This window comes from Amblyomma mixtum, unplaced genomic scaffold (genome assembly GCF_055824585.1).
Source record: "Amblyomma mixtum isolate Tamu unplaced genomic scaffold, ASM5582458v1 scaffold_29, whole genome shotgun sequence".
NCBI lineage: Eukaryota > Metazoa > Arthropoda > Arachnida > Ixodida > Ixodidae > Amblyomma > Amblyomma mixtum.
Window position 1 is genome coordinate 263,272 of NW_028317726.1, and position 61,379 is coordinate 324,650.

Here is a 61,379-nt window from a genome sequence, read left to right on the forward strand (position 1 = left end):
TGCTGCTGCGTCCACTGCGGCTGCTGCTGCGCCCACTGCGGCTGCTGCTGCGTCCGCTGTCCAAGGGCGGGAAGGAGCTCGAGCGGTCCTTTCTTTGGGTGGATGTTGAGTCGTCGCTGGTCCGGGATTTTGATCTTGATTGGTGCTTCGACGTTTTAGTGTGGGGTCGTAGAAATCTTTTAAGCATGAAATGCTTTTAGCCCCCGTTGTCGGCAGTGTGGTGACGTCACGCCGAGACCGAGATCCACTCATCCGGGCATTGAAATCCACTCATCCGGGCACTGAATTCCAGTCATCCGGGCTCTGAAACGAGAACATCCGGGCAGCGTACGAGACTTAACGAGAATTAACGAGACTCTGTAAGCCCTCCTACGCGACCGGCATGCAAGCGCCGGTTGGTCTCCAAAGGAGTCACAAAAAATAACTGCTGCCAGTGCCTTCTCAATGTTTATCAAGATATCAGTGGAGCTGTGGGTTTGATAATGCACAAAATTATAATTTCCGATTTCTAATAACGCGTGCAAAAAGCACATAAATGCCACGATACACTTCGTTGTCGTACGTGATCTCCTAGGGGCTTCGCGCATCGAAGCAAAGCCGCGCAGGCGGACAGGGGCCCGGGGGAGAAGCGCTGCGTTCAAAGGGCAAGGCATCGCGCCGAACGGGTGGTGGCGTTCCTCCCTTCCTTTACGGTGCGGTTCGGGTGTCCACCGAGATGGCAGAGAATTACTCCGCCATTTCCTTTCCTCAAAAAACCTTGCGTTCAAATGGCAAGGCATCGCGCTGAACGGGTGGTGGCGTTCCTCCCTTCCTGTACGGTGCGGTTCGGGTGTCCACCGAGATGACATTAGGCCCGTAAACATTTCATGCTTACTCTACTCTCGGTTACGGGAGAGGCAGATATTTTTTTTGCAGCTGTTATCGCCTGTGCGGTGCCCTTCTCCACAGACAATGCAGACTGGGTCGCAGATTTCTTCTTTGAGGTGCTGGTTTCCGCAGTACGGGCACCGTTGTTGCGGTGGCTCTGGACATACGTCTCTTCTGTGTCCGACTCTTCTGCAGTTCGTGCACGCCTCTACTTTTGGAATTAAGGGGTAGACCGGATACAGGACGCCGAAGTATATGATGCTATCTGGCAATTCGTCCGCGTCGAAGTGGAGCAGGAGGGACTTTGATGTTCTTCCCATGGTTCGTGCTTGGACGATTTCAGGGTTTCTTTTGCGAAGTTCTTTCATCATTTCTTGCTGCGTTTAGCCATCGTAAGCCCTGTAGATGATGCCCTGCAAGGCCTTGTCCTTAGGAGCGGTGTACGACGTCATGATGATGTCTTTGCCTTCCAGCTTGATTTGTTTGACTGCGACGTAACGTAGTGCGTTTGCCTGCACCGGCGTCGATATGGTGAACACATTCTTTGTACAGTTCGTTCTGGATTGGTCTTTGTCAGCCTCGGTCGCGGTAATGCCGCTAGCTGATGCGATAGCTTGCCTGATGGATTTCTCGGTGTAGCGCGTGATGTCTACGCCACCCGTCGGTCTGTAGATCATCTTATAGTCTTCCTCCGGTAGTCGTGGAAGCGGTTTCTTAGGATGGAGTGGAGGGAGAGGTTGCGCCTTCGACTTTTCGGTCTGCTTATTTGGCTTCTGGGCTGTTAATGATACAACTTTGGGGTCCTGATTACGGTAAGACACAATCGTTTTCCAATCGGGTGTTTCGAATTCGTCTGGGGAGGCGTTCGTCCCAGCTACGGCGTACTCCATGACTGCCGCCGTGGCGTTCGCGCCGCGCCAGGCCTGGCGTTCGGGTAAGCTAGGGCGCCGGAGCGATGCTGGCTTTAGACAGTCGGAGCTAGGTCGCCCGAGCTCTGATTTGCTTAAATGAGGTCTTGAAAGGTGCCGTATAGACTCGCGCTTCTTGTCCGTGTGTCGGATTCGAATTATCCTGGGTTTTTTCCTTGCAGAAGGTGCTCGAACGCGGAGCCCATACGAAGCACATGCGCCTCCGTTGGCCCTCTAGCGGGGAAAAAAACTGCATGGTTACTAGCCAAAGTACAATTGGCCCCGTTTGAAATGCGCGCACTATGACGTCACGACCGTTTCGGCCAATTGAAAAGCTTGACATTTCTGTCGACAACCCCTGCTTACAACGATAAGGCATTAAAGGCTTCCGCCTTAAAAATGTGGTTAGGCTTAACTCTTTTGAACCTAATTATACAGAACGAAAGCTCTGTTCCGCTGCTTCGCAAGTCTAGCTTCTTGGTTTCAGCGGCTCGTTTAGCTCGCGTCCTCTGCAGTACACCTTCTCGGCGAACTGCATCGACTGAATGGTAGGACGCGGTTTGACGGCGACACCGAAGAGTTCACGCACTCGGTCCGGAGCGCGCCTCACTCATGGCGAGACTGAAGGAGAAACCGGCGACGTAGCAGCCGTTACACCCTCTCCTAGTCACGTGGTACACAGCGGCGGAGCCCGCTGGCGCGCGCAGCTGCGCCTCTTCCAGCCTGCCCTCTTCCAATCACGTGGTATCAGCGGCGGAGCCGGCGTAGAGGTTGTTGGGCGAGCGAGCGCAAATACGCCTCTGCTTGGCGAGTCACGGGGTGTGTCTGCGCTCCGGGGCGTCAAGGTGAAACGCGCTTCAGACCTTGGGAAACATGCAGTGATAGAGCTTTCGCTCTAACATCACACTTTTCTTTCCTTCCATGTTTAGAGTGACTGCAAAAATATATTTGTGAACTGTCTGCAACTAACCCAACTCGTAATGGTGTTACAAGTTACACAGTGTTAAAAGGACTATGCAATGAATTAAAAGTCAATTGTAAATGTATTCAATGCTTAGAAATGATGCTAAGAAGCATTCACACCAAGTATGAGTCTTCTGAACTGAACCGGCAATTTATTATGAATTTTTAAAAACCGCGTTTTTTGTGGGCGCGTTGGTGTCTTCCTAGTGACCCACTTCGAAACCAAAATCGGGAAAATAGACGTAACTAGTCCCGTGACGTCGGTAGGCCACCACACGCTGTCATTCGCTGGAGCCACGGCAGCCCTGACGTCACGGGCACGCTTCCGGTAGCCGTGAAAATCGCCTGCTCGAGCCGCCACGCGACCCTCTCGAGAAAGCGCGAGCCAGGGCATTGCCTTCACGCATATGTTTTCAGTCTACCACTGCCGGATCTTTCTGTCGGGAGTTCCGCAACCACTCTCCACTCGCAGTGCCTTTGTCGTAATCACAAGCAAAGAAATCCGACGTGCGTCGCGATCCAGGAAAGCGAAGAGAGACCGAGAGACGCTGCTGCTGGGGTGCTGGGTGCGACAGCCGGAAGTCGGAAGCCTAATGTCAGCGAATGACGTATGCATGGGCGGGGCCCAGTCCCAGAGCTGTTTTCTTTGTTTTTTCTTGGTTCTCCGCGCGTACGAGTTGAGGAGGGAGAGGAGGAGCGTGATTTTTAATCGTCTATAATTTCGTTGTTATTGATGCTAGCTCAGAAATTCTTGCGCTGGGGTGACGAGTGATGGAATGCCTATCTCTCGTCTGCATTACGTAATCGCAATTAATTTACTGCATAGTCCCTTTAAGCACTCCTTCGGCCATAGCCGCCTTGCTTCGGCCCATCGCGACCTGGGAGCCGCTTATCTAAGCATGCGGTCTGCGCCATCGGTTGGGACATACGTGACCGCTCCCCTTGTTCTTTGCATCACGCCGAGTACAAGACGTTCGTGTGAAAACCGAAACATCCTCCTCTTGTAACAGAACTGCGAGTTGGGTTAGTTGCAGACAGTTCACAGAGAAACTTTTACAGTCACTCTAAACATATGGAATGAGTGAAAACGGAGTAAGCAGTCTTCTAGCTCATTCTCTTTAAAGGGATACTGAAGCAAAATCTTAAGATTGAACAAAAACGCTGAAAATAGATTCTCGGAATGTGATTACACCGAAATCTAGTCGTCACTGCGCGTATTTTTCAGCGGATGGTCTTATTTTCTATGTTTCATGAGCGCGCGCCAAGCCCTCCCGTCAGCGCGAGGTGAGAAGCGTGACGTCATGGCACCCTCCCGCGGCGACAAATATGGCGGCGCCCGTCGATGCATGAAGCCTCGCTTCGGACTGGTTTTGTCGTTGTTACTGCCTTCTTCAACGCGTTCAGTGGCTATAAATAGGCCTCCGGTCTTTCGCTTCGTCTCCTGTCGCCCATAAGAAAACGTACGAGTAATAAATTTGCTTTATTTTTTATTTAGAGTGACGATTCTGCCATCTTTAGGCTAAGAGGGGCGTCGGTTTGTTGACGACAATGGTTCCCTTCCTAACCACCAGATGGCGGCCCCAGTCTAAATATCGTCGTGCCTGTTTTAAAAGTAAGAATGTTAGAAATGGCGTAAAGTCCGGGAAAATAGCTGCATTTAGCGTACGTAAGTGTGCATACGGTTATGGTATGTAGACAGCATCGATTAACAACTTGACATATCTGTGTGCGCCGTGAGCAGACGACAACCGAGATTAGCGATGGCAGTCGTGCTCCTGCGGGAACGGTGGGCGCGCGGGCGTAATGATGTCTAGTCGTAGCTTTCACAGGCGGTCGCCAGGTGCATCGATACGGCAATAAATCGCGAAAAAAAACGTGTTATCCGCCTTTTTCGCTAAAATGCTTGTCGCATTTATTAATGTTAGCAGTCAAGCTCTTGTTTACATGTAAAAGAGCAGCTCCAAAAGTTTGGTTCAGTATCCCTTTAAGGGACAGGGTACGCTAACGAAGTCCTGGAGTAAATTTCCATCACTAAAAATGCCAACTACTTGGGGTTGGCAACAGAAACAAATTGCTTCTTAAAACAAGCGAAGTTCCAGCACTTATGAAAATTTTAACCGAGGTTTCAACCTCCTCTGTTTGCCAACCTCAAGACACCCGGCGCAGTGTCTAACAGCTTCCTTCCTCCCTTTGCTACATCAGCTTACTATGCTTTGCAGTGGGAATATACCTCCGTTGCCGAGAGTAAGCATTCCGTATATTTAGAGACCGAAATCCACCACGGAACTTGGGCAGCATACCCTAAACTTGAAAGAGAGTGCACTAGAGGTCAACTTACTCCCGTTTCACTTCTATGTATGCCTATTCGTGTTTAGACTGTGGGAGCTATAATATAAGGGACATCTTCGGTGTTACCGACAGGCATGTAATTATGGGAGTGTAAGGATCCCCCGCCCCAACAACTTAAAGGTGCACTGAAGAGGAATCTGAACTCGTCTTTTTGCCGCGGGAACTCGATCTACACGTTCCCAGCATTCTTAGAAACTTCGATTTATTGCCCTGTGTGGCCGATTTTCCTAATTAAATCGAATTAACCTCCGGCTCCCGCCTTTTTTTTTTTAAATTCTCCCTCGTACGGTGGGCGGAGTCGACCAACGCGTGGAGTGCCTTTCAGCCAGTCCCGCGGCGGCTTGCCGCTCTGCCATCGGCGGAGTAATATGTAGTAGTCCGTAGAAGCAAATAGTCCGCGCGTATTTTTATTTCTGCGGGCTTATTTTGCGGCTACATTACCTGCGAATGAAACTATTTATTCACGGAAACCTAAAAAATAAAATAAAGCGAAAGCAAAGCCTCCACGGGGCTGGCTGCAAGGCACTCCACCAAGGGCGTCCGCAGAATTTTTTGCAGGGGGGGCCCCATTGGTTGTTGGCGCCGGAGGGGGGGGGGGCTATATTCGTAGCAAAAAGGCACTATTTGCGGAGTAAATTTATTTATTTATATATAAATAAAAAAAATAAGTAAAATACGCACATGAAAGAAAAATTACAAACAGCAAATTAAAGCGCGGCTAGGAGAGATACATTAAAGTTTATCAACGAAAAAACAATTAAAATTAATAAAAAATACAAAAAGATACTATCACTTCGTGGAGAAGAGCGCTCAGTCTTGCTGCATACGGGTTCTCGACTCACCCGGATTGATGACCAGCACACAGCACAATATGGTCACAAACACGCAACTACAGTCACTCAGTCAGTCTTCCTTGAACAGCAACTGTAGGCGCCTCGGATTTTTCTGGGCGAATTGTGTAATTACACGGGTGATAAATTCATTTCTGTGCTTCACTACACGCTCTCGGTGCATACTCATCATACACACTGAATGGAAAAACGGTTGAACGCGTACGTTGAAAACAAAAGACAACTATATATACAACAAAAACTTCTTTACAAGATAAATGCACGCTCGCCGCTTCATACACCTCGCTCCATCTTGCTCGCGCATCCGCACAGTCGAGCAACCGCACACACACTGCTCGCCGCTCGTCGTTTTCTCGTCCGCTGTCTTGGTTGTTCTGACCTTCGTTGACAACCGGCCACTAAAAACACCGAAGCACAAACACAGAGGCGCGCACACGTGCAAGGGCTTACTTGCCGCAATATCCCCGGATGCGCACTTTGGGGGGTGAAAGGAACGCCGCGCGACTTCCGAGGGGAAGGAACACTCGCCACTCCGGTCGTAAAATTTGTTGTTGTGTTTTTATGGGGTTCAGAGCCCCAAAACGCATCAGGCTATGAGGGACGGAGTAGTACAGAGTTCCGGATAATGTCGACCACCTGGGTCTGGGTCTTTTTACCGTGCACTGACACGCACAGTACATGGGCGCTGTTGTGATTTGAGACCCAGCCAGAGGTTACAGGCGAGCCAGGCAGGCGCCATCGGTCTGCGTTGACCAAAGGCGCTGGTTTTCGGAGAAGACGCAAGAAACGCTGGTGTGGGGGCGCCTCTGGAGACTGCGTCGCCGTGAACAAAAGCAGCTAATCCCCTTTGCCGAAGATTCTGAAAGCGGCGCTTCTACCGAACTGCGCTCTCCCGTGGATCGGAGGAGACAGCGAGCGGCGGCTGCGGCGCCAACCCACCGCCCGCTTGACCCTGAGCAGCCCGACAAAGCGGGGGTGGATACGGCTGATTTGTCCTTCCCTCCTGAAGAATTCATCGGTGGCCGGCGTACGAACGTATCCTGATTATAGCGAGCGACGAAGGCGAAAACAAGATGCTCTGTGCACTGTCTGCCTCCGTGCCGCTATCTCTCTAGAGATCAAAGAAACAGACACCGATCGTTAAGAAGGCTCAAACACATGCTCGCCGGTGCCGCTGTATGTCTGCAACAGGTCGCCCTTTAGTAGAGCTAACGATGGCGTGGTTTGAAAACGGCGGAACGACGCGCGCCCGGACGCGGCATTTCGCAGATGTGACCCAAAGCGTGGAAGCGGGGCTGCTTTTACCCTTTTGGCTGAGCGCACCACCGCCCCTGGCGTGCGGCCATCACTCACGGTTCGAGTGAGTGATTTTCCAGGGGGGTGCAGCCGCCCCCCCTTGCCCCCCCTTCCGGACGCCCATGCACTCCACGCGTTGGTCGACAACGCCCACCATACGAGGGAGAATTGAAAAAAAAGGCGGGAGCCGGACGTTAATTCGATTTAATTAGGAAAATCAGCCACACAGGGCAATAAATCGAGGTTTCTAAGAATGCTGGGAACGTGTAGATCGAGTTCCCGCGGCAAAAAGAGGAGTTCAGATTCCTCTTCAGTGCAGCTTTAACGGGAAATTTAGCGCTGGGAAGCCCGACTGGACCCCATTATGTTGACGAAAAAAAAATCCAAGAAACATATGCTTCAAATGGGACCACCCTTTACAAGTGTAACCTAAAAAAATGGCCTGGCTTAGCTTATGGTTAAGCCTAGGATGCGAAGCATACCGCCGGCGGAGGCTGCGCGTCCGCAAGCGAGCGCACGAGTTGAGCCCCAGCTTAGGATGGATGGATGGAAAAAACTTTATTGTCAATAAATTGGTGTTCTTGACCCTTACGGGTCACTGGGCGCCGTGGTCGATCCTTGGTCCAGGATGCCGCGCTTGACTGCTGCCATCGTGGCTCGGCTTACACAGCTGTTGTGACGTCAGCGCCCCTAGCGGAAGGAGCGGGAGTTAGGCCGCCGGTGGAGGCTGCGCGTCCGCAAGCGAGTTGAGCCCCTGCTTTCACAGCTGTTGTGACGTCATATCACGTGGTGCGCCGATGTAGGTCAAGTGGTAGCTACGCGGCCGCGCGCGGCGCAGCAAGGAAGAGCTCGGTTGTGCGGCTAGTATGCTTCGCATAAAACCTGCCCCTGGTAACCGACTCGCATCTCTGGCCTCGAAAAGGTGAGCTCCGTTATCACGTGAGCACCACGCCAACACGCTTTTTCGGCTGTCGTTCCACGCCGGGGAGGGAAATAAGGGCGAGGGGTGGGGGAAGCAGGAAGGAGAGGGAAACTCTTAATTGCGGTTAAAGGAAAGCCGGACGGGAGTGTGAGGTTGCGGGACCTTGGTTGATTCGCCTGAATCAAAATGGAGCAGTGCCCGGGCGATGAAAAAAATTTACAGTATTGCACTTGAGTTTGCTTGGGAGCGGAATTGCGGAAGCCTCTCCCTGTCCTCTATTTTTTTGCTTTATTTTTCATTTTTCAAATTTTCTTCTATTGCTATATTTTGTTGTTTTTTTATATTTATTTGCCTTATTTTTATTTTTCGTTTTTAAGTTTGCATTTTTCATTTTTGTTTTTTTATTTCATTATATACATGTTGGCTATCAACTGTCGCTTAATCAACTTTTACGTTTTATTTTATTTACCATGCGGCTTATGATTGACATGCCTTTCTTTTGTCCCGTCTTCTTCGCGCAGTTTTGTTTCGCTCTAACCATGAACCGACTAGCCCAACATCATGTCTTACTGCAAGATAACCGCTGGTCCTTAAGGGTAACGGAGTGGATTCCAAGAGAAGGCAAGCGTAGCAGGGGGTGGCAGAAAGTTAGGTGGGCGGACGAGATTAAGAAGTTTGCGGGCATACGGTGGCTGCAACTGGCGAAGGACAGGCTTAATTGGAGATACATGGGAGAGTCCTTTGCCCAGCAGTAGGCGTAGTCAGGCTGATGATGATGATGATATGCCGGTATGACGCCACAGAGCTTCCTCGATATCCACGTCGTTCCAAACCACAAATATACCGTTTGCTGTTCTGCCGCTTAAATTATTCATGCAGTAAGAGCTAAAGTACAGTTAATACAGTTTTCCTTCCTACGTTCGGGCCAACGCATGATTTTTGCAGCACGTGCAGAGGGGAGCACGCTTGCCAGAAATAGGGCTCGACCACTCTGCTGCTGAGAATATGAACCGAAATCTTTACTCAGCTGATTTGGTAAAGGTAACGGGCTCGAGCCTAATCTGTTTCTATGTGGCCGTTATCAAAGCACATCGACGAAAGAGTGGCGAACGAAAGGTATCCCCAGTCTCCAGGCGGCTGGGCAGCGCAACAGGCTCGAAACAGCCACCTGAAAGCCGTCGCATTTCTTATCAGGAAAAGGAAGGACAGAATTTCTTCGAAGAATTGGCAACGCAGCGCTTACGCGCGCACCGATTGCGTTTGGCCCGCTCGGAATATGACAAGCTCAGAGCTACCCTGTGGAGCGTTTCCTCCTCCCACGCCCTTTCCCGGCTGTGACAAGCACGACGTAAACTTTGATAATTGTCGCTGACGTGCACACGTCAGCCGCAGTCGGCTGTGAGCAAGACGATCAAAGCTGTGGCACTTCACAACGCGCCTCTAGCCATGGCTCTCGCAAGTGCACAGACAGTGTTCGGCTTCGGCAGCGTCCTGGACTGGCGGTCCATCTTGTTTTCGAACCCTCTCCCGCCGAGCCGTGTCTGCAGTGTCTGTGCTCTCGTACCTTCCACGATGGCAACTCTGCCCTGTCGCCACCTCCTGTGCCAGCCGTGCTACGACCGCAGCGTACGCAAGCGCAGCTATTGCCCTCTGGAGAAAGAACCCTTCCAGGGGGAAAACGTGCTGTGGTCAACCTTCAGCAGGGACACTATCCTCGGCCGAAAGGTGCGCTGCTGGAATGCAGAACACGGTTGCGGCGTCGAGGACGCCGCCTCCGCCATGTTGGAGCACTTCGCCAACGCCTGCCAGTTCCACGTCGTGACCTGTCCTAGGTGCAGAGAGGTGGTCCTTCACCAGGACATTGCGGAGCATCTGGACTGTGACTGTGGATCGTCGCGCGCACGCCAGCAACTATCGGACAATAACTTAGCCAACCCTTTTACAAAACTAAAAGATGCGCTAGGAAAAGTATTGGAAGTATATGCTGCCCTGCGCACTAAGTTGGATTCATTCGAGGACAGTCTACAACACCCTGAGACCAGTGGCGCCTTTGCAGCTGAGTCCACCAGTATTGCCGACGCAGTGACAGCCGCTTTGGAAAGCAGTGTTCCGGCGCTGAGGACCCAGGCCGAGGCCGCTTTATCTGAATTCGGTGTAGTAAAGGAAGCGTTGCGCAAACTGTCGGAAGAAAACGCCTCCGTGATGATGAAGCTAACATCGTTACAAGAACATCTCGACAAGGATAAAGCGGTACTGTCCACGATTGTTTCTAACGCACTTAATGTCGCAATGGAGAAGAATAGCGCAGTGTGTCGGAATGAAACCGAGGCAGCATTAACGGAGTACCGACGGGATATCACTTCGATGATCAGAGACGCGCTGGCTATAAACGAGCAGACGATAAGGGAGGCGATCAGCCAGGAGTATGAGCAGAACGTAGTGGCACTGAAGGTCAAGGTCGTAGAAGCTTTGCGTGAAGAACGCAAGCTGGTAGATTCTGGGAAGACGTCAGGTAAGGAACTGACAGAGCCAGTAGAGGACGCGATGAAAGCTCTGGAACAGCTAGCCATTGCTTCTCTCGGTGTCGTTAGCGACTTTATTAGCAAGTACCTCCCTTAGTAATGGATCATTGATGACTGGGATGGATTCCGTGAATAAGCTACTTCACCTTCTGAATACTTCACAGGCAACAATGGCCAGCCTAGCTACTAACATGAATACCTGGTAGTTCAGACGTTCTGCCGTGGAAGTCTTAGTTTGGCTTCGTGTGTACGTGATCGGATGCTTTTTTAGTGACCCATGGATGAGAATATTAAGCTACTGTCCTGCAATCTTTGCGGTTGCACATGGCATGGAACTTCAATCAGCGCAACTCAGCCGCTCGTTAAACATCCCCTTCCTGAGTTTACTTAAGAAGTTGTGCTTATGGGATCCTCAGTTGGACGGCTCATAACACGATAGTAGCTTGATCGAAAACAAGATCGACCTCCAGCTCGAATCCCAACCACAGGACGTAGTTTTTATTTTCATGTGAACGGAGACCATACGGTGTTTTCTGATACACCGCTGTGCCACATTTATCTAAGAGCGTTTATTTTCGATGAATTTTAGTTTCCTTGATTTGCTCTGCGATGCAAACGTGGGTATCCAGGTTTTGCCATTTGTGTCACACATTGATCAGTTGCTTCGATGCGCCTCCTGGTTGCTTGTTCTTGCATCCAATCTTAATGATGAAGTATTAAATGACTCATTTTAATTGCAGTTTATTTTGTATGGTGTGTCTTGCACATTTGTGCGAGGCAGCTCGCGCTATCCTTGCATTTTGGTGACGTCACGGCTTATACTATTCGGCTCAATTTTAGGTGTGTTTTATGCGAAGGATATGAGTAAAATTCCCTTTCTCGGGGTGGGCTGACTTCCAATATTTGTGGGTTAAATTGAATTAGAAATATTATAGCGCAAACAAAGACACGGACAAAAAAGAGAGGAAACACACACACAAGCGCTAACTGTCAACTGAATTTATTCGGTGAAAGCCACACCTTTTATAGGCCGAAGGATCGTGAGAAAAAATGACAAAAAAACAAAACAAAGGTTGAGTCAGAGCCATCAAATCGCGAGCGCATGCGCGGGTAGACAAGGGCATCACACTTCGGTTTATCTTCCATCTAAGTAGCTGCATTAAAATAGTCAATCTCAGCCTGGAACAGAGATAAAGAAGGTTCGCTGATGCACTCGCTGCCAAGTTTCTGTATGTGGTAGGCTTCTAGGCTTATCCGTGCTGTCCTGTCTTTACTTTTGCCAAGAACCTTTGTCTCCTCAAACCGGGCCACGCATGCTCCACACTTACTTACATGTGCAACAAGATGCTTGTATTTTATCGCTTTTATTTTCTAAATTTAGGGCGTGTTCCCCTAGACGGTCGTTGACACAACGTCCAGTTTGGCCTACATAAAACTTTCCACAAGACAGGGGAATGGAATAAACCACTCCAGTGGAACACCTTACAAACGGCTTCTAATATTTCTAATTTCTAATTCTAATTTCTAATATTTCTAATTCAATATGAACTACCAACTCGCCCAACAGGAAGTTTTAATGTGGGTTAAACGTTTAGGGGAATCCTCTAAGATGGAGGAAATTTGTAATAAGGGAGTAATTGCTTATTGGCATCCACCCAAGCGCAGCCATACGGCTACAGAGGAAAGCTATAGAGCTTCCTCAGGAACTTCGTAGGTACAGAAAAATTCTCCTGGTCCGGGGTTCGAGCCCGACACCACCGCTTCACCGAAGCAGTCGCTCTACCAACTGAGCTAACCGGGACGGCAAGCTCATGGTAAGGCGAGAGCGAATTGATCAATAACTAGAAGTGGGATCAGTGTTGGTCAGGTGTTTAGGGGAATGAATGAGGCGTGACCAAATTCGGTACAGATATGATTTTTTTGTGTGATAAATACAGCGCTGCGTTTTATTTTCATCTGGCGGGCGCAGTAGTTGGGCAATGATAATTAACACCCTCGTCTAGTCATCCCCGGGTCTTGAATAAAGTATAAATTCCAGAGTTCTTTTTATGCCACATTGTTCATAATGCCCGATTCCGAACGATGAAGCTATTAGTTCTTAATTTACATGGCTGGTACTTATGATCTGCAGCATACATATTGAATTTAAAACGTTTCTGCCGCCGCGATGGCTCAGTGGTTATGGCGCTCGGCTGCTGACCCGAAAGTCGCGGGTTCGATCCCGGCCGCGGCTGTCGATTTTCGATGGAGGCGAAATTCCAGAGGACCGTGTACTGTGCGATGTCAGTGCACGCTAAAGAACCCCAGGTGGTTGAGGATTTCCGGAGCCCTTCACTAGGGCTTCCCTCTTAGCCTGAGTAGCTTTGGGACATTAAATACTCTTAAACCATAAACAGTTAAAACGTTTATTACAGAAATTAATTTGACATACTACTGCACGATTAAAAAAATCGAGATATTTGTTGCGCTCCTCAACCTCTCCAGGTTCGTTCGCAACGACTAGGACCATTCTATATTAATTTCTATATTCTATATTACGAAGGGATCAGTGCTGCCGATTGCGCAAAATGTGAAAGCTCAGAAAACGAAACTAAAGTACGTTCATTCGTTTCCCTTGTTTATCGTCTCAGATTTTGCTTTTGGTCAAAGAAATACAGCATTGCAACCAGCGGAAATTGTCGTCTTCAGATCTCTCCTCTTCACGTGATCCTAAGGTAGCGGTGCTCCGTCGCGTGATCCTGAGGTAGGGGTGCTCCATCACATGATCCTCAGGTAGCGGTGCTCCGTCACGTGATCCTCAGGTAGCGGTGCTCCGTCACGTGATCCTCAGGTAGGGGTGCTCCATCACGTGATCCTCAGGTAGGGGTGCTCCATCACGTGATCCTCAGGTAGCGGTGCTCCGTCACGTTATCCTCAGGTAGCGGTGCTCTGTCACGTGATCCTCAGGTAGGGGTGCTCCATTACGTAATCCTCAGGTAGGGCTGCTCCGTCACGTGATCCTCAGGTAGCGGTGCTCCGTCACGTGATCCTCAGGTAGCGGTGCTTCGTCACTTGATCCTCAGGTAGCGGTGCTTCGTCACGTGATCCTCAGGTAGGGGTGCTCCATCACGTGATCCTCAGGTAGGGGTGCTCCATCACGTGATCCTAAGGTAGGGGTGCTTCATCACGTGATCCTAAGGTAGCGGTGCTCCTTCACGTGATCCTCAGGTAGCGGTGCTCCGTCACGTGATCCTCAGGTAGCGGTGCTCCGTCACGTGATCATAAGGTAGCGGTGCTCCGTCACGGGATCATAAGGTAGCGGTGCTCCGTCACGTGATCCTCAGGTAGGGGTGCTCCCTCACGTGATCCTCAGGTAGGGGTGCTCCATCACATGATTCTCAGGTAGCGGTGCTCCGTCAAGTGATCCAGAGGTAGGGGTGCTTCGTCACGGGATCCTAAGGTAGCGGTACTTCGTCTGAAACCCGCGGAACTTGCGGTCCGTCGGGACCATCACAAGCGTGATTCCTTCACAATTTTTGACGACCACAGGTCAAAAAAGCGTTATTTTCTAAATTTCTACTGCGTATTTTGCTAAATTTTTCATACAGAACAGACAAAGATCCCAAGGTTGAACGAAAATAAATTCAAAAATCGAAAATTTCGCCCAAATTGGCTGTTTTAAAGATGACAAATGTCGTCCTGGTTGCTGCGAAGAACGACGCTTTCATGAGAGCGGGGATAGTGGGGAGACGACGCTGTCCTTATTTTATCGCACTGCGTGACACGTGTGTCAAAAATCTGTTAACGCATATCTTATCCGCCGAGACAATGCCAGCGCTTTTCCTCACTACTGTACCAGAGTAATATTTTTCGGACGAGTACAAAGTGTCAAAAACTAGTATTTTTATTAAATGTCTAGAGTTGAAAAAATACGAGGACACTTTGGCAACTAGAGTGTTTAGAGGCGAAAGCCGATGGCGCTATGCCGTGACGACTTCCTGTCAATGTGACGTCACACTTTTCCCGTGGCTATATCGATACCCAAATTATACATCTTTCGGGGATTTTACGTGTTAATTACGCTTAATTACACATTTTTCCATCTAATTCGACACAGATCCCGCGTTTTCCCGACCATTCTGTGGCATTTTTTGCTATGCTGTGACGACTTCCGGTGGATGTGACGTCACACCGTTTCCGTGGATATATTGACGTCCGCGCTATTTCGACGCAATTTCGACATTTTTGCCTATAATTATCTAATTAATCTGCAGTAGCCAAACCTGTCTTCTAGGTTCATTTATTCCTCCTCTACCTAAGATTGCCTTTCTTCTATCGTTTTTAGTTCCCGATTTAAACGCGTGTGACACGCTTTGTTAGCGGACGACAGTATGAGCCATTAAAGGCTTTCGCCTCAATAAACGGAAGTAGCGGTTTCTCTTTACCACTAACCACATATGCAGGATGTTTCACCTAAGACTTTACAGATTTTTAAAAATCTCCTTTTTGAGTTCGAAGAGCGCTTTTTTCGCCATTGGATTACCAGCAGTGTAATACATCAAAATACATTTAAGGCGTGTTAACTAGTGGGCTGGTTTACAATACTTAACAGTTAACTCTAACTATTACTGTTAGGCTCGTTAATTATTCACAAGCGTGTAGCCCATCGTAAGTAATATCCATATCAGTTTTTACAATTTTGAAAATGCTGGTGCCCTCGGCACTGTGGCCCAACAAATTTGGCTATTGCGACGAGTTAGGTGCACTGGTGGGGTTGCTTTGCTTGCGAGCTTCTTGAAAGTGCATGTATTATCGCGCGATGCAGCCAAACCTAGAGTTCATCAGAATAATCCGGTATGGCGGCCATTTAAAGCTGCCTTGCTGAATCCAAGCCTGGACCACGGAGGGCTCCCACTGTAAAACGTAAAACGGACACTAAACGGACGCTGCCAATACCTCCTAGAAAGACTTGAGGCCTGCGCGCTGCGCGAGTGACGTCACATCCAGTAGGCGGATGGCCGCGTCGCTCGCTTCCTCCGCCGCGCTTGGTGTCGCTTTTTTAGGATGGTTTAGTTTACAAGCGTACAAAAAGATAGGCGTGCGCTCATTTATAAAGAAAGGAAGAGCCTGCTGTGAAATAACTAGGGGCGTGGTCAGCTGCAGTGCACTTTTTAGAGAAGTAAGATTGACAAACTACTCTAGGTGAGGGAATAACTGATAGAAAACGCGAGAATTCTGCAGTACAGTTGTTTCGCTTCGCTGGCTTCGGCTTCAGCGGCGTGCGTCACGTGAATTCGGGATGATGGAGGCAACAGCAACTCGATCGTCACCTTCATTACTGTGTAATGGTGCCTATTGCAGCGTTCTACAATTACTGCTCCCATGGGGAATTTATTGTTTGCTGAAAATTCAAGAATGAGGCAAAATTTAGTCGTCAACCAAAAGGCAAATTTCGGTTTATTGATCATGGGCATGCAAAGGCGCTATAAATAAATGTAAGACAATACAATATACATACAGTAAACAGAACTAATGAAGCATCAAGATAACAAAATTGAACTGCCAGGTAGTAACCACAGATTTGTAAAACAAACATACCCTTTAAATATGAAAACGTAAATTGTACTCATGGTCACACTTAAGACTTAGACCATGTCACATACAGTAGAACAGGTCACTGCAACAAACATCAAGGAAACGAAGGTAGTCATGGTTCGCAGTCCAAAATAACACAAAACTTTTAGCAACACACGGTTAAGCACAAAACATATATGATGAAAAACAATTGCAATAGACTAGAATGAGGAACTTGGTTACTTCACATAATATGGCACTGCGAGAACAAATCAAAGCAATAAACACTCCACGTACAAACAAGCACATGCTCCTCTCTTGTTTTGGAACACTGTGGTGTAGACAGGTACGATGGGCAGTCCTTGAATATTGAAGGCACAGCGCTAGGGTCCAGTCGTGGCACCGGCAAAGTGGTCTCGATAACCTTTCCAGTCCTTGGGTCATGATAGACTGTTTTTTTTAATAAAGCTCTCATGGAAGTGCAGCGCACAGACCTGCAAAAACGAAAACAGGGGCTGTACCACAAATAGATATCACAGTGTCTCCGAAAGGACATTAATTATGTATACGTGCTCAAGGTAGTTTTTTTTGGTATTGGCAGATTCTTTCCTGATGCAAGCACAGGCTGAACGAACACTTTTCGCAGAAAACACATGGTATTTGGTGTTTAACGTCCCAAAGCAGCTCAGGCTATGAGAGACGCCGTAGTGGAGGACTCCGGATAATTTCGATCATCTAGGGTTCTTTAACGTGCACGCGTCTGTCGACACTCCTGCCGACGCATCTGTCGACACGGCTGCCGACGCGTCTGTCGACATTCCTGCCGACGCATCTGTCCACACGGCTGCCGACGCGTCTGTCGACATTCCTGCCGACGCGTCTGTCGAAACTCCTGCCGACGCGTCTGTCGACACGGCTGCCGACGCGTCTGCTAACGACAGTATGAGGCATTAAAGGCTTTCGGCTTAAGATGAACACGAAAGTATTTCGCTTGTCAGCCGTAGGAAGCATTGTGAGAGTCGCCTCGTCCCTCCATGCGGCACAACGGATTCTAGGCCTAACGCTCAATATGCTCGCACTGATAGTGAACTTTGCGCAGCGTAAAAGCGGGCATGAAGGTACACAACAGGCTAATTAAAGCAGTTCTTACCCTTGAAGAAGCTGTAACTTGGTAGTCCCTGCGTGGTATTGCACGCAGCCACTTGTTCCGCTGGGCATCGTCCTTCGGAAATGAGAAGACTTGAATTTTCGAGTCTTCGTCGTAGTTTCCCCGGCATTTCGGCACACAGCACTTGTAAGGCATGCTGATAGCCGCACTTCACTCCTTGACAACCGCGGAACGCGCACCCAGTGCCGAAACACAGAACAACACCAGAACGATGTACGCAACGGCAGGCTTCCTGCCGCTGGTCCGCGCGCGCCGACTGCGGGGTTCGTCGGTTCGTTTCGGGCGCGCGCGCCTACCGACCCTCGAAGAGGCGATCGCCTACCGGAAATGACGTTGCTCACGTGACATTTGGGAGCGCGCTGGCCTGAAGTCTTTCTAGGAGGTATTGACACTGCTGGCCTATCCCTTCCGAACGCCATTTTGTAGCGATAGCTACACTACGCCAGCCGCTTCGCGAGGTCAGCGTGCCTGCGCGCTGGGCCGTGGCATCACCGCTCCGCCAGCTGCGCGCATGCGCGAAGTGACGTCATAGCCCGCAGCTGGTGTGCGCGCCGCGCTCCTCGCTGCTGCGCCGACGGCGGAGCGCCGCGTCAGTTGTGCGCATGCGCGTAATGACGTCATAGCACGCAGCTGATGTGCGCGCCGTGCGCCTATGTTACCCTAGCATTTCGAGCCTTCAGCGTGGCGGCGCCGTGGTTGGCCCCGTGGTTGGTCACGTGGTGCGGGCAGCTGCCGGCATGCGGCGCACCAGCGAAACCGAGTGGGGGAGGAGGGTAAAGGGGGAGAGGGGGAGAGAGTGCATCCACGTCCAGGGACGAAGATGGAGAAGGAACGCCCAACGAAACGGAGCGGCGAAAGACTGACTTTGCAACTCGACTGAGCGAGTTCCACTCGGCCAGTTGTACCTATCGCGTCATTCCAGGTTTAACCAGAGCTAAACCACAGCGAATTTTTTTAACTACATTCGAGTGTCATCCACAAGGAAAACAACTACCGTATTTTCCGGTGTATAAGACGCACCCGCCCTATATGCAGGCTGTAATTGGAAAAGTTGGTATATAAGACGCACTGATGTATAAGACGCACCCCAATTTACCCTGTTAGGCTAATAAGGATTAATTAAACATGCTTGTGCGACCATCGCCAAAATGCACCGTACCTGTGAGAGGTTATTAAACAACGAAAAGTAATCGAAAAAAGGCAACACTCCCGCCATACCCACCCATGTTCTTGCAAAAAAAGAAAAAAAACGAAAGAACTCTCCTTATGTTCATAACAACATTACATTTTTACTTAAAACCTTCGAAGTCTTAATCTTCGGATGCGCTATCAAAAAATTTGCCCATTTCTGGAGGCAACGCGCGTGAAACATTCTCTTCGCACTATGTACGTACTACGTATACGCTGAGCAAACAAAGTTGCAAAGGGTAAATAAAAAAAATACCGGCTTGTCTTGGCTTGTCTTGACAAAGACGATAAGCACGATTGTCACCACCTTTCGGCATTTCATATTTTTTTTTGCTTGGGGCCTCCGAAACAGCCGCATATTTAACCCGGAAACGTCATCCCCGCCGTTTCACGATAAAGTTCACCTAAAAAGGTTCCACACCGTGGTCCCGGTATGGAAGTATTAACCGTGTTACAACCGCATCATTGGCAGTGATATGGTTCATGGGGTTTTACGTCTAAAAGCGACTGAGGCTACGAGAGACGCCGTAGTGAAGGGCTCCGGAAATTTCGACCACCTGGGGTTCTTTAACGTGCACGGACATCGCACAGTACACGGGCCTCTAGAATTTCTCCTCGAAAGAAATTCTGCCGCCGCGACCGGGATCGAACCCGCGTCTTTTGGGTCAGCAGCCGAGCAACACAACCACTGAGCCACCGCTATTTCGGTGAAAAAAGCTTGCACGTGAACCTGAGTAACTTCTGAACTCACAAAAAAAACGAAAAATTCGCATATAAGACGCACCCTTGTATAGGACGCACCAGCAAGATTTTTGAAAAAAAAAAAGCCGCGTCTTATACACCGGAAAATACGGTACGTGCTTATTTTAGTGGCATTTCGAAAACGTTTTCGGTTCTTCGCAGCTCTCACTTAAAAAAAAAAAATCACTGAGATCATTGTGCCGACCCTCAGGGAGTAATGCCAAAGCAGAGCGTCCACATACTATATCGACATCCTTTGCTGCTGTGACGTCCATGCGCTATATTGACGTCCATCGCTATTTTGATATCTAAGTGTATTTTTTCGCGTTTTTTCTCGTTTTATTAACTAATCACACCTCTTCAACCAAATTTGCCCATGGCAACATTTTATCGCACACTGTCTATCACAATCACACTTTCACACGTTTATCTTCAGAGAATGACGTAATCATGCGGACAGAATTTCCGGGTACGTTTTGCAGACACTTTTTGTTGACGCGACAGAGCCATATATTGATCTCGCATTAAAAATAAAAGATGCAGATATTTAACATCCTTCCAGGCTTACTCCGCTATGCGCAGTTTATATCTACAAGCGCATTCTTCAGTTGCGGTGCTTAAAGATAAAGCATTATCCCCCTGAATGCAGTTTTTATTTCGACGTTCGCGCCATTTTCTGATTTCAGCGAGCGCGTAACAGGTGTCGCTAGCTGTTCCGTGTTCGTTTTCAAGACAGACTGACGGAAAATATTCTGCTTACGTAGTAGCCGTAGCCGGCGAGACAGCAAAAAACGACCTCCCGAAGGACGTCGCGTTTCTTATCAGGTAGACGTGGTAGTTATAATTTCTTCGAATCATTGACAACGCATTGTAGAGGCGCTGCGATTCCGCCTATCCGTTGGCTGTCGTACGCAAAGCTTCGCAGTCGAGTGTTTCCTCTTGGCGCCCCTGCTCAGTGGCGATAAGGACGGCACCCAGATTACAGCCTCACTCGACTGTGGCGAGACGCTGCTTGTGAAGACACTTGACAGCCTGCCTCCAGCCATGGCGCCCGCAAGCGCGCAGACAGTGTTCGGTTTCGGCAGCGGCCTCGACTGGCGTCCAACGTGTTTCGTGAAACCGTTCCCATCAAATAGAGTGTGCAGTGTCTGTGGTCTGGTTCCCTCCTCGGCGGCCATGTTACCCTGTCTTCACCTCCTCTGCCAGTCCTGTTACGACGGCGTCGGTGAAAAACGCGACCACTGCCCACTGGACAAAGAGCCCTTCCAGGAGGAAGACGTGGTGTGGTCGACCTTCGGCAGGGACACTATCCTCGGCCGCAAGGTACGCTGCTGGAATGCTGAGCACGGTTGCGACGCCGAGGACGTCGCCTCCGCCATGTTGGAGCACTTCGCCAATGACTGCCAGTTCCACGTCGTGAGCTGCTCGAGATGCAGCGAGAGGGTCTTACACCGAGACATTACGAAGCATCGGGAGTGCGACTGTGAACAGCCGCGCGCACTCGGAAAAGCATCAGAGGATAACTTTTCCAACGCCGTTATGGAAGTCAAAGGAACGCTGGAAAAAATATTGGAAGAAAATGCTACCCTGCGCATGAAGATGGATTCATTTGAGGACCGTCTACTCCCCGAGACCAATGGGAACGTGGCTGCCCAGTGCACCAGCATAGCCGAGGCAGTGACAGCCCTGGAAAACAGGATTTCGGAGCTGGGGACACGAGCGGAAGCAGGATTAGCTGGACACCGACGCGAAGTCACTGCAGAGGTCAGAAACGCGCTGGCTGACATCCAGCGGACCATCAAAGAGAACAGCAAGAGGTGTGAGCGGAACGTGCAGAGTTTGGAGAACAAGGTCGTAAAAGCGTTTTGTGAAGACCGCACACTGCCAGATACCGGATCCTCACTTTCGGAGGTGTCAGCAGCTAAAAAGCAGGCGCCGTTGGTAGAGGACGAGGTAAAAGCCCTGGAACTGCTGGCCATAGCGTCTGTCAAGATCAGCAGCGACGTACTCGGCCAGTCCGTCCCGTACGAATGGACCATTGATGACTGGAATGGGTTCTGCAGGAAATCGTCTTTTCGTTTGGAATACTTCACAGGCAACGATGGCCAGCCTAGCTACCACTATGGATACCTGGTAGTTCCGAGGCTATGCTTTGAGAATAGGGATGTTTGGCTTCGTGTATACATAATCGAAGGATTGTTCGACAAGTTCATTAAGTGGCCCATGGACAAGAAGGTTAAGCTAGATTTCATCAACCCTTGCGACTGCACAAAACAACTAACATTAAGAGAATCACTTCATCCACTCCTAAAACATCCCCTTCCTGAGTTTAGTAAAGAAGTTTTGTTTGTAGGTTCCACTCTTCGTTCGATAAAGGTTGACGAGTTGAAGAAAGGTGGCTTGATAGAAAACAACAAACTCCACCTCCGGCTCGAATTTGAATCATAAGTCGCTTTTCCTTTTTTTTGTGACGTGAACTAAAACAGCGTTCTCTGGTGCACCGCTGCCTCGTATTTACCCAAGAGCGTTTATTCTTGACCCATTCCATTTGGTTAATTCGCTGCGCGAGGCAAGCATGGGCTTGCAGGTTTTGCCTCTTTTGTAGCATACGGAGCACCTGCTTTGATGTTCTTTCTGGTTGTTTGTTCTTGAAATCAGTCCTGTCAATGAAACATTAAACAGTTCATTTAGGTTGCAGTTTATTTGCTTTGGTGTGTCTTGCACTATTGTGCGAAAGAGCCAACGCTATGCATGCATTTTGATGCAGTCGGGGCGTATGCTATGCGGCTGGAATCATATACGTTTTTGCGCGAAGGATATGAGTGTAAGTTTCTTCGTCATCCCCCGCGATGGGCTGTATCGTAATGTTTGCAACAGACAAGATTACAGCGCTCATAGGGAATCTGTTAAAGGTGTCCCTGGTGCGAATTATTGAGAGCACCTTACACGGCGTGCGTCGTTGAAATTCAGGGTGCGTATACGGGGTTGGAATACACTATTACATTCCCTTATTCATCTCGTCCTCCTCCATGTGACTATATTTGTTACCAGAGAATGTCATCTGAATCATCAACCTAGGCAATTTACGGGGACTTAGAATTACTGCATGCCCTCCCAACGGCAGCAGCATGTCGCATAATTCCGCCGCCTAGCTCTCTAGCATGCAAGCTAGGAGGGAAAGCCTGTATTATTGCATGCAGGGGCCATTGCTTGACGCAATTACCGAAGTCTATGCATTGTCAATCTGGTTGCTTTCGACAGTCAAACTGGCTTTGCTGCGAATGCTCTGTTGCAGTGAATGAGCTGGGTTATTAATAGTGGACCGACTTGACCAAACCTTATCTGAAACAAGTCTCTGCGGAAACTTCTCGCCGTGTGCAGTGTGGCGGTTAATCAGAAAAATGCGCAACACTGACGAGAAAGAGAATCGAGGCGGCGGATGCATTGTCCACTTCCAGCTGTTTACTCGAAGCATTAAGACACGCGTACAGATAGCGGCAAGGTCAATAGCGGCTGCAACATCCAACGGGCTACCGGAATAGCGGGACCAACCACCAGTTTTAGATACGAAAAAAATGTTTTCATTATCGTGACACCCCACCAGCGGCTTGCACAACTTTTCTTCCTTGTATCACGCCCTGTGTTGATGAGAAAAGGCGAAATGTGGAGATTGCGCGCAACCACGGCAAATCCTGAAGTTGTGCAATGTCTGTATAGAAGGTGTCCCACATCTGAGCCCCATGTTGGTCTTAAACCGATGGCATGATAAGTGATGAGGAAGTGCTTCAAATAAATGTTTCTTTGCAAAGTAAGAAAAAGGGGGTGTGTACTGTCGAGCCCAAAAACAGCCGCTGGAACGGGTTCGCTGTTGTTGGGATTATTTGCTATTGAAGGGCAGCCTATTTGTAACTGGGGTTCAGCTCTAATAAGGATATTTTAACGGAGTCAGGATGGTTACAGTGGGTATAAACGCAGCGTACCGAGGCTATTGCTCGTGGCCTTTATCTGGAAGCCATCAGTTGTGTTGGCATGGTCCTGGAGAGGGCGATGGTCCAACTTGGTGGCGGAGGGTAGCAGTTGCTAGAGCTGGTGGGTAGAGACTGACTGAGTGAACACGTGCTCATTTACCATGAAATATTTTTGAAGCCTTGTGTTTCACGCCTATAGTGGAGCAGCCCAGCGGTGCGTGCTGCAGCATGGGGTCTTTGGTTTGGTTGGTTTATGGGGTTTAACGTCCCAAAGCGACTAAGGCTATGAGAGACGCCGTAGTGGAGGGCTCCGGAAATTTCGACCACCTGGGGTTCTTTAACGTGCACTGACATCGCACAGTAGACGGGCCTCTAGAATTTCTCCTCCAAAGAAATTCAGCCAGTCCACATTTCGGGTCAGGGTCCTCGCTTAGCAGAACGGTCTAACACTGCTCCTCTGGGGTGTTTGCATTAAGCTTGAAGGTGGTGTTGAATTGGAATGCTCACACCATGTGAATTTATGTGGCCTTTGCCCCATCGTGTGGACATTCTGGTCTCTAAAGCGTAGGGTTCTAATGGTGTAACCGGGCTGTTGTGCACAGATCAGTTCGTAATATGCGGATAATATATTCTTCCTCTTGGGTGAGCGATTCATGAGGTACTGGGTGTAGGGTCAATCATACTTAGAGGGAACACAGCTCCGCGTGGTCACTTGCCTGCGGAGTGCCATTGCATCTAACCCGTTCATGAACCAATGTATAGTGGAGAACGAGAAGAGCGACCTTGACTTGGGGATTCGTGTCATCTGTCCTTTGCACGAGTTTACTACAGGCTTGGTCGCCATGGTGCTCCACATGTGCGCAGCCACGCGGAGCCATGTTCCCTCTAAGTGTGGCTGACCCTGTACCTGTCTAGCCTTCCTGTGGGAATGAAGTTATGAAGCGTAAGAGGTTGTTGGCAGCATTGTCTACCTCTCCTCCTCCTTTTCTAGGGGCGTTACTCGATGTAAGAGAGCACGGGCATTCCCAGGGGAGGCACGGTTCAACCGTGTGGGTCCCAGGTCACCACGGGGACCAAAGTGCTGAGACTTGTTTGGAGGCATACTTAGCAAGCAGGAGTAAGCCTGTTCCGTGTGTTAGGCCTTACTGAGGTTCCATGTTAGTCTGCCATAACAGTAGACGCAGGAACAAATGTGCCGCTCAGAAATTGACAGCCGATCAAGGTGCACCTAACACCGAGGTATATGCATCCTTTCTATAGCATCCAAAGATGAAAATACACATCACAAAGAAAGAGGCTGAGTGTGGTACCACCGTCCCAGCACCCTATATAGATATATGGAGATGCTGCTGGACTAACACAAGGGAAAATGACTATTACGACCACCGCGGGAACGCTCGATAACAGCGCCTCGATATGCGCTTTAGAACCTCATGCACAAGGAGCTGTTAATTCGATTCATATATTCAACATGTTACGGATGTTGGCTGCGCCGACAACAAGCCATAAGAATGGCTTGAAAAAGGTCGATGCACCCTAGAATGACTTGACTGCAGTATCAGAGTATCCCACAGCATGTAGCATGCATTCATAATGGTATCGTTCTCATACAAAAGTATGGAAATAACGAGGCATGTGCACATAGGGAAACAAAAAACAAAACAAGAACAAAACGAACCGAGTACAAATCAGAATGGCACAACAGTGTCTGCGGCATACGTAAGTGTACATCAGTTGAGTTGCTTTATTAATGAATGCGGATGGGTGTAGCAAAACATTTAGCGGCCATAATTCGTTAGAGTTTTAGGGGCCGACCATGTGGAACACAACCCGTGGCACTATCCGTAGCCTCCAACCCCAGTGCTTTGTCCTTACGGATTTACAAAATAGTGGTTTGAGAGGATTGGTCCCTTGTTCGTTCTGCATTGGAGTCTCCCTGGGTATACTAAAGAAATCGAGCCCCCCCCCCCCCCCCCCCCACCCCGCCCCCTAACCCCCACTCATTAAGAAATGATCGCGAGGTAGGCAGCGGTTGGGCCCTTGTGGGTATGTTTCCCCCGGAACATGGGGGATAGCTGTTCTAATAAATAATATAGTTAAAGAAACAGAGAAGCATGGCAAAATTAAAAATGGGAAAGATAATATTAATAAAACTAATACGAAGAAGTAATTGGAAGTATTCAGTAAATGTGGAAAAATGGTAAGGTGACTTGAGAGACATAAACTACTATAAGCGGGGAATAAAAAAAGAAGGTACAGCATACGGTGATGCAGTAGTTATATTAGTATAAATGAGATATACTAATATAAGTATCAGAAGAGGAGTGAGGCGGGGAGGAGGAGGAACAAATTTATTTTAAGAAAAGAACAAAAGGTCCTCAAGGGTGCGCCCCTACTTGTCCTGGAGTCCACGGGCCTGGGAGTTGTTAGAGCGATACTGACGGCGATGACTGGCTTTCCGTGGGTGGGGCCGAATTTGATGCTCAGTATTGTGCATTTTCAGTTCTTGTAGGCGGTCGGGAGCGCTTTGGGAACAGTCAGCCTGGTGTTCTCCGGGCGTGGCATTTACGGGCCACCATCGGTTTACCGGCTGCTAGTTGTGCAAGTTCATGGAGTGAGCTCTGCCTGAGCGGGTTTGGCAGCTTCGTCTCGGTGTTGACCGGCAAGGAACTGTACCCACTGGGGAGCTGTGGCATCGACCCCTTGTCCCGGCTGTCGGCAACGCTACCCGCAGCAGTTATTCGTTGGTGTCTTGTCGCCATGCTCCTGCCAATTATGAACTAAAGTGGCTGTCTGGGCTTGTTGGTCAGTGATCATGGTTAAAAAATGAGGCGCGAAAAGACCAGGACAAACGGAGAAGCGGACAGGACTGGCGCTATCCTATCCACTTCTTCGTTTGTCGTTGTCTTTTCGCGCTGCATTCTGCAACCATGATCCTGCCACTTTCGTAACCATCTCTGAGGCCGCTCATGTGAGGGGGCAGCACTGTAGTTGTGAAGTTCGATTTAGTGGTACTAGTGGGGCCCCGTTCCGAGTTACCCGCTCCGCTGGTTTATAAACGTGCTGCAGCTACCTACACATGCGACTCACAGTGGGGGTAGGTATGCTTCAACCAGTTTTGCGGATGAAATGTAGTTTTAGGAGTTATGAGAAGAAGGGGTATTGGTTGTACTGATTAGCGAATAAGCAGCTGGAAGGGACGTCGGTGTTGGTCGTCTCCATTTTTGCGTTGTTGCAAATGTTGCACCGGTTCTTTACACATTACCGGCGAATCACTAAAAATGAAGAAAATTCGATGTTTGAAAAGTCGAAGTATTTACACTTATGACTCGTTTTCTATAAGCTGTCAAGAAGTTTTTTAGTGGAAACCCATTAGGGTGTAGTTGAAGAAAAATTTTTTACCAACCACGATGGTCCGTGCTATGTCATGAAAGGGTAGCAAATGTGGCGTTTGTGAACCTCGTTACCTTTGCGACGCCAGGATGGAGTGGCGCTGTCAGAGGCTTGGAAGAAATCATCTCGGAATGGGACGCACGCAAGAAACACACTTCTTACTACCTTAAACACAGCGGCATGCTGATTATGGGCTGGGACAATTCTGTCTTACGACGCTCGCGAATTCCTTGGCTCTGTTCGACACTGTGCGTTCTTCCAAATTCTGTTTCTTTATTTAATGATACGGGGAAATTGTTCGGACAGCAATTTCACTTATTTTTATACTGTGGTCACCTCTTTGAGATATGAAAGTAAGAGCCTTTATGAAAATGATTTGGTTTGGTTTGGTTTATGGGGTTTAACGTCCCAAAGCGACTAAGGCTATGAGAGACGCCGTAGTGGAGGGCTCCGGAAATTTCGCCCACCTGGGGTTCTTTAACGTGCACTGACATCGCACAGTACACGGGCCTCTAGAATTTCTCCTCCAAAGAAATTCAACCGCCGCGGCCGGGATCGAACCCGCGCCTTTCGGGTCAGCAGCCGAGCACCATAACCACTGAGCCACCGCGGCGGCCTTTATGAAAATGAAGCGGTCGATTGGAGTATGATTGTGATCGTGTGATTTAACGGTAAATATATTTTAGGCATGGTACAGTGGACTGTATACGCGTCTCCCACTTGATCGTACTCTTTAAGGAGGTGATGCATACTCTAAAGATGAAATGCACTTGATCATTCATCTTGGTTGACCTCTCTTCTCACCCCATAGTCACCACATAATCACCCATGGCGACCCCCTTTCTTCTCCTTTCCCCTTCCCCAGTGCAGATTAGCCGGCCAGATATTTATTTTCTCTGCCGAACTCTCTGCGCGTCTAATCAATCAATTTATCTCTCTTTGGTTTCTCGAAGTGTCTTCTAAATGAATAATCACCACGCCAGCTTTTTATTGTTACATTTCCTACATTACTATTTCAGTTTAGTTACGGTCTGCTTGTTATCTTTGTCTAGGTACGCGCGTCTCCCTGCGACAGAACATGTGAAAAAACTAGCACCACTTATTATGACATGCCATTTTTGGCAAAGTTGAAGAGAGTGGCTTAGTTCTGAGTACAGTGCAGATCTAGGTGCGTTCGTGGTTATCAGAAACCTTACAAAGCGTAATATCGTCTGCATATAATACATTCTGTCCTGTCATGTCGAATGTCGAAAACATCTGTTAAACTGAATCAGGTCCCCTTACAAATCCCGATAGGGCACATGAGAGTGTGGACACTATTTCAGATTCTTATCCATTTATTACAATTTTAAGGTCGGATTTTGTGAAACGTACTTTGAAGCTATCCCACTACATTATTCGGCAAGGCAAGCTGGGAGAATTTTAGCAGAAAAAATGAATCCAGAACCGCGCCAAAATTTTTCAGAACGTCTACCGCCATGCTGTCACTTTGTCTGCCGTAATAAAATTTGCAAAAAATGTCTTGGGAAAATTAAAATGAATTGCGTCACGCGGCAGTGCGCTGCCCTGAAGCCGCGGTGATATGTTGGGGAAGAAATTATTTTCCGCTGTGTGTGCTAAGTGCTGCAGTATATAAGAAGATGAGAGATGACAAGAAGCAAAAAACGCGCTCCGTCCATTAAATAATGTATCCACCTTCATTCATGCTTCCATGTCCTAAATAGTTCTCAAGTCTGGGAAAGTCCACTTTGTCGCATTTCGGTTGGTCCTTCTCTTTTCTTGCGCTGTGGTGAATACAGTCATGCACTAAGTAGCAAATTGGAAGTGTAATCGGAAAGGAGAAGGGGAACACCGTTTTATTTTGGACCGGAACAACGTTATCTGTTTTCCAATCTGACTGTGGCTCCTCTGATGTATCTGACAGTTCGAATAAGACAACCCGAAATTTTGCAACAGTACGTGAACACGATTTTAACAAGCGACAAAGTTTCACTTTTATCTGAAACAGTAGTTTCAGTACGCTATTCTACGATAAATGTGTACCTGGCGCAGTCGGAAAATTGTAGCCAACTACTCCTCAAACAGGATTATTGTCGGGGGCACAGAAATTGATCTCAAAGAAGTGGTTAGAATTCTTCGTCTTTTCACCTGATCTGTAACAAAGAGCTAGAGTAAAAGACGGCTGAAGGCAGTGTCCGTTCACATGTTCGCGCCGACTCCTGATTTTCACAGCGCATACCAGGTGTCGCTAGCCGTTTCGTAGCCGTTTTTATGAGTGATCGCCGAAACGTTTCCGGCCGTTCGAAGTGCATGTGCCGCGCTTCAGTTAAAAACGACCTTTTAACAGCCGTCGCGTTAATTATGCAGAAAAGTCCGAATTACAGAATGAAATTTCTAATTAATGCCAGCGCATCCCACACGAGCAGCTGCTGTCATCGGCTCTTCGCTGCATACCGCGCTGATTGTTTCGCAGTCGAGCGTTCCTTCTCCAACGCCCTTTGCCGGCAGTGATAAGAACAACGGAATATTTGATAACTGTCGCTGACGGGCAGACGGCACGATCAGTCTGCTGTAAGACAATCGCTCGAACTTGCAGCACCTGACAGTGTGCTCCAGCCATGGCACCCGCAAGCGCGCAGACAGTGTTCGGTTTCGGCAGCGGCCTGGACTGGCGGCCGACTTGTTTCGTGAATCCTTTCCCGTCGAGCAGAGTGTGCAGTGTCTGCGGTCTCGTTCCCTCCTCGGCGGCCATGCTGGCGTGCCGCCACCTCCTCTGCCAGTCTTGTTACGACGGCGCAGGTGCCACGCGCAGGCACTGCCCACTGGACAAAGAGCCCTTCCAGGAGGAAGACGTGGCGTGGTCGACCTTCGGCAGGGACACTATCCTCGGCCGCAAGGTACGCTGCTGGAATGCTGAGCACGGTTGCGACGCCGAGGACGTCGCCTCCGCCATGTTGGGGCACTTCGCCAATGACTGCCAGTTCCACGTCGTGAGCTGCCCCAGATGCAGCGAGAGAGTCCTCCACCGAGACATTACGAAGCATCGGGAGTGCGACTGTGAACAGCCGCGCGCACTCGGACAAGCATCAGAGGATAACTTTTCCAACGCTGTTATGGAGGTCAAAGGAACGCTGGAAAAAATATTGGAAGAAAATGCTACCCTGCGCATGAAGATGGATTCATTCGAGGACCGTCTACGCCCCGAGACCGATGGGAACGTGGCGGCCCAGTGCGCCCATATCGCCGACGCAGTTACAGCCGCCCTGCAAAACAGGATTTCGGAGCTGGGGACACAAGCGGAGGCAGGATTAGCTAAACACCGACGCGAAGTCACTTCAGAGGTCACAGACGTACTGGCTCGTTTGGAGGACAGGGTCGTAAAAGCGTTTTGCGAAAACCGCACGCTGTCAGATGCCGGATCTTCACTTTCGGCGGAGTCAGCAGCTAAAAATCAGGCGCCGTTGATAGAGGACGAGGGGAAAGCCCTGGAACTGCTGGCCGTAGCGTCTCTCAAGATCAGTAGCGACATCCTCAGCAAGTCCGTCCCGTACGAATGGACCATAGATGATTGGAAGGGATTCTGCACGAAATCGTCTCGGCATTCGGAATTCTTCACAGGCAACGATGGCCAGCCTAGCTACCACTGTGGATACCTGGTAGTTCCGAGGCTATGCTTTGAGTGGGGGAATATTTGGCTTCGTGTATACATAATCGAAGGCTTGTTCGATAAGTTCATTAAGTGGCCCATGGACAAGAAGGTTAAGCTAGTTTTCATCAACCCTTCCGACTGCACAAAACAACTAACAATGAGAAGATCACTTTATCCAGTCCCCAAAGATGCCCTTCCTATGTTTGGTAAGAATGTTATCTTTGTGGGGGGCTCTTTCAATGGCGTAAAGATCAACGCATTGAACAAACGTGGCTTGATCGAAAACAACAAACTCCTCCTCCGGCTTCAGTTTGAATCATAAGTCACTTTTTCTTTTAGTTTGACGTGAACTGAGAGTATAACGTGTTCTCTGGTGCACCGCTGCCTCGCATTCACCTAAGAGTATTTATTCTTGACACATTCCAGTTTGGTTCATTTGCTGTGCGACGCAAGCATGGGCGTCCAGGTTTTGCAATTTTTGTAACATACTGAGCTCCTGCTTTGATCTTCTTGCTGGTTGTTTATTTTTGCATGCATTCTTATTAATGAAATATTAAACAGTTGGTTTTGGTTGCGATTTTTTGGTTGGTGTGTCTTGCACATTTGTGCTAAACAGCCAACGCTATCCATGCATTTTGACGAAGTGGGACCTATAGTGTTCGGCTGGAATCTCGATATTTTTGTGCGAGAAATAAACGTGAAAGTTTCTTGCCCGTTCCTCGCGGCGTGATGAATCCCATATTTCTAGGTGACAAGGTTCCAGCGCTAACGGGAATCTGCATAAAGGGTGCCGCTTAAAGGTGTTCCTCACGCGATTTATTGAGAGCATCTGACACTGTCACGGCATGTGTCGTTGATGCACAGGATGCGTATACTACGTGGGAATTGAGTGACACGTTCCCTCATTCATCTCGTGCGATTCCGTGTTAGTATTATTTGTAGCCCGAAAACGTGTCTTTTGAATCCTCAATGTAGGCACTGTTAAGGTCCTAGTACACGGGCCTGGAAAGACTACTTCCCGACGTGTGTCATCGGGAAGCCAGATGCGGTGTCAGGGTCGAAGAACGCGGGTCTGGGAGAAATTACCACCAAACGTGGATCGTCGTTAAGCAAGGTACGGCGAAGGCTAAGCAGCGGCGGAAGCAGCCAGCACACATATGTCTCCTGGGTGGCTGAGAGAACCTGCTTTCTACTCGGCGACCGTTGCCCCAGGCCTGCCGTCCTGGACCACACACGGGACCCAGGTGACAGCTGATTCCATTTACCGAGCTCTTCCCGGTCGGAGTACAGAACCATAAAGAAGGGGTTGGAGTTTTAGCAAAAACAGACCGCCTTTCCGAAGTCTCTTCAAGTGTCGCCGCCGGCGCCGCCGCCGCGGGGAGACCGACGTTATCTTCCCCAATTGCTGTGAGCGTGCCGGGGGAACAAAGGGCTTCGTTTGCTGTGGCTCTTTGGCGTGCCAGGCATCGCGACGAGCTGGCGGGCATCGTCCGAACATATCCAAGGACAAAGGACCACTTACTGGCCTTTTCGTGACCTCTTTGTTCCGGCCTCGAGCGGCGGGTGTCATCTGAGGAACAACAGCTGTCGAGACCCACGGAACCTTCGGCTAGCCAGAAACCATCACCTACCGCAGTCGCCGCTTCCTCGACGGCACCTTCTTTCCCTCGGATTCAACATGTGATGGGGGCGTGACCCTAAGTGCTGTGTTGTGTTTGTGCGCACAAGTGAAAGCTCTAGGCCCCTCCCACTCCGGCGTGGGCGTCCTCAACCTAGGGAATTTGGGGAACCAGAAGTGTATAAAAGTCGACAACGAATGCGGCAGAATCGTCTCTCACTTCTCTTCACTCATCCTGTAAAATGATGTAAATAAACCAATTCTCCTCTCGCCATCTACCTCTTCGCTCAGCGGCACTCCTGTCCTGAACCCTCGACTCCAACAACTGGCTGGCAGCGCTTGGGATGGACCGGGTGACATCGCTCTGCGTGTATGGGTGAGCGCTTTGTCTTTGCTCTAAGATTCACCAGGCTTTAAACTCTGGGTTAAAAGTTTGAACTGCTGGAAATCGGGTGTCTGTAGCACAGTGGTAGTTTGCACAGAACCATTAGTGAGCAGACAGGGCCACCATTTAGGGCAGCGATCATGGACCTCAGGAAGGTAGTCAAGGACGAGCTGCTGCTGTTGTGTGAAGAGTTGGGATTGGAAGTGGAGGAAGGAATGAAGAAAGTAGAAATCATAAAAACAATCAAAAATTGTGAGGCGGACGAAGAAGATATCCAAATTGCGTGGGAAATGGCCAAAAAAGAGTTAGAAAGGCAACAAGCAGAAAAAAAGAAATCAGAGGATGAAAAAAAAGAAAAGGAAGCCGCAGAAAAAAAGAAATCAGAGGATGAAAAAAAAGAAAAGGAAGCCGCAGAACAGAGACAGCTGAAAATGATGGAGCTCCAAATTGAAAGCCAGCGTCTGGCAGCCCAAAATGGGGGAGCAGGCATTGTTGATCGATTAAACAGGGTGGAACCTCACCGTACAGACAATTGGATGTATCCCTACAAAATGGGCGAAGACATCGGTCTGTACCTAGTTAACTATGAAAGGGCTTGCCAAAAGAGCAAAATCGCCGAAAACTTGTGGTCACAGCGCCTGCTAGGCCTTTTACCTTGCGAGGCGGCTAATGTGATCGCCAGGCTAAGCGAACAGGATGCGGAAAGCTATGAAAAAGTGAAATCGGCTCTACTGAAGAAATACCGCCTTTCAGAGGAGGCGTTTCGGCAGCGTTTTAGGGAAGCAACAAAAAAAAGCAGCGAGGATTATGCGGAGTTTGCGTACACATTGAAAAGCTATTTAGTGGAGTGGCTTAAGGGGGCAGGCGTGTACGAAAGTAAGGACAAGGTGGTCGAGTGCGTCTGCCTGGAACAGTTTTTCCGCAGCATCCCGCCGTCCGTAAAATTCTGGGTGCAGGACAAGGAAAAGGTAGAGACTGTTGAGCGAGCAGCTCAACTCGCTGACGAATTCTCGATACGGAGAAAGGCGAGTGCGGAGGAAGGGCAGTCGGAAAAAGGAAGTACCTCGAGAAAGTATTTTTCCTCAAGAAGGCCGGCTCTAAATGGAAACGCGGGGCAGGGTGCAACGCAGAGAAAGGTGGCCGAAAAGGCCCCAGAGAAGAGCGGTAGTCAAACGAAGGACGATGGGGTAGAAAAGGCGCGGAAAAGGGAGTTTGAGGCCAGGCAACCGTTGCGGTGCTACAACTGCCAAGAACCAGGGCATATCGCCGCGAGATGTAGAAACCCGCGAGTGGTGTTTTCCTACATAAACGGTAGCGATGAAAACCTTGAACTTCTTCGCCCCTACCTTCATGAGTTAGAGGTAAACGGCAAGCCGTGTAAAGTGCTCAGGGATAGCGCAGCTACGATGGATGTAGTGCACCCATCCTATGTTGTGCCTGAAGATTTCACGGGAGAAGTAACGTGGATTAAACAGGTGTTGGAGGAGCACAGTGTTTGCTTGCCTATGGCAAGGGTTGAAATTTCAGGTCCGTTTGGGAAACTGGTGACGGAGGCAGCCGTCTCAAGTACTCTTCCGCTGGAATATCCTTATCTGTTCTCAAATCGGTCTGACCGACTGTTGCGTGAGAGAGGACAGCTCTTTGGAGAAGGAAGAGTACAGGCGCTAACGCGCTCGAAAACCCGCCAGCTCGCAGCTCAGTTAACACAGGACCTGGGACAGAGCGAGGGGGAAATCGGAGCACAACCTGAAATTGAGGAGCCAAGGTTAATGGCTGAACAAGTGGACGAGGTTGTCCCTAGATCGGGCAACATAAGCGCAGCTGCAGCGCCAGGGGAACCGCAGGAAACAGAGTCCGCCGGGGCGTCGGTATTGTCCCCTACTTCGCGCGGCTTTGAGCGGCTGTTGGAAGTTGACAGAGAGATGCTAGAGGCAGAGCAAAAGAGCGATCCTAGTTTGGGGCGCCTGCATGCTAACGCGGAAGAGGGCGTGGCTAGGCGTAACATCACGTTACTCGAGAAAGGTGGACTGCTTTACAGGCACTACCGAGATCGCAAAGGCAGGACTTTTGATCAGCTAGTAATTCCCGAAAAATACCGGGCTGACCTTCTGAGTTTGTGTCATGGGAACAGCTGGTCAGGACACTTGGGGATCAAAAAAACGAAAGAGCGACTTTTAATGGAGTGCTACTGGCCAGGGTGCTTCAAAGACGTTGAGAAGTACGTGAAGTCGTGTGACGCATGTCAACGAGTCGGGAAACCAGGGGACAAATGGAAAGCTCCACTGAAATTGGTTCCACTGATCACTGAACCATTTCGGCGGTTAGTAATCGACACGGTCGGGCCCCTACCCCAAACGAAATCAGGATACAAGTATATCCTTACTATGCTGTGTCCAGCAACAAAATTTCCCGAAGCAGTCCCCCTCAAAGAACAAAGCTCTTCCGAAATAGTGGACGCTTTGCTCAGTACCTTTGCACGAATCGGTTTTCCCGCGGAAATTCAGGCTGACCAGGGAACCGTGTTCACCAGCGCCTTAACGACCACCTTTTTAAAGAGGTGCGGTATCAAGCTTATACACAGTTCGGTATACCATCCCCAGTCGAACAGTGTCGAAAAAATGCACTCCGTGCTCAAAAGGGTCCTGCGCGCGTTGTGCTATGAACGAAAAACAGACTGGGAGAGCTGTTTGCCGGCAACGCTGTTCGCGCTTAGAACAGTTCCCCATGAGGCGACCGGGTTCACACCCGCTGAACTTGTGTATGGGAGAGCCCTACGTTCTCCTCTCCGGATTTTGCGAGAATTCTGGGAGGGAACGGGCGAAAGCCAAACAGTCGTGAGTTACGTGTTGGAATTGCTCGACCGACTTAGTTCTACGCGTGCTCTCGTAGAAGAAAACCTGAAAGCGGCGCAGCAGGGGGCAAAGCTATATTATGACCGAAATGCAAGGCAACGAACATTTCAGGCGGGCGATAAGGTCATGATTTTGCGACCATCCAGGAAAAACAAGATGGAAGTGCAGTGGGAGGGGCCGGTGGAAGTTCAGCACAGGCTGTCGGAAACCAACTACGCCCTGAAAAAGCCCGGAAAGAGAAATGAGGTCACCATCTATCACTGTAATTTGATGAAACCTTATGTAGGAAGGGAGGAGGTTGTAAATATGATGTTAAACATGCCCGACGAAGTACATGCTGATCTACCTGAGATAGGGAAAGACAGCGATGCGGAATGTGGCGTCGAGGAGATTCTTGCGCGTTCCGCGAGGACCGATGTGCTAAAAGAGGGGCAGCTAAATGACCTTAAGGGACTTTTAAGTGAATTCAAGGGAATGTTTAGCAGTCGACCAGGAAAAACGGACCTGATAACTCATGAGATCGAGCTTACCTCCACTGAACCAATCAGGTCAAAACCTTATCGAATGTCACCACGTCAACGTCAGATCATGGAGGCAGAAATTAAGCGAATGCTTGAGATCGGGGTCATCGAACCAACTGAAAGTGATTACACTTCCCCCATGATCCTCGTTGAAGTACCAGGTAAAGAGCCTCGTCCATGCGTGGACTATAGAAAACTGAATGGAATCACCAGAGACCAGCTCTATCCGATTCCTAATATTGAGGAGAGAGTGGAGCGCGTAAGTGGGGCCCAGTTCATCTCTACGTTGGATCTTGTGAGGGGATATTGGCAGGTCCCTCTCTCAGATGCCTCGAGCCGCTACGCCGCCTTCATTTCGCCGATTGGGACTTTCAGACCTCTCGTTTTAAGTTTTGGCCTCAAGAACGCGCCGTATAGCTTCTCGAAATTGATGGATATTGTGCTTAAAGACATGGAAAGCTTTGCGGTCCCATACTTAGACGATGTAGCGATATTTTCCGACAGCTGGGAGGAGCATATCTCGCACCTGAGGAGCGTGTTGGCTAGGTTGCGGGACGCTGGCCTTACACTGAAGGCTGAGAAATGTAGTTTTTGTTGTTCCCAAGTTACCTACCTTGGACACATTGTAGGACGAGGAACGCGGCAGCCTTCAGAACTAAAAATTAAGCCCATAGCTGACTTTCCAACGCCTCGGACAAAGAAAGACATCCGCTCTTTTCTGGGGCTGGTTGGGTATTATCAGAGGTACATTCCTCGCTATTCTCAACGAGCAAGCGCACTGACAGATGCACTGCGGAAGGGAGAGCCCGAAAAGGTTTTTTGGGATGAGCCGAAAGAGAGCGCCTTTCAGGAGCTAAAAAAAGTGCTAATTTCACGGCCCGTACTACGGACGCCTGACTACACTAAAGAGTTTGTAGTTCAGTGCGACGCTAGTGATAGGGGGATGGGTGTTGTATTGAGTCAGGTCGGGAAAGACAATGAAGAGCATCCCATCCTGTACGCAAGCCGGAAACTGACGCTGCGGGAGGAAGCTTACAGCGCCTCAGAAAAGGAATGCGCATGCTTAGTCTGGGCAGCACAAAAATTGTCATGCTACATATACGGGTCGAAATTCGTTTTTGAGACGGATCACTGCCCACTCACGTGGCTGCGGCAGATGTCTCAAAAGAACGGACGCTTGCTGCGGTGGAGCCTCATCCTTCAGGAATACAACTTCTCTGTGAGGTATAAGAGAGGAAAAATGAATGGCAATGCCGATGGGTTAAGCAGGCTATTCTGAAGGGCCAAAGTAAAAGAAGGTCCTCCTGTTTTTATAAGTATCTGGGAATTACTAGCGGACCTATGTATGTTTTTTATATGTATGTTTTTTATATGTATGTTTACTCTTTCCATTTCACGCACGGCTCTGACTTGGTTGTTGCCCAAGGGTCAATGATGCTATCACTTAATGGCGAAATCACTTGGAACCATAAATTTGTTAGGTTGCCATGTTTGTCGTGATAAGCCTGGTGGGTCATGGGCAGAGTGAGTGCTTGCGCGTCGTGTGGGGCTTTGTTGCTGGGGCCGGAACGGCCGCTGTTTGCCATTGTGAGAGGTTTGGGGGGGGATTTATTTGGTGCTCGCAGAAAAGAGCAGGACTTCCCATTCCCAAGTCAAGCCCATCTCGCCTCGGCAAGGGATTGCTACCACTGGCCGATCGAGATTTTCCTGGCCGCGGAGGAGCTGTTAAGGTCCTAGTACACGGGCCTGGAAAGACTACTTCCCGACGTGTGTCATCGGGAAGCCAGATGCGGTGTCAGGGTCGAAGAACGCGGGTCTGGGAGAAATTACCACCAAACGTGGATCGTCGTTAAGCAAGGTACGGCGAAGGCTAAGCAGCGGCGGAAGCAGCCAGCACACATATGTCTCCTGGGTGGCTGAGAGAACCTGCTTTCTACTCGGCGACCGTTGCCCCAGGCCTGCCGTCCTGGACCACACACGGGACCCAGGTGACAGCTGATTCCATTTACCGAGCTCTTCCCGGTCGGAGTACAGAACCATAAAGAAGGGGTTGGAGTTTTAGCAAAAACAGACCGCCTTTCCGAAGTCTCTTCAAGTGTCGCCGCCGGCGCCGCCGCCGCGGGGAGACCGACGTTATCTTCCCCAATTGCTGTGAGCGTGCCGGGGGAACAAAGGGCTTCGTTTGCTGTGGCTCTTTGGCGTGCCAGGCATCGCGACGAGCTGGCGGGCATCGTCCGAACATATCCAAGGACAAAGGACCACTTACTGGCCTTTTCGTGACCTCTTTGTTCCGGCCTCGAGCGGCGGGTGTCATCTGAGGAACAACAGCTGTCGAGACCCACGGAACCTTCGGCTAGCCAGAAACCATCACCTACCGCAGTCGCCGCTTCCTCGACGGCACCTTCTTTCCCTCGGATTCAACATGTGATGGGGGCGTGACCCTAAGTGCTGTGTTGTGTTTGTGCGCACAAGTGAAAGCTCTAGGCCCCTCCCACTCCGGCGTGGGCGTCCTCAACCTAGGGAATTTGGGGAACCAGAAGTGTATAAAAGTCGACAACGAATGCGGCAGAATCGTCTCTCACTTCTCTTCACTCATCCTGTAAAATGATGTAAATAAACCAATTCTCCTCTCGCCATCTACCTCTTCGCTCAGCGGCACTCCTGTCCTGAACCCTCGACTCCAACAGCACTTTACGGGGACCTAGAATTACGGCATGCGCTCCCAAAGTTAGTAGCGTTTCACATAATTTCGCCCCCTATCTCTCTACCATGCAAGCTAGGATCGAAGGCTACTGTCATTGCACCCAGGGGTGGTTGCTTGGCTCAGTTATCGAAGTGGATCCATACTCAATCCTGTTGCTTACGGCAGTCAAACTGGCTTTGCCGCGAACAACGTTCTATCGCAGTAAGTGAGCTGGGTTATTAATAGTGGACCGTATTGACCAAAGCTTATCTGAACTAAATCTCTTCGGAAACTTCTCAGTGCACATTGCAATGGTTAATGAGAAAAGGCCGCAACACTGACGAGAGAGAGAATAGAGACGACGGACGCATTGGCCGCTTCCAACTGTTTACTCCAAGCATTGAGACACGCCTACAGATAGCACCAAGGTCAAGAGCGGCTGCAAGATCCAAAGTACTACCGGAATAGCGGGACCAACCACCAGTTCTAGATAAGAAAAAAATGTCTGCATTATCATGACGCCAACCAGCGGCTTGCAAAACTTTTCTTCCTTGTATCTCGCCCAATGCGGAAGCGAAAAGACGAAATGTGGAGATGACGCGCAATCAAGGTGAATCCTGAAGTTACGGCATGTCTGTGGAAGGTGTCTCACATCTGAGCCTCAAGGAAGTGGCTAAGAGTCACAAGGTAGCATTGTTTTTTCTGCCCCAAACAAACTATGCGTGGATCCTTGCTTCGTAGAAGTGGCGAAATTGCGAGTGGTGGCAAGACAAAGCGCGATATCGCTCTAGAAAAGAGTGGTTCATGCTATCGGCCTTGCTTATGCCATATCCTATACAGGACATACCGGGGGTGCTTTAATGAAATTGGGGTAGACTTAAGCTACGCCTTTAAGGGTCAGACGCTGTAGTAAGCGGCTCTACTTCTAGTAAGTGACTTCTAGTAAGTCTGCTAGCAAATGTTCTAATAGTAAGTACTTCCAGTAAGTCCAGTAAGGGACTCTACTTGAGCTCATTAGCTCATTACCCGATCACGTGTTCTACTGATTTTTCAAGATCACTTGACAGACCACTGTCCAGTGAGACAGGCTTGCTGTTGCTGGCTTGCAATGACCCGTCACCGACGTGCACATTGCTGTTAGTTAATCACTACTCCCTTAATTACTGTCTCTCTGATCGCACGCGTCCTCATTAGTATTAGTCGTAAGCAGCCACGTTGCGTGAAATACAAGATGACATATATGCGAAGCAGCGCAGGTAATTGGTCCAGTATTGCAAATGGATGGTCTCACTCTGGTCCTTTGTAGGAACGACCTATGCCAATACGTCGGTAACAGCCCGCTCTCACCAAGCCGTACGAAAGTGCCTTGGTGTTTTTCTTTTCAGCGAACTTTAATTAAAGTATACATTTGCACGTCGTAATAAAGTTTGAGTTGTGTTGCCACATTTAAATGACAATTTATGCAATGTTTTAATCAGTTTCCAATTCCGCTGCTCCACGTGTGACGTCAGGCATTTTCGACCAATCCGGAGTTTCGCGACTCAGAAAAGCCGGACGCACAGAGGATGGCGCCACCTTTTCCGCTTAACGGGGACCCTTAACGCTGCACCTTTGGAAACAAACAAAATGAATGCACGCATTTGATCGCGCATGTTATCACGCGTCGAAGCGAGCCACGACTTAAGAGGGCAAATATGTTAGGCAACAGCAACAACGAAAAGGCGGGGCTCTTGTTAGGAGCCGTTTGCATCAAGATACAAAATACACCTCACCTATACATAACCGATGCATCAGTAAACGAGAGCGTGGCTGATTTTAATTTTCTCCATGCACGCTGTAAGGCGACGCCGAGGTAAACATTAGTGGCGGTAACTGGATAGAGTGAAAGAAAAGAACAGAAAAAGAAGCGATGAAATCTGTGTATGTGTGGCTTTAATGGGCGCACCGTTGTGGCGGAAGGCATGTGAGTCTCGCTGCGGCGAATCAATCCACAAACGATATATTGCGTCTGAAAAAAAAACAAAGAAGAAAAAAGTGCCCCGCCCCTATCACAGTTCATAACAGTCTTAAACCGATGTGACGATAAGTGACGAGGGAGTGCTTAAAATAAAAATATCTTTGCAAAAGAAGAAAAAGGGGGTGTGTACTGACGAGCCCAACAACCGCCACTGGAACGGGTTCGCTGTTGAGCGGATTATTTGCTATTGAAGGACAGCCTATGTGTAACTGGGGATCAGGTCTAATAAGGATAGCTTAACCGAGTTAGGATGGTTACGGTGGACATAACCGCAGCGCACCTAGACTATTGCCAGTGGTCTTTATCTGGAAGCCATCAGTTGTGGTGTCCTGGTTCTGGCGAGGGCAACGGTCCAACTGGGTGCCGGAGGGTAGCCGTTGCTAGAGCTAGTTGGTAGAGATTGAGTGAACACAGCTTCATTTACCATACAATATTTTTGTAACCTTGTGTTTGGCGCCTAGTGGAGCAGTGCAGCGGTGCGTGCTGCAACGTGGGGTCTTTGTACCAGTCCGCATTTCAGGTCAGGGTCCTCGCTTAGCAGAACGGTCTCACAAGGCTCCTCTGAGGGATTGGAATAGACTTGAATTGAAATGCTCACACCATGTGAATTTTTGTGGCCTTTGCCCCATTGTATGGACAAACTGGGCTCTAAAGCATAGGGTTCTAATGGTGTAACCGGGCTTTTGTGCACGGATCTGTTCGTAATTTGCGGATAATATATTCTTGCTCCTGGGTGAGCGATTCATGAGGTATTGGGTGTAGGGTCAATCACGCTTTGAGGGAACACGGCTCCGCGTGGCCACTTGCCTGCGGAGTGCCATTGCATCTAGCCCGTTCATGAATCAATGTATAGTGGAGAATGAGAAGGGCGACCTTCACGTGGGGCTTCGTTTCTTCTGCTGCTTTGCACGAGTTTACTACAGGCTTGGTCGAACTGTGCTTCGCATGTGCGCAGCCACGCGGTGCCGTGTTCCCTCTAAGTGTGATTGACCCTGTACCTACCTAGCCTTCCTGTGGGAATGAAGGTATTAAGCGTAAGAGGAGAGAGGCAGCGTTGCATACCTCTCCTCCTCCTTTTCTAGGGGCGTTACTCAGTGTAAGAGAGCACGGGCATTCCCAGGGCAGGCACGGTTCCTCCGTGTTGGTCCCATGTCACCATGTCACCATGGGAACCAAAATACTGAGGCTTGTTTGGGATGATGTTTAGTAAGCAGGAGTAAGCTAGCCTGTTCCGTGTGTTAGGCCTTACTGAGGTTGCATGCTTGTCTGCTTAGGCCTTACTGAGGTTGCATGCTTGCTTAACAGTAGACACAAGAATGAATATGCCACTGAGAATTCGACAGCCCATCAAGGTGCACCTAGCACTGAGGTATATGCATCCTTTCTATAGCATCCAAAGATGAAAATACACAGCACAAAGAAAGAGGCTGAGTGTGGCACCACCGTCCCAGCACCCTATATATATATATGGAGATGCTGCTGGACTAACACAAGGGAAAATGACTATTACGACTACCGCGGGAACGCTCGTTAACAGCGCCTCGATATGCGCGTCAGAACCTCATGCACGAGGATCTGTTAATTCGATTCATAGATTCAACATGTTGTGGATGTTTGCTGCGCCGAGAAAAAGCCAGAAGAATGACTTGAAAAAGGTCGGTTCATCCTAGAATGACTTGACTGAAGTATCAGAGTATCCCACAGCATGTAGCATACATTCATAATGGTATCGTCCTCATACAGAAGTGGGGAAATAAAGAGGCGTGAGCACATAGGGAAACAAAAAAACATAACAAAAACGAAACGAACAGAGTACAAATCAGAATGGCACAACAGTGTCTGCGGCATACGTAAGTGTACATCAATTGAGTTGTTTTATTTATAATTACGGATGAGTGTAGCAAGAGATTTAGCGGCCATAATTCGTTAGAGTTCTAGGCGCCGACCATGGGGAACACAACCCGTGGCACTATCCGTAGCCTCCAGGGCCAGTGCTTTGTCCTTACGGATTTCCAAAATTGTGGTTTGAGAGAAGTGATCCCTTGTTCGTCACCCCCCCCCCCCCCCCAGCCCCTCCCCTTCCCACACACACAGACACATTCAAAAATGATGGGCAGAAGTTGGGCCCTTGTGAGCACGTTTCCTCCGAAACGTTGCCGAAGGGCTCGTCTATTAAATTAAATATAGTTAGAATCACCGAAATATGAGAAAAATAAAAATGGTAAAAATAATTCTAATTGAACTAATAGCAAGAAGTAATTGAAAGTAAATGGACAAATTTGGAAAAATGGTAAGATGAGTTTGCAGGTAAAGACTACCATAAGCGGGGAATAAAAAAAAAAGGTGCAGCGTAGGCTGATGCAGTAGTTTAATGGTATATGACATTGACTAACACGAGCATCACAAAAGAAGTGGGGCGGGGAGGAGGAGGAACAAATTTATTTTCAGAAAAGAACAAAAGGTCCTCAAATGTGGACTTCTACTTCTCCTAGAGTCCATGGGCCTAGGAGTAGTGAGAGAGGTACTGAAATAGACAACTGGCTTTCCGTGGGTAGGGCCGAATTTGATGGTCGGTACTGTGCATTTGCAGTTCTTGTGGGCGGTCTGGAGCGCTTTGGGAAGCGTCTGCCCGGGGGTCACCGGGCGTGGCATTTACGGCCCACCATCGGATTACCGGCTGCTAGATGTGCAAGTTCACAGAGTGTGCTCTGCCTGAGGGGGTCTGGCAGCTTCGCCTCGCTGTTGACCGGCAAGGAACTGTACCCAGTGGGGAGCTGTGGCATCGACGCCTTGACCCGGCTGTCGGCAACGCTACCCGCAGCAGGCATTCGTTGGTGTCTTGTCGCCCTGCTCGTGCCTCTTATGAACTAAAGTGGCTGTCTGGGCTTGTTGGTCAGTGATCATGGTTAAAGAATGAAGCGCGAAAAGACCAGGACAAACGGAGAAGCGGACAGGACTGGCGCTGTCCTGTCCACTTCTTCGTTTGTCCTTGTCTTTTCGCGCTGCATTCTGCAACCATGATCCTGCCACTTGGCTACCCATCTCGGAGGCCGCTCATGTGAGGGGGCAGCACTGTAGTTGTGAAGTTCGATTCAGTGGTACTAGTGGGGCCCCGTTCCGAGTTCGGGTAACTCGGAACGGGGCCCGGGCCCGGGGAACGGGTAGGTAGCTGCAGTACGTTTATAAACCAGCGGAGCGGGTCTCCGCCGGTTTATAAACGTACTGCAGCTACCTACACATGCGACTCACAGTGGGTTGCTTGGCGGGTGCGTTGGAGGCGGGGAGGTTTCAGCGATATTGACTGGCGGGGGTAGGCTGCAACCAGTTTTGCGGATGAAATGTAGTTTTAGGAGTTATGAGATGAAGGGGAATTGGTTGTACTGGAATTGGTTGTCTCCATTTTTTTGTTGTTGTAAATGTTGCACCGATTGTTTGCACATTAGCGGCGAATCACTAAAAATGAAGAAAATTCGATGTTTGAAAAGTCAAGGTATTTACACTTATGACTCGTTTTCTATATGCTGTCAAGAACATTACTAGTGGAAACCCATGAGGATGTAGTGAAAGAAAATTATTTTACCAACCACGATGGTCCATGCAGTATCATGAAAGGGTAGAAAATGGGGCGTTTGTGAGCCTCGTTCACTTTGCGACACCAGGTTGGACTAGCGCTGTCAGAGGCTTGGAAGAAATCATTACGTAATGAGACGCATGCAAGAAACGCAGATCTCACTACATTACACACAGCGGCATGCTCATTATGGACGGGAACAATTCTGTCTTAACCCACTCGCGAATTGCTTTTCTCTGCTCGACACTATGCATTCTTGCAAATTCTTTTTCTTTCTTTAATGGTACGGGGAAATTGTTCGAACAGCAATTTCACTTATTTTTATACTGTGGTCACCTCTTTGAGATATTAAAGTAAGAGCCTTTATGAAAATGAAGCGGTCGATTGGAGTATGATTGTGGTCATGTGATTTAACGGTAAAGATATTTTAGGCACGGTACGGTGGACCGGACGTGTCTCCCATTTGATCGTGTTCTTTAAGGCGGTGATGCTAGTGTTAACCTGGTAAGAGTATCTTACGAATTATGCTGCATTATTCCGTGCGACTCTTGACATCTTATCGAGGGTTACTGAGTCAGAGTCCCACGCCGCAGTTGCATACTCTAAAAATGAAACGCAGTTCAGAAATGTATAGTGCATATTTGACCATTCATCTTGGTTGACCTCTCTTCTCACCCCATAGTCACCACGCAGTCACCGATGGCGACCCCCTTTCTTCTCCCCTTCCCCTTCCTCAGTGCTGATTAGCCGGCCAGATATTTATTTTCCCTGCCGAACTCTCTGCGCGTCTAATCAATAAACTGATCTCTCTTCGGTTTCTTGAAGTGTCTTCAAAATCAATAATCACCGGGCCAGCTTTATATTGTCACGTTGTCTACATTACTATTTGAGTTTAGTTATCTTCTGCTTTTATCTTTGTCTCGGTACGCGCGTCTCCCGTGACGGAACACGTGAAAAAAACTTTCACCGCTTATTGTAACATGCCATTTTAGGTAGAGTGGGAGACAGTGGCTTAGTTCTGAGTACAATGCCGATCTAGGTGCGTTCGTGGTTATATATAATACATTCTGTCCTGTCATGTCGAAGCCTATGTCGTAAACATCGGTTAAACTGAATCAGGTCCCGATACAAACCCCGATAGGGCACATGAGAGTGTGGACACTGTTACGCTCCTCAACGCGACGTGCATCGTCGGAACCGGAGAAGACTGCGAGTTCCCCTTCGAATGCGCCGGCGGCAGTCAAGGGTAGACGCAGCAGCTGGGCCAGCCGCACATTCCGGCGAGCGTCGCTGCGACTAGGTTTACTCGAGAGCGGTTGTTGTGGTGCGCGCCTTGCAGTTCGTCTGGGCCGGCAGCGCTTCCCGCGAACCTTGGAGCGTCGGCGGCGTCGACACGCATGGCTCAAGCGGTTCAAGTGCATCGTGCTGCGGCCGTTTACGCTCTTCGACGCAACGTGTGCGGCCCGGGCGTAAGGCAACGACGCGCTCTCCGCGTGGCGGCGAGTGCGATCAACAATAGCTTCCGGCGGCGGGACCTCCCACGTGTGATGAGCGGCGGGTAAGGACCTCGCTCCCCGCAATGCGAATCTCGCGCGTCTCTGGCACTGGCGCACGGGATGCAAGCCGCGGACTCCGAACGCTGAAGCGCATCTCTAGGCGGACGTTTGCGATCTTCGAAGCAACCTACGCCGCCCGGATGTAAGGCGACGCCGCGTTCTCCACGCGGGGGCAAGTGCGATCAACAAGAGCTTCCGGCGGCGGGACTTCGCGCGTGAGATGAGCGGCTGGTAACAAGAACCCCGTTCCTTGGGTTGCAAGAATCGCCTGTCTTCAGCAGTGGTGCGCGGGATGCGAGCCGCGGACTCCGAACATTGCGTAGTGCGTGACGACCGCGGGAGAGAGCGAAGAGAGTCGTGATTGGTGCAGTGCGTGCGATTGCGAGGAGAAACTGTGACGAAACGTTTGGTTCCGCCCAGATGCATGAAACTCGCGCCTGATTGGCGAGGTTGGATGTTCTTTGTCTGGCGAGGCTATTTAATCGCTGGTCTCGGTGTTTTGGAAAAATAGAGATCGAGATGCAATAAACGATTGAAACTGTTGGTCGGTCGTCCTAGCAGTCCTCCAAGGTGCCCGGCAGGCGCAACCCAACAGACCGCCGGTCAGCGAGTTCGAGCACGGCGGGTGAGGGGAGGACCGCTTCGAAGGCCTGAAGCTCAACAGACCGTCGCCTCTTGAGACGAGCACGGCGGGTGAGAGCTGGGAAGCGGCTTCGAATCTTAACTGACACTATTTCTGATTCTAACCCATTTATTACAATTTTAAGGTCGGATTTCGCGAAACGAACTTTGAACCTATCCCACTACATTATTCAGCAAGGCAAGCTAGGAGAATTTTAGAAGAAAAAATGAATACAGAACCGCGCCAAAATTGTTCAGAACGTCTACCGCCATGCAGTCGCTTTGTCTGCCGTAATAAAATTATCAAAAGTGTCATGCGTCACGCTGCAATGGACTGCCCTGAAGCCACGGTGACATGTTTGAGAAACAATTATTTTCCGCTGTATGTGATAAATGCTAGAAGATATATGAAGATAAGAGACAAGAAGAAGTGAAGAATGCGCCCCGGCCATTAAATAATGTATTCACCTTCATCCATGCTTGCATGTCCTAAATGTTTCTCAAGTCTGGGAAAGTCCACTGTGTCGTCTTTCGGTTGCTCCTTCTCTTTTCTTGCGCTGTGGTGAATACAGGCATGTACAGTCGCGGGTAAAAAAGATTAGCGCACATGGCGGAACACGGGAGCGCCGGAATGAAAACGCGTAGGGCTGCGGGTGGCGAAGAGGCTGATAACGATAGTGCCGGGCCGTTCCCATTGTAAAGTATTAGGGGGGTCAACGGACCGCCATGGACCATCAAAATTACTGGCTAAAAGCAGCGCTATCATCTTTTGTGTCCGCGAGTTTCTTTTGACAAACCATCGCGGACATAAAAAAACGGTAATAAAAAGAAGCCATATTTGCTCATGATAACCGAGCCAAAATAAATGCCCCATGCACAGTCACGCAGGGTCGGCACTTCAACGCTCGGGCGGTGCACGCTTGATAAAGCTTACTTCCTGCCGTCCCCCCCTACGATGGAAACATGGGAACGGCCCGATAGGCAGGTCTGCGTACCGCAGCGCCGCGTGGTGAGATATCCCAATTCTGATCGCCAGTGATCTGTGCTAATATTTTTTGCTCGCGACTGTACTAAGTAGAGAATTGGAAATGTAATCAGAAAGGAGAGAGGGAAGACTGTTTTCTTTTGGACCGGAACAACGTTATCTGTTTTCCAATCTGACTGTGGCTCTTTTAATGTCTGTGACAGTTCGAATACAACAACCCGAAATTCCTCGACAGTACATGAACAGTATTTGAACAAGCGGAAAGTTTCGCTTTTAACTGACACAGCAGCTTCTGTTCACTATTCTACGATAAATGTATACCTGGCGCAGTCGGAAAATTATGGCCAACTACTCCTAAATCAGGATTATTGTCGGGGGCGCAGAAATCGATCTCAAAAAAGTTGTTAGAAGCCTTCGTCTTTTCACGTCATCAGTAATAAAGAGCTACAGTAAAAGTAGGCTGAAGGCAGTCTCCGTTCACATGTTCGCGCCAACTCGCGATTTTCACACTGCGTAGCAGGTGTCGCTAGCCGTTTCGTAGCCGTTTTCATGAGTGATCGCCGAAACGCTTTCGGCCGTTCGAAGTGCATGTGCCGCGCTTCAGCTAGAAACGACCTTTTAACAGCCGTCGCGTTAATTACGCAGAAAAATCGGAAGTACACAATGTAATTTCTAATTAATGCCAGCGCATCCCACACGAGCAGCTGTGGTCATCGGCTCTTTCGCTGCATACCGCGCTGATTGTTTCGCAGTCGAGCGTTCTTTCTCCAACGCCCTTTGCCGGCAGTGATAAGAACAACGGAATATTTGATAACCGTCGCTGACGGGCAGACGACACTATCAGTCTGCTGTGAGACAAACGCTCGAACTTGCTGCACCTGAAAGTGTGCTCCAGCCATGGCGCCCGCAAGCACCCAGACAGTGTTCGGTTTCGGCAGCGGCCTGGACTGGCGGCCGACTTGTTTCGTGAACCCTTTCCCGTCGAGCAGAATGTGCAGTGTCTGCCGTCTCGTTCCTTCCTCGGCGGCCATGTTGGCCTGCCGTCCCCTCCTCTGCCAGTCCTGTTACGACGGCGCCGGTGCCAAGCAGAGACACTGCCCACTGGACAAAGAGCCCTTCCAGGAGGAATTCGTGGTGTGGTCAACCTTCGGCAAGGACACTATCCTGGGCCGCAAGGTACGCTGCTGGAATGCTGAGCATGGTTGCGACGCCGAGGACGTCGCCTCCGCCATGTTGGGGCACTTTGCCAATGACTGCCAGTTCCACGTCGTGAGCTGCCACAGGTGCAGCGAGAGAGTCCTACACCGAGACATTACGAAGCATCGGGAGTGCGACTGTGAACAACCGCACGCACGCGAGCAATCATCAGTGGACAACTTTTCCAACGCCGTTATGCAAGTGAAAGGAATGCTGGAAAAAATGTCGGAAGAAAATGCTACCCTGCGCACGAAGATACATTCACTCGAGGACCGTCTACGCGCCGAGACCGATGGGAACGGGGCGGCCCAGTGCACCAGTATAGCCGACGGAGTGAAAGCCGCCCTGGAAAACAAGATTTCGGAGCTGAGGACACAAGTGGAGGCAGGATTGGCTGAAAACCGACGCGAAGTCGCTTCAGAAGTCACCGAAGCACTGGCTCGTTTGGAGGACAGGGTCGTAAAAGCCTTTTGTGGAGACCGCACACTGGCAGACGCTGGATCTTCACTTTCGGAGGTGTCAGCAGCTAAAAAGCAGGTGCCGTTGGTAGAGGACGAGGTAAAAGCTCTGGAACTGCTGGCCGTAGCGTCTCTCAAGATCAGCAGCGATGTCCTCAGTGAGTCCGTCCCGTACGAATGGACCATTGATGTCTGGAATGGGTTCTGCACGAAATCGTCATTTCTTTCTGACTTCTTCACAGGCAACGATGGCCATCCTAGCTGCCACTATAGATACCTGGTAGTTCCGAGGCTATGCTTAGCAGAGGGCATGTTTGGCTTCGTGTATTCATAATCGAAGGCTTGTTCGACAAGTTCATTAAGTGGCCCATGGACAAGAAGATTAAGCTAGTTTTCATCAACCCTTGCGAGTGCACAAAACAACTAGCATTAAGAAGATCACTTGATGCAATCACCAAATGTCCCCTTCCTGAGTTAAGCAAAGAGGTTGTGTTTGTACGGGCCACTCGTAGTCCGATAACGGTTGACGAGTTGAACAAACGTGGCTTGATCGAAAACAACAAACTCCACCTCAGGCTAGAATTAGAATCATAAGTCGCTTTTCATTTCACTTTGGCTTGAACCGAGAGTGTAACGTGTTCTCTGGCGCATTGCTGTCTCATATTTTCCTAAAAGCGTTTATTCTTGATTGATCCCAGTTTGGTTGATTTGCTGTTCGAAGGAAGCATGGGCGTCCAGATTTTGCAATTTGTGTAACTTACTGACCACTTGCTTTGATGTCCTTCCTGGTTGTTCCGAACCACTGGAAAGGAGTGGTTCGTGCTATCGGCCTGGCTTATGCCATATCTTATGCAGGATGTACCGGGCGTTGCTTGGAGGAGTCTTAAGCTTCTTAATTGGGGGAGGCTTAATTGGGGGAATCTTAAGCTTCGCCTTTAAGGGTAAGACGCAATAGTAAGCGACTCCACTTCTAGTAAGCGGCTTCTAGTAAGTCTTCTAGCAAGTCTTCTAGTAGTAAGTACTTCCAGTAAGTCCAGTAAGAGACTCCACTTGACCTTGTTAGATTAATACCCGATCACGTGGTCTACTGATGTTTCAAGATCACGTGACAACCACTGTCAGGTTGAGACAGGCTTGCTGCTGTTGGCTTACAATCGCCCGTCACCGACGTGCACTTCGCTATTAGCTAGTTTGGTTTAAGGGGGTTTAACGTCCCAAAGCGACTGAGGCTATGAGGGACGCCGTAGTGAAGGGCTCCGGATAATTACGACCACCTGGTGTTCTTTAACGTGCACTGACATCGCACAGCACACGGGCCTCTGGAATTTCGCCTTCATTGAAATTCGGCCGCCGCGGCCGGGATTGCACCCGTGTCTTTAGGGTCAGCAGCCGAGCGCCGTAACCACTGAGCCACCACGGCGGGTGCTATTAGCTAGTCCCCAGTCCCTTAATTACGACCTCTCTAATCGCACATGCTCATTAGTATTAGTCGTAAGCAGCCACGTTGTGTGAAGGACAAGATGACATATATCCCAAACAGCTGAGGTATTCGGTCCAGTATTGCAAATGGATGGATTCACTCTAGTGCTTTGTAGGACCGACATTTGCCAATACATCTACAATATTGGGGCGATTACCCGTGCTGCTTAGGAATGTAACAGCCCGCTCTGACCAAGCCGTACGAACGTGCCTTCGTGGTTTTTTTTTTTCATGGAACTTTAATTAAACTATACATTTGCACGTCGTAATAAAGTTCGATTTGTGTTGCGACATTTAAATGACAATTTATGTAATGTTTTAATCACCTTCCGGTTCAGCCGCTCAACGTGTTACGTAGGGCCTTTTCGACCAATCCGGAGTTTCGCGACTCAGCAACGCCGGACGCACAGAAGATGGCGCCACCTTGTCCGCTTAACGGGGACCCTTGACGCTGCACCTTTGGAAGTAAACAAAATGAATGCACGCATTTGACCGCGCATGTTATCACGCGTTGAAGCGAGCCACGAGTTAACACGGCGAAGACGCTAGGCAAAAAAATAAAGAAGGAAAAGGCGAGGCTCCTTTTAGGAGCCATTTGCATCGAGATACAAAAAACACCTATGCACGAGCGATGCATCAATAAACGACAAATTGGCTGAGTTTAATAGTCTCCATGCATGCTGTATGGTGACGCCGGGATAAAAGTTACTGGCGCTAACTGGATGGAGAGAAAGAGGAGAAAAAAAAATGGCAAAACTGCGTACGCGGCTTTCTAGGGGGCGCCGTTGTGGCTGAAGATATGAGCGTCGTGCTGCTGCGAATCAATGCGAAAACTATCGATTAGGTCAGAAGAAAAGCGCGAACATTAGTTTTATAGTATTATCAATAGGGGAAGAAAACGATGCGCAATGCACAGTACGAGAAAGCGTTGCAGTTCAACACGAGGCGTGCTCGACTGCGCCGATAGCCTGGTGCTCTTGCGCAGTGGCCAGCGAAGTTGATCGGTTTGCGCCCCCACGGGTTCGAATCCCAGTCGCCGATATTTATTTCACTTGTTTTGGTTTATTCCTTTCGCGTGGCACAATCACACCGCAACATCTTTCTCGGGGTTTACCCATCGGAATAGTGTCTTCATACTTAAAAAGGGTGTATACCGTCGAGCACGAGGTAATCTGCACCAGCTACAAGTTACTCTACAGCGTTGATGAAAGGAATTCAGTATAGCGGCACTCTAATGATCCCCTGCTGAATCGAAGCCTGGACCATGCAGGCCTACAGCTGGAAAAGTCAGTAAACGGATGCTACCCAGAAATCCATTCTGTCCGCCATTTTTAAATTCGATTCGAGTGTTGTCCACAGGCAAAACTACCATTTTAATGTAGTCGCATTTCGTAAACGTTCCCTGTATTTCACAGCTCTCGCTTTCAAGACGAAATGGTTAAGACGGGCACTTGTGGTTATTATGGGCTGTGAATGCGAAAGCATCTGTAGACCTAAAGACCTTTACACGAATGGCTTGAACCATAAAGGCATTTGAACGAAAAGCATGTTTTGGTTTCTGAGGAAAGGGAATGACGCAGTAATTTCCTCACTTATCTCGGTGGACAACCGAACCGCACCGCAAGAGGAGGGATAAAGGAGGGAGTGAAAGAAGTAACGAAAGAAACAAAGGAACGAAGAAAGAAGGAAAGAAAGGAAGGAATGAAGGAAGAAAAGGAAAAAAAGAAAGAAGGACAGAAAGAAAGAAAGAAAGAACGCAAGAAAGCAAGAAAGAAATAAGGAAAGGAAGAAAGAAAAAAAGAAGGAAGGAAGGAAGGAAAGAAACAAGGAAAGAAAGAAAGAAAGAAGGAAAGAAAGAAGGAAAGAAAGAGAGGAAGAAGTGCGGTAGTGGAGGTCTGCGGAATAATTTCGACCACCTGGGGATCTTTAACGTGCACTGACATCGCACAGCTCACAGGCGCCTATTGCGCTTCGCCTCCATCGAAACGCGGCCGCCGCGGTCGGGTTCGAACCCGGGTACTCCGGCTGGGTAGATAAGCGCTTTAACATCTCAGCCACCGTGGAGGGTCAAAAGCATTTGACCTAACGGCCTTTACCGCAACGGCCTTTTACCAAAAGGCCTGGACTATAGGTTTTTAGAGGGAAGGCCTTATCCTTAAAGGAAGTTTACCTAAAGGCCTTTGCCATAACACCATGGGCCTAAAATACTTTAGCGTTGCCATTGTCATTAATGACCCCCACCCCCTCAAACAAGAATAGCCATTACCAAACATTGAAGTGTTTATTTCGCTCAACTTTCAGCATCGCGTAACTAACCTTAGAGGCTTCGATCACCACACATCGGCATTTTCCATGTTAAGATAACGACAATGCTCTCCCACTAAAAAAAGAAAAGACATGCAGAAATCTAACAGCCTACCAGGCTTACTCTGTTGTCCGCGCAGTTTAGACCCACATGCGCCTCCTTCCAGTGCGGTGCCTTAGGTAAGAGTATTTTTCTCCTTAATGCATTTCGCATTCCTATTTCCGCGCCATTTTATGATTTTCGCTGTGCTTGCCAGATGTCGCTAGCCAATCCGTGGTCGTTCTTAACAAAGGGTGACGAAACGAATGTTACTTTCGTAGCTCTTGTGGCCCCCGAGTCAGGTAAAAACAACCGATCGAAGAACGTCGCTTTTCTTATCAGGCAAACGGGGTAGGTATAATTTCTTCGAATTATTGACAACAAACTGCAGACGCGTTGGAATTCCGCCTATCCGCAGGCTGCCGCGCACAAAGATTCGCAGTCGAGTGTTTCCTTTTTTACGCCCCTGCTCTGCTGTGATAAGGACGGCGGAAAATGTGATAACAGTCGCGCACGCAGTCTGCAGCATCAGTCGACTGTGGGCGAGACCGCTGCATGTAAGGACACCTGACTGCCTGACTCCAGCAATGGCGCCCGCAAGCGCCCAGACACTGTTCGGCTTCGGCACCGGCCTCGACTGGCGGCCTACGTATTTCGTAAACCCTTTCCCGTCCACTAGAGTGTGCAGTGTCTGCGGTCTCGTTCCTTCATCGGCGGCCATGTTACCCTGTCGCCACCTCCTCTGCCAGTCCTCTTACGATGGCGCCGGTGAAAAACGCGACCAGTGCCCACTGGACAAAGAGCCCTTCCAGGACGAAGACGTGGCATGGTCAACCTTCGGCAGGGACACTATCCTCGGCCGCAAGGTACGCTGCTGGAATGCCGAGCACGGTTGCGACGCCGAGGACGTCGCCTCCGCCATGTTGGAGCACTTCGCCAATGACTGCCAGTTCCACGTCGTGAGCTGCCCCAGATGCAGCGAGAGAGTCCTCCACCGAGACATTACGAAGCATCTGGAGTGTGACTGTGAACCGCCGCGCGTACGCGAGCAAGCACCAGAGGATAACTTTTCCAACGCCGTTATGGAAGTTAGAGGAACGCTAGAAAAAATATTGGAACAAAATGCTGCCCTGCGCATGAAGATGGATTCATTGGAGGACCGTCTACTCCCCGAGACCAATGGGAACGTGGCGGCCCAGTGCACCAGTATAGCCGACGCAGTGACAGCCGCCCTGGAAAACAGGATTTCGGAGCTGGGGACTGGGAACGTGGCGGCCCAGTGCACCAGTATAGCCGACGCAGTGACAGCCGCCCTGGAAAACAGGATTTCGGAGCTGGGGACTGCGAACGTGGCGACCCAGTGCACCAGTATAGCCGACGCAGTGACAGCCGCCCTGGAAAACAGGATTTCGGAGCTGGGGACTGGGAACGTGGCGGCCCAGTGCACCAGTATAGCCGACGCAGTGACAGCCGCCCTGGAAAACAGGATTTCGGAGCTGGGGACACGAGCGGAGGAAGGATTAGCTGAACACCGCCAAGAAGTCACTGCTGAGGTCAGAAACGCGCTGGCTGACATTCAGCGGACCATGAAAGAGAACAGCGAGAGGTGTGAGCGGAACGTGCAGAGTTTGGAGGACAGGGTCGTAAAAGCGTTTTGTGAAGACCGCGCACTGCCAGATACCGGATCTTCACTTTCGGCGGTGTCAGCAGCTAAAAAACAGGCGCTGTTGGTAGAGGTTGCTTTGGGCAGTAAACTGGCTTTGTTGCGAATGCTCTGTCGCAGTGAATGAGCTGGGTTATCAATAGTGGACTGACTTGACCAAAGCTTATCTGAAATAACTCTCTGCGGAAACTTGTCGCCGTGTGCAGTGTGGCGGTTAATCAGAAAAATGCGCAACACTGACGAGAGAGAGAATTGAGGCGACGGATGCATTGTCCACTTCCAACTGTTTACTCAAAGCATTAAGACAGGCCTACAGATAGCCGCAAGATCAAGAGCGGCTGCAACATCCAACAGACTACTGGAATAACGGGATAACGGGAAAATGTTTTCGTAATCGTGACGCCCCACCAGTGGCTTGCACAACTTTTCTTCCTTGTATCACGCCCTGTGTTGACGAGAAAAGGCGAAATGTGGAGGTTGCGCGCCACCACGGCAAATCCTGAAGTTGTGCCATGTCTGTGGAAGGTGTCCCATATCTGAACCCAATATTGGTCTTAAACTGATGGCATGATAAGTGATGGGGGAGTGCTTCAAATAAAAATATCTTTGCAAAAGAAGAAAAAGGGGGTGTGTACTGTCGAGCCCAAAAACCGCCACTGGAACGGGTTCGCTGTTGAGGGGATTATTTGCGATTGAAGGACAACCTATTTGTAACTGGTGTTCAGGTCTAATAAGGACAGTTTAACCGAGTTAGGATGGCTACAATGGACATAAACGCAGCGTAGCGAGGCTATTGCTTGTGGTCTTTATCTGGAAGCCATCAGTTGTGTTGGCATGGTCCTGCAGAGGGCGATGGTCCAACTTGGTGGCGGAGGGTAGCAGTTGCTAGAGCTGGTGGGTAGAGACTGATTGAGTGAACACATCTTCATTTTCCATGAAATATTTTGAAGCCTTGTGTTTGACGACTAGTGTAGCAGCCCAGCGGTGCGTGCTGGAACGCGGGGTCTTTGGGCCAGTCCACATTTCGGGTCAGGGTCCTCGCTTAGCAGAAGGGCCTAACACTGCTCCTCTGAGGGGTTTGGTGTAGGCTTTAAGTTGGTGTTGAATTGGAATGCTCACACCATGTGAATTTATGTGGCCTTTGCCCCATAGTATGGACGTTGTGGGCTCTAAAGCGAAGGGTTCTATTGGTGTAACCAGGCTGTTGTGCACAGATCAGTTCGTAATTTGCAGATAATATATTCTTCCTCCTGGGTGAGCGATTGATGAGGTATTGGGTGTAGGGTCAATCACACTTAGAGGGCACACGGCTCCGCTGGCCACTTGCCTGCGGAGTGCCATTGCATCTAACCCGTTCATGAATCAATGTATAGTGGAGAACGAGAAGAGCGACCTTGACTTGGGGATTCGTGTCATCTGCTCCTTTGCACGAGTTTACTACAGGCTTGGTCGCAATGGTGCTCCGCATGTGCGCAGCCACGCGGAGCCGTGTTCCCTCTAAGTGTGATTGACCCTGTACTTGTCTAGACTTCCTGTGGGAATGAAGATATGAAGCGTAAAGGCCCGTTCACACTTGCGAGTCGCAGAGGTCGCGCGACTGTTTTGGTCGAAAAGCGACAGTCGCAAACGGTCGCCCTGGACGAAAAGCGACAGTCGCGGGCCAGTCGCTCGCTGCTCGATTTTTCAGCCTTGCGACTGCGAGTCGCAAACCGCTGAACCAATCAGCAAGCGAGCCAAGCTTCCGGCAACGACATCGCTCGCGGGCGCGCCGGGCGACGACGTGCGCTGCTCCCAGAGGGCTGCCCTAGTCATCGCTAAGACTAGCCGGTTTAGTATCGATGCCGCAGCTGAGGGCGCTTCGGATCCTGGCCAGCGCTAGTAATTAAGATGCAGCTTTTGTCACCGCTTTATTGTGGACCTCGTATCATAATAATATCAAGACATGCTCGACTTCCGCGACGCCTTCAGCAGCGGGCCTAGCAGACAACAGTCGAGCCGCATGAAGCAGCAAAGGGGCTATGGGAAGAAATTTGCTTGTGTCGCAGTTATCCCTTCTACCAGCAACCCGGTAGTGGCCAGCGATCTTCAAAAATGATTCATTTTTTACATTCCTGTACCCAAGGGCTTGGTATGAACGCGAACAAGCAATATTGGCGCATTTTTCTGACGCCGGCGGCCGGCATACTGCAAGCTGGTAGGACGGCCCTGCAGAGAAGCGCGCCTCTGTCATCATGACGCTTGTACGACCGCGGTGCACATCAAAACCGTCACGACAACCTAATCTTCGCTTGGGTAGTTGTAATACATTGCGAATAGCAGTTTAGACGACCGAGCGCGAGTACAGGAGGCGCGGTCAAAACAGACGAAACTCTCGAAGGCGCGCGAAGAACGTCATTCCCGAGAGTTTTCGCTTCAAACGAGAATCTAACGAGAAAGCGACCCGCTGGTCGCGCTTGAAAGTGTGAACAACGGTGTTGTCGAGCTGCTGCTTGGTCGCAAGCGACTGCGAGTCGCACGCCCTTTGCGACTCGCAAGTGTGAATGAGCCATAAGAGGTTGTTGGCAGCGTTGAATACCTCTCCTCCTCCTTCTATAGGGGCGTTACTCGGTGTAAGAGAGCAAGGACATTCCCAGGGGCGGCACAGTTCCCTCGTTTGGGTTCCAGGTCACCATGGGAACCAAAGTACTGAAGCTTGTTTGGAGGCATACTTAGCAAGCAGGAGTAAGCCTGTTCCGTGTGTTAGGCCTTACTGAGGTTGCATGTTAGTCTGCCATCAACAGTAGACACAAGAATGAATATGCCACTGAGAATTCGACAGCCCATCAAGGTGCACCCAACACTGAGGTATATGCATCCTTTCTACAGCATCCAATGATGAAAATACACAGCACAAAGAAAGAGGCTGAGTGTGGTACCACCGTCCCAGCACCCTATATGGATATATGGAGATGCTGCTGCAAGAACACGAGGAAAAATGAATTACGATTACGAGTACCGCGCGAACGCTAGTTAACAACGCCTCGATATGCACGACGGAACCTAACGCACATTAAGTAATTGATTTCATATATTGAACATGTTGGAGATGTTCGCTGCGCCGACAAAGCGAGAAGAATGGCGTGGAAAAGGTCGATTCACTCTAGAATGACTTGACTGCAGAGGCAGAGTATCCCACAGCAAGTAGCATGCATTCATAACAGTATCGTTCTCATACACAAGTATGGTAATATAGAGGCATGTGCACATAAAGAAACAAAAAACGAAAGAAAAACACAACGAGCCGAGTACAAATCAGAATGGCACAACAGTGTCTGCGGCATACGTAAGTGTACATCAATTGAGTTACTTTATTAATGAATACGGATGGGTGTAGCAAAACATTTAGCGGCCGTATTCTTTAGAGTTTCAGGCGCCGGCCATGTGGAACACAACCCGTGGCACTATGCGTAGCCTCCAACCCCAGTGCTTTGTCCTTAGGGATTTCCAAAATTGTGGTTTGAGAGGATTGGTCCCTTGTTCGTTCTGCATTGGAGTCTCCCTTGGTATACTGAAGAAATTGAGCCCCCCCCTAACCCCCACTCATCAAGAAATGATCGCGAGGTAGGCAGCGGTTGGGCCCTTGTGGGTACGTTTCCTCCGGAACATGGGGGGAGAGCTGTTCTATTAAATAATATAGTTGAAGAAACAGAGAAGTATGAGAAAAGCAAGAATGGCAAAAATGATATTAATAAAACTAATACGAACAAGTAATTGGAAGTAATTCGATAAATGTGGAGAAATGGTGTTATGACTGCAGACAGATGGTCAACCATAAGCGGGGAATAAAAAAAAGGTGGAGCGTAGGGTGATGCAGTACTTTGATGGGTGTATGAGATTGACTAACACGAGGATCAGAAGATGATACTTCAAAAGGGTGGAAATTTGGGCTGGTTGGTGCATGATCCGAGGCTAAAAAACAGCGCAAACGGGGACGTGTCCCTCTCTCTGCTTCGTCCCCGTTTGCGCTGTTTTTCAGCGTCAGATCAGAAGAAGAGTTGGGCGGGGAGGAGGAGGAAGAACTTTATATTAAGGAAAAAATAAAAGGTCCTCAAGGGTGTGCTCATACTTGTCCTAGAGTCCACGGGCCTGGCAGTAGTGAGAGCGGTAGTGACGGCGACGACTGGCTTTCCGTGGGTAGGGCCAAGGTTGATGCTCGGTACTGTGCATCTGCAGTTCATGTAGGCGGTCGGGAGCGCTTTGGGAACCGTCTGCCCGGGGGTCACCGGGCCGGGCAGTTACGGACCACTATTGTTTTACCGGGGCTGCTAGTTGTGCAAGTTCACAGAAAGCTCTGCCTGAGCGGGTTTGGCAGCTTCGTCTCGCTGTTGACCGGCAAGGAACTGTACCCAGTGGGGAGCTGTGGCATCGACTGCTTGTCCAGGCTGTCGACAAAGCTACCCGCTGCAGGCATTCGTTGGTGACTAGTCGCCATGCCCCTGCCACTTATGAACTAAAGTGGCTGTCTGGGCTTGTTGGTCAGTGATCATGGTTAAAGAATGAAGCGCGAAAAGACCAGGACAAACGGAGAAGCGGACAGGACTTTCGCTATCCTATCCACTTCTTCGTTTGTCCTTGTCTTTTCGCGCTGCATTCTGTAACCATGATCCTGCCACTTGTCTGCCCATCTCGGAGGCCGCTCATGTGAGGGGGCAGCACTGTAGTTGTGAAGTTCGATTCAGTGGTACTAGTGGGGCCCCGTTCCGAGTTACCCGCTCCGCTGGTTTATAAACTTGTAGTGGGTACTGCAGCTACCTACACATGCGACTCACAGTGGGTTGCTTGGCGGGTGCGTTGGAGGCGGAGAGATTTCAGCGATATTGGTTGGCGGGGGTAGGTATGCTGCAACCAGTTTTGCGGATGAAATGTAGCTTTAGGGGTTATGAGAAGATAGGGAATTGGTTGTACAGAATTACGAATAAGCAGCTGGAAGGGGCACCGGTGTTGGTCGTCTCCATTTTTGTGTTGTTGTAAATGTTGCACCGATTGTTTACAAATTAGAGGTCAATGAAGAAAAATGACGAAAATTCGTTATTTGAAAACTCGAGGTATTTACACTTATGACTCGTTTTCTATAAGCTGTCAAGAAGTTTTTTAGTGGAAACCCATTAGGGTGTAGTTGAAGAAAAATTTTTTACCAACCACGATGGTCCATGCAGTGTCTTGAAAGGATAGAAGATGTGGCGTTAGTGAGGCTAGTTACCTTTGCGACACGATGCAATGGCGCTGTCAGAGGCCTGGAAGAAATCATTCCGGAATGAGACGCATACAAGAAACACACATCTCACTACATTACGCACAGCGGCGTGCTGATTATGGGTTGGCACAATTCTGTCTTAACTCACTCGCGAATTGCTTGTCTCTGCTCAACACTATAGATTCTGCCGAAGTCTGTTTCTTTCTCTAATGGTACGGGGAATTGTTCGGACAGCAATTTCACTTAATTTAATTTTGTGGTCACCTCTTTAAGAGCTGAAATGAGCGCCTTTAAGAAAACGGAGCGGTCGATTGGAGTGTGATTGTGATCGTGTGATTTAACAATATATATTTCAGGTACGGTACGGTGGACCACGAACCACTTCATCGTGTTCTTTAAGGCGGTGATGCTAGTGTTAACCTGGTAAGGGTTTCTTACGAATTATGCTGCATTATTCCGTACGACTTTTGACATCTTATCGAGGGTTACTGAGTCAGAGTCCCACGCCGCAGTTGCATACTCTAAAAATGAACACGCACTTCAGAAATGTATAGTGCATATTTGACCATTCATCTTGGTTGACCTCTCTTCTCACCCCATAGTCACCACGCAGTCACCGATGGCGACCCCCTTTGTTCTCCCCTTCCCCAGTGCAGATTAGCCGGCCAGATATTTATTTTCCCTGCCGAACTCTCTGCGCGTCTAATCAATCAATTTATCTCTCTCTGGTTTCTCGAAGTGTCTTCAAAATCAATAATCACCGGGCCAGCTTTATATTGTCACGTTGTCTACATTACTATTTAAGTTTAGTTATGTTCAGCTTGTTGTCTTTGTCTAGGTACGCGCATCTCCCGTGACGGAACACGTGAAAAAAACTTTCACCGCTTATTGTAACATGCCATTTTAGGTAGAGTGGGAGAGAGTGGCTTAGTTCTGAGTACAATGCCGATCTATTTGCGTTCGTGGTTATATATAATACATTCTGTCCTGTCATGTCGAAGCCTATGTCGTAAACATCGGTTAAACTGAATCAGGTCCCGATACAAACCCCGATAGGGCACATGACAGTGTGGACACTGTTACGCTCCTCAACGCGACGTGCATCATCGGAACCGGAGAAGACTGCGAGTTCCCCTTCGAATGCGCCGGCGGCAGTCAAGGGTAGACGCAGCAGCTGGGCCAGCCGCACATTCCGGCGAGCGTCGCTGCGACTCGGTTTACTCGAGAGCGGTTGTCGTGGTGCGCGCCTTGCAGTTCGTCTGGGACGGCAGCGCTTCCCGCGAACCTTGGAGCGTCGGCGGCGTCGACACGCATGGCTCAAGCGGTTCAAGTGCATCGTGCTGCGGCCGTTTACGCTCTTCGACGCAACTAGAGATGCGAAGGCCTGAAAAAAACACTGCAATTTTGGAAAAAAAACGGTTTTTTTCGTTTTTTTTCAGACGAGGAAAAATGGAAAGAAACATCGAAAATTTCACAATGCAATTTCACGGTTTTATAATTGCTTACTTTTGGTTTAGGTTTTTGATTTTGCTTCGAAAACCATTACAGTGTGCATCGTTGAAGGATTCTAGAGCAGTCGTCATCGCCGGTGCCGGGTAGTGCTTTTAAAACGTTCGTGCTGCGAGTACACGGGTTGAAGGCCAGGTCACATATAAGACTTAAAACATTGTTTTTAAGTCAAGACTTATAAAGCTTGACTTAAAAACACACATACTTGAACTCACGGCTCAAGTAGAACCAAATGGCTGCAAATTCTACAGCGCGACACACACGGCATATAGGCTGCTGTGCACGTAAGCGGTTTTAGCCAAATACAAGCCTAGCTTCTTGATTTCCAACGTAGCAGAGTACAGGAGAT

General features: G+C 49.4%; 6 protein-coding genes and 1 pseudogene across 6 annotated transcripts; 6 read left to right on the top strand and 1 right to left on the bottom strand.

The window, feature by feature from the left end:
* Positions 1-9,602: 9,602 nt before the first annotated feature.
* LOC149324472 (uncharacterized) lies at positions 9,603-10,775 on the top strand. Its single transcript, XM_089565508.1, has one exon. It carries the CDS (start codon positions 9,603-9,605, stop codon positions 10,773-10,775), a length of 1,173 nt encoding a protein of 390 aa, XP_089421634.1.
* Positions 10,776-16,458: 5,683 nt separating this feature from the next.
* On the bottom strand, positions 16,459-17,557 carry LOC149324473 (THAP domain-containing protein 11-like). The gene is made up of 2 exons (XM_089565502.1): positions 17,382-17,557; positions 16,459-16,725 (listed from the first exon to the last, which is right to left on the bottom strand). Exons 1-2 carry the CDS (start codon positions 17,532-17,534, stop codon positions 16,672-16,674), a joined length of 207 nt encoding a protein of 68 aa, XP_089421628.1. The 5' UTR covers positions 17,535-17,557; the 3' UTR covers positions 16,459-16,671.
* A 2,590-nt stretch (positions 17,558-20,147) lies between these two features.
* LOC149324474 (uncharacterized) lies at positions 20,148-22,804 on the top strand. The gene has a single exon (XM_089565474.1). It carries the CDS (start codon positions 20,373-20,375, stop codon positions 21,774-21,776), a length of 1,404 nt encoding a protein of 467 aa, XP_089421600.1. The 5' UTR covers positions 20,148-20,372; the 3' UTR covers positions 21,777-22,804.
* Positions 22,805-29,053: 6,249 nt separating this feature from the next.
* Positions 29,054-30,915, top strand: LOC149324475 (TNF receptor-associated factor 6-like). The gene has a single exon (XM_089565505.1). It carries the CDS (start codon positions 29,308-29,310, stop codon positions 30,658-30,660), a length of 1,353 nt encoding a protein of 450 aa, XP_089421631.1. The 5' UTR covers positions 29,054-29,307; the 3' UTR covers positions 30,661-30,915.
* Positions 30,916-31,315: 400 nt separating this feature from the next.
* On the top strand, positions 31,316-38,357 carry LOC149324476 (uncharacterized). Its single transcript, XM_089565503.1, has one exon. The coding sequence runs from the start codon at positions 32,482-32,484 to the stop codon at positions 36,991-36,993; it is 4,512 nt and encodes a 1,503-aa protein (XP_089421629.1). The 5' UTR covers positions 31,316-32,481; the 3' UTR covers positions 36,994-38,357.
* Positions 38,358-48,044: 9,687 nt separating this feature from the next.
* On the top strand, positions 48,045-49,396 carry LOC149324477 (TNF receptor-associated factor 6-like; annotated as a pseudogene).
* Positions 49,397-53,212: 3,816 nt separating this feature from the next.
* On the top strand, positions 53,213-54,961 carry LOC149324478 (uncharacterized). The gene has a single exon (XM_089565489.1). The coding sequence runs from the start codon at positions 53,213-53,215 to the stop codon at positions 54,413-54,415; it is 1,203 nt and encodes a 400-aa protein (XP_089421615.1). The 3' UTR covers positions 54,416-54,961.
* The last annotated feature ends 6,418 nt before the right edge of the window (positions 54,962-61,379 follow it).

Excerpts from the sequence above, each read along its gene's own strand:
- LOC149324472 (XM_089565508.1), top strand. The coding sequence starts at position 9,603 with ATGGCTCTCGCAAGTGCACAGACAGTGTTCGGCTTCGGCAGCGTCCTG.
- LOC149324473 (XM_089565502.1), bottom strand. The coding sequence starts at position 17,534 with ATGCCTTACAAGTGCTGTGTGCCGAAATGCCGGGGAAACTACGACGAA. Across the intron at positions 16,726-17,381 it reads AAGTTACAGCTTCTTCAAGG|GTCTGTGCGCTGCACTTCCA; the intron begins GTAAGAACTGCT and ends TCGTTTTTGCAG.
- LOC149324474 (XM_089565474.1), top strand. The coding sequence starts at position 20,373 with ATGGCGCCCGCAAGCGCGCAGACAGTGTTCGGTTTCGGCAGCGGCCTC.
- LOC149324475 (XM_089565505.1), top strand. The coding sequence starts at position 29,308 with ATGGCACCCGCAAGCGCGCAGACAGTGTTCGGTTTCGGCAGCGGCCTG.
- LOC149324476 (XM_089565503.1), top strand. The coding sequence starts at position 32,482 with ATGGACCTCAGGAAGGTAGTCAAGGACGAGCTGCTGCTGTTGTGTGAA.
- LOC149324478 (XM_089565489.1), top strand. The coding sequence starts at position 53,213 with ATGGCGCCCGCAAGCGCCCAGACACTGTTCGGCTTCGGCACCGGCCTC.